Source organism: Amblyraja radiata, chromosome 16 (assembly GCF_010909765.2).
Source record: "Amblyraja radiata isolate CabotCenter1 chromosome 16, sAmbRad1.1.pri, whole genome shotgun sequence".
Classification (NCBI taxonomy): Eukaryota; Metazoa; Chordata; class Chondrichthyes; order Rajiformes; family Rajidae; genus Amblyraja; species Amblyraja radiata.
This window is the reverse complement of record NC_045971.1, coordinates 49,963,722-50,035,810: the sequence shown is the minus strand read 5'-3', so window position 1 is coordinate 50,035,810 and position 72,089 is coordinate 49,963,722. Positions and strand designations below refer to the sequence as shown.

The window sequence follows — 72,089 nt, the reverse complement described above, 5'->3', positions numbered from 1 at the left end:
TGCGACGCGGAATTTGGGGACTAAATACAACCGGTTCAGCGCCAACCTGTTTACCGCACGGTTTCTGCCCCACAGCCAAAGACAGCCCCTCAGCCCCGCTCATGACGCCGGTCCCGGGGCCCGACCCTTTTACTGATTCGAGCAGGGAATGAAGCATATCTTCAGCCATTGATTTTCATCCCAAGCACCAAAGAAGGGATACATTTTCCCCACGAATTTATTCCCGGTGAAGGTGTGGAGGTGGGACTTGGTGTCCGCATCATAAAATGAGACTGACCCCGATTCGTAACTGAGGTAAACTCCCACCCTCCCGGGAACGGGACCGGCTGAGAGGGGTCTGGGAAGAATTGCTTGCGGAAATCTCCTCGTGATATCTCTCGATGGTCCAGAATCCTTCCTCTGGTTTCAGGTCGACCCATTTCTTCCTCTCCACAGACTCTGCGGCGACTCCCAGACTCCAGCGGCGACTCCCCGCCACCTCCACCTCCCACTAATGTCTCCCCGATGTGAATCCCTCCGATCCCGGCGCTCAGAGACATTCCATAAACCTCTTCCTGTTGTTGCCGAGGCTTCTCCTGACCCCGGTCAATCTCACATTCATCAGGCTCCCGGACACCTCGAGCTCCGGATCCGCGCTATCCTCATCCAGGGTCACAGAGTCTGGGGGCAGATGCAGATAATTAGAGGGTCTGTGGTATGTGAGGATTTGTGGGTTAATATGATCACTCTAATAGAGAGATCCAGGTGGGTCGTTACGGTGAGGGATTGGAGCTGGAATTCTTGAACATTGGTCCCAGGGACCTCCTTCTGCTGTTAACGAGGAGATCTGCAAATGATAATAGACAATAGGTGCAGGAGTAGGCCATTCGGCCCCTCGAGCCAGCACCGCCATTCAACATGATCATGGCTGATCATCCACATTCAGTACCCTGGTCCTACCTTCTCACCATATTCCCTGACACCGCTACCTTTAAGATCTCTATCTAACTCTCTCTTGAAAGCATCCAGAGAATTCCACAAGAATGGCTGGTGATCCTTCTTAAAGATCTCCCCAATGTGCTCCATAACAATTCATACAAGTTCTAGGAGCAGAAATAAGCCGTTCTGCCCATCAAGTCTACTCCGCCATTCGCTCATGGGTGATCTATCTTTCCCTTTCAACCCCATTCTCCTCAGATTGTGGATGATCAGCCACGATCATATTGAATGGCTGTGCTGGTTTGAAAGACTGAATGGCCTATGCCTGCACCTATCGTCTAATGTCTATTGTCTAAGTCTTCTATGTGCCCTTTCCAGCTTGACAACAGTTTTCCTCTAACACGGTGCCCAGAACTGAACACACAGGTATCACACCAGACGAGGATAGGATCGAACCCCGAGTCTCTGGCTCCTTGAGGCAGTAAATCTATCCGGTACACCGCTGTGTCGCTCGAAGTTAGTAAAATACCACCTTGACCTTTACAAATCAAATTGTGACGAAATGCTAACTAGATTTAACAGTAGCAATATATTCTCTCCACACTGCAAACGGTAAAGTGCAGTTGAAATGTCCCATCGAGAGGCTGCCTCCAGTCACCGACATTTTCTGACCTATTTCGTTAAGGCTGCAAAAATGTAAACAGTCCGTTATAAATTGATCATTGTAAACACTTGTCCAAGTGGTATAAAGATTCAGAGAAGAAATTGTCTACCTGCTCTTCCGAGAGATTTCCTCCTGAAATGAATAAAACATAAAGATGAATTATGTAGGAAGGAACTGAAGAAGCTGGTTTGAACAGAAGATAGACTCAAAAAAGCTGGAGTAACTCACTGGGACAGGCAGCATCCCTGGAGAGAAGGGATGGGTGACGTTTCGAGTCTGAAGGAGGGTCTCGATCCGAAACGTCACCTACTCGTTCTCCCCGGAGATGCTGCTTGTCCCGCTGAGTTACTCCAGCTTTGTGTGTCTATCTTGTGTCCTGTTCTATATTCTATGTTTAGGAGGCTGGGCCTATGCTTGGTGACGTAAAAGGGGACATCCTATTCACAGCAAGTGTTACTCAAGATAAACAGAAAATGCTGGTGTCATTCAGCGGGACAGGCAGCATCCCTGGAGAGAAGCGATGGGTGAAGTTTCCGATGCCCTTCTTCCGACTGGGCATCAGGGGTGAGGGAAATACAGAGCTTCGGCTTGGAAGGGTTCAGAGAAGATTTACGAGGATGTTGCCAGGACTAGAGGGTGTGAGCTATGGGGACAGGTTGAGTAGGCTGGGTCTCTATTCCATGGAGCGTAGGAGAATGAGGGGAGATCATATAGACGTGTACAAAATCATGAGAGGAATAGATCGGGAAGATGCACAGAGTCTTTAACCCAGAGTTCGGGGAACGAGGACCAGAGGACACAGGTTCAAGGTGAAGGGGAAAAGATTTAATAGGAATCCGAGAGGTAACTTTTTCACACAGGGTGTGGTGGGTGTACGGAACACGCTGCCAGATGAGGGAGTTGAAGCTGGGACTATCCTATCGTTTAAGAAACAGTTGGACAGGTACATGGATAGGACAGGTTTGGAGGGTTTTGTACCAAGCGCAGGCAAGTGGGACGAGGATAGCTGGGACATTGTTGGCCGGTGTGGGCGAGGTGGGCCGAAGCCCCAGTTTCCACACTATCACTCTATGGCTCTATCAAGGATCATGTTGCATAGACCATTGTTAGTTGGGAGAAGGTGAGAACAAAGCAAACATGAATAGAATGTAATCAGAAGGACAGTCAATAGACAATAGGTGCAGGAGTAGGCCATTCGGCCCTTTCAACGCACCGCCATTCAATGTGATCATGGCTGATCATCCCCAATCAGAGCCCAGTTCTTGCCTTCCCCCCACATCCCCTGACTCCGCTATCTTTAAGAGCCCTATCTAGCTCTCTCTTGAAAGCATCCAGAGAACTGGCAGATAATTCAACAGACTCACAACTCTCTGTGTAAAAAGGTGTTTCCTTATCTCCGTTCTAAATGGGTTACCCCTTATTCTTAAACAGTGGCCCCTGGTTCTGGACTCCCCCAACATCGGGAACATGTTTCCTGCCTCTAGCGTGTCCAAACCCTTGATAATCATGGTTTCCTCTCATCCTAAATTCCAGAGTGTACAAGCTCAGCCGCTCCATTCTCTCAGCATATGACAGTCCCGCCATCCCGAGAATTAACCTTGTAAACCTACGGTGCACTCCCTCAATAGCAAGAATGTCCTTCCTCCAATTAGGGACCAAAACTGCACACAATACTCCAGGTGTGGTCGCACTAGGGCCCTGTACAACTGCAGAAGGACCTCTTTGCTCCTATACTCAAACCGGTTGGAGAACTGGGAAGGGTGGGGAAAGCATGGGCTACCAACAGGAAGCGGAACTGTAACCTAAATTACAACAAAAACAAATCAGAGCTGCTTGAATTTGAACAATAAACGTTAATTTTGTAACGGGCCTAGTAATACAGTGATGCATCGTGGAAACTGGCCTCCGGCCCAACTTTCCCACACCAGCCATCATGTCCCATGCTTTGCTAGTCCCACCTGCCTGCGTAGGGTCCATATCCCTCCAAACCTGAACTATCCATTTAGTAGTCTAACTGTATCTTAAATGTTGTGGTAGTCCCAGCCTCAACCACACCCTCTAGCAGTTTGTTCCATAAACCCTCCACCCTCTGTGTGAAAAAGTTACCCCTCAGATTCCTATTAATTTTTTTCCCCATTTACATTTAAATGTATGTCCTCTGGTCCTTGATTCCCCTACTCTGGGCAAGACACTCTGTGCATCCACCCAATCTATTCCACTCACGAGTCTGTACACCTCTATAAGATCTCCCCTCATCCTGCTGCTCTCCAATAAAGAGAGGTCCAGCCTTCTCAACCTCTCCCGATATCTCACACCCTCTAGTCCCAGCAACATCCTCGTAAATCTTCAGGAAGATGTTAAAAGTGGCCCAATGTCAAGAAGATAGGTTCAAAATCTAAATAAACTCTTCATCAGGACAGAATTAAAACATAGTTGGAGTTCAGAAAGGAACTCAGATAGTAAAGATTTAATAGGAACCTAAGGGGCAACCTTTTCTTAGAAAGGATGGTGGGTCAACGGAACAATAGACAATAGGTGAGTGGTAGCGGTGTGGAATGAGCTTCCAGTGGAAGTGGTGGAGTCAGGTTCGTTGGTATAATTTAAAAATAAATTGGATAGGCACATGGATGAGAAGGGAATGGAGGGTTATGGTATGAGTGCAGGCAGGTGGGACTAAGGGAAAAACGTTGTTCGGCGCGGACTTGTAGGGCCGAGATGGCCTGTTTCCGTGCTGTAATTGTTATATGGTTATATGGTTATATGGTTATATAGGTGCAGGAGTAGGCCATTCGGCCCTTCTAGTCAGCACAGCCATTCAATGTGATCATAGCTAATCATCCACAATCAGTACTCCCTTCCTGCCTTCTCCCCATATCCCCTGACTCCGCTATCTTTGAGCCCTATCTAACTCTCTCGTGAAAGTATCCAGAGAACCGGCCTCCATCTCTGTCTGAGGCAGAGAATTCCACCGACCCATAACTCTCTGTGCGACAATGTGTTTCCTCATCTCCGTTCTAAACGGCTTAACCATTAATCTTAAACTGTGGCCCCTGGTTCTGGACTCCCAGGAACATGTTTCCTGCCTCTAGCGTGTCCAAACCCTTAATAATCTTAGGTACACAAAAATGCTGGAGAAACTCAGCGGGTGCAGCAGCATCTATGGAGCGAAGGAAATATGTGACGTTTCGGGCCGAAACCCTTCTTATATGTTTCCATAAGATCTCCTTTCGTTCTTCTAAACTCCTGTGTATACAAGCCCAGCCAGCATCAGAGAGTATGAATGGGTTACGTTTCGGGTCGAGATCCCCCATTCCTTCTCTCCAGAGATGCTGCCTGGCCCGGTGTGTTACTCCAGCATTTTGTGTCTATCTTCGGTTTAAACCAGCATCTGCAGTTCCTTCTTGCACCGCGATCATCCATACACTAGTTCTATACAAAGCCCCGGACTTTAAACTTTCCCACGCTGGGTGTGGAACTCCCGACCCGACTGAGGATCACAGGTACGGTACCTGGAGACCCCGGGATGTCCCCCAGAGCCGACGGGCTGGATCTTCCAGGAACAACGGAGCTGGAGCTGCAGCTGCCGACTTTGAGGGAATCCCCTGTTCGTTACGGAGCTGGAGCTGCCGACTTTGAGGGAATCCCCGTTCCAGCGCAGGTCCGCAGAAACAGCAGGTACAGCAAGTACAGTACCTGGAAACAAAGGGGAAGCCTCCATTGTGTCAGGAAACGTGGCCGACGGGCAGGACTTCAGGTCAGAATGAAGCGCAGGGGACTTCGGCCCCCTCTCCCTACTATCCTACTGGCCAACCTACAGTCCCTTGAAAACAAAGTGGAGGACTTAAGGGCAAGGCTGCTTTAACAAAGGGAGCTGAGGGAATGCTCTGTGTTCTGTTTCACAGAGACATGGCTCACCCCCAGCTCCCCAGACTCAGCGGTCCACCCTGAAGGGTTCTCCATCCACCGTATGGACCGTACACTGGCATCTGGGAAAGGGAGAGGAGGGGGTGTCTGCCTCATGGTCAACTCTGCGTGGTGTTCAGACGTGGCAGTTCTGTCCAACTCCTGCTCTCCACACCTCGAACATCTGGCGGTGAAGTGCCGTCCCTTCTACCTCCCAAGAGAATTCACCTCCGTTATCCTGACTGCGGTCTACATCCCACCCCAGGCAGACGTCCGTCTGGCACTGGAGGAGCTGCACGCCGTGGTCAACAAACACCAGACGTCTTACCTCGAGGCATTTACCACCATTGCTGGGGACTTCAATGAGGCAAACCTAAAGAAAGCACTCCCCAACTTCCACCAACATGTCTCCTGCTGCACCAGAGGACCTAACACCCTCGACCACTGCTACACCACCATCAAGAATGCCCATCGTTCTATCCCTCGCCCTCACTTCGGTAAATCCGACCATACCCCGGTGCTGCTTCTTCCTACCTACAGGCAGCAATTTAAGAGCGCACCCCCTGAAGTGAGGACAGTACAGAGCTACACACGAGGGACATTATAGAGGGAAAATAACCTACAAACCTCTACGACTTTAGAATGTAGGCGGAAACCTAAGCTCCCGGAGAAAACCCACGCGGCCACATTGAGAATGTATCAACTCCGTACAGACAGCAGCCGCAGTCAGCATCGCACCCGCCTGTCTGGCGCTGTGAGGCGGGAACTCTACCGCTACGCCGCCGTGCCACCTAATTGGAATAGCACTTTTTAGGAAGGAACTGCAGATGCTGTTTAAACCGAAGATAGACACAAAATGCTGGAGTAACTCAGAGGGACAGGCAGCATTTCTGGAGAGTGGGAATGGGTGACATTTCGGGTCGAGGTCTCTGAAGAAGGGTCTCGACCCGAAACATCATCCATTCCCTCTCACCGGAGATGCTGCCTGTCCCGCTGAGATACTCCAGCATTTTGTGTCTACCTTTGGACTAGAACTTTGTTTTTCTTGACTCATTAGGGCCTCCGCCATTCCAACTGAGGCATGTGATGAAATTCCGTTCATTGTGGTGCTGGTTCCCATCACCAGAGTGATGTCGAGCTGTCTGAAGAATTGTGCAGTTTCACGGCGCAGGGTCGCGACCTGCTGCTGGAAACCGGTACCGTATTAATAACCTTATTAATTAATTATTAAAGGTACACAAAAAAGCTGGAGAAACTCAGCGGGTGCAGCAGCATCGATGGAGTGAAGGAAATAGGCAACGTTTCGGGCCGAACCCCTACTTCAGACAGTTTCGGGCCGAAACGTTGCCTATTTCCTTCGCTCCATAGATGCTGCTGCAGCCGCTGAGTTTCTTCAGCTTTTTTGTGTACCTTCGATTTTCCAGCATCTGCAGTTCCTTCTTAAACAATTAATTATTAAATATCCCTAATCTATTTAAGATGAATAGTTAATGGAACCCAGATCACTGGAGCGGGTAAACTGCTTCTGTAATTCCTTAATCTGTTTAAATTAATTCCTTATTAAGGATTTTCCTCATTAAGGAATTAATTTAAATAGATGCGCATTACCGGTGTGATGGGTTTGGGTGTCGGGGCAGGACCAGTATTTATTACGCACCCCTCATTGGCCTCTGAATGGTTTTCTCGGCCATTTCAAAGGACATTTGAACTTCAGCCATGTGGAACTGTATCTTAAACAACAATTTAGGAGCGTTATGGTCATCGATCCTCAAACTAGTTTTTTAAAAAGAATTTGAGATGATTAACTGTATTTAGTGCAGTTTAGTTTAGAGATACAGCGCGGAAACAGGCCCTTCAGCCCACCGGGTCCGCGCCGACCAGCGATCCCCGCACACTAACACTATCTTACACACACTAGGGACAATTTACATTTATACCAAAGCCAAGTAACCTACAAACTTGCGGTCTTTGGAGTGTGGCAGGAAACCGAAGATCTGGGAGAAACTCCACGCGGTCACGGGGAGAACGTACAAACTCCGTACAGACAGCACCCGGCTCTCTAGCGCTATAAGCGCCGTAAGGCAGCAATTATACCGCTGTTCTTTTTAAAAGCTGCAACTACCACCATTTATTAACTATTAATAAAGACATTTGCATGATAGAAGGATTTAATTTCAATCATTCATTTAAGGTGCAGTGGAGACACTTGAATTTGCGTCTCTGGATGTGACTCTGGATTCCTCGTTCAGTAACGTAATCTCTGCCTCGCCACCGCACCTGATGTTGCCACAGATAGCCCCTGACCCGCTACGTTCGTCCAGCAGTTTGCATCTGCAGTCCCGTGTGTCTCAACTCGCAGCCGGCTCTCATTGAATACCAATTCTGCCCACCGCCGCCCTAATTTCCCTGTTCCTTATCCTCTCACTCTGACCCTGCACCTACTCTCACATTCCCCCCTCCCCTCCTCATCACCCGCACCTATTTCGGAGCACCCGGAATGTCGATGGTGATAGAGTCACTGGATGTGAAAGTGGATATGAAGAACTTGGCAACGATGCAGAGGAGGTTTACCAGAATTATGATTTCATTGAGAGAATGGAGAGGTCAGACCGACTATGGGAAGTTTTCTCCGGATCGCCGGAGGTTGAGGGGAGACTTGATGGAAGTCTATCGAATTATGAGAGGGGTGGGCAGGTTACACAATCAGAACCTTTTACCGAGAGGGGAATATTTAATAGTAGAGAGCACAGCTATAGGATGAGAGGGGCAACGTTTAAAGGCGATGTGCGAGGCAGGTTTTCTACCCCAATGATGGTGAGTTTCTGGAACGCGTTGCCAGGGATGGTGGTGGAGGCTGATACGAGACAGGCGGTGAAGAGATTTTTGGACAGGCACGTGTATGCAGGTAATTGAAGGATATAGATTATGTTCAAGCAGGTAAGAGCTGGTCTTGGCATCATATTCGGCACAGACACTGTGGGCCGAAGGGCTGCTCCTATGCGGACTGTTCTTTGTTCCATACGGATTGTGTCGTCGTATTGTGGATATTCCGGGATATAACCTGATACTCGAAGAAACCTCCACATCAGCGGTGTAGAATGTATCCTGACTGTTCGCATCATGTACGGCATTTCCAACGCACACGAGTTGCACTACCGCCTGCACTGCCATGGGTGTGTTTATTTTTAATTGTGTTTTGCATTAATGCCTTGTCTTTGGAGCAGTTTTTAGTTTTGTTTTACTAACTTGCAGAATGTATGTGTAATGTGGTTGTAATTTGCGGTTAATTAATATTTTGTGTAGCACTGAGTATTTGTGCGTGTGATGCAGCTGAAACGGTGATGAGTTGTTCATCGCAGCTGTTCATCGCAGTACTTGTACAGATGACAATAAATCCGACTCGACTTCACTCTAAGTTTACATTTAACCATCGTTTTACACCCCAGTTCGTTTCCTTTTAGACCATGACATTTTCTATCCTGCTCTAAACTGTCCCATAACATTCCCTGCGTTTACATTTATATACCGGTCTGTTTAACATCTCACTAACCCCTCCATGGGTATTTGAGGTCAGGACACGATCACCTAGAACACGTTCACCCTGAAAACCTGCAGCCAATGTGCTGGAGCCGGCAGCGTACGCGGTGGACACTCGCGGTACAGAGGGATCACAAGGGATCAGCAGCTCCCAATCAGTGAAAGCAGTTTCAAACCAGGAAGTGGCAGGAGTTAAAATGGCTTCTAAACAGCAGGTCGAGAGTTGGACGGAGGAGACACTTTGTCCCATCTGCCTGGATTTCTTCACCGATCCGGTGTCATTGGAGTGTGGGCACAACTTCTGCCGCTCCTGTATCACACAGAGTTGGGACAGGGAGGAGAGAAACTCCTGCCCGGAATGTAGAGACGAGTTTACAGACCGCACCCTCAAAGTTAATCGGGCCTTGGCGAGACTGTCTGAGAAAGCTCGAACACTGAGCCTGAATACGGAAGAGAAGGAAAGTAAACATTCACTGCGAGGAACATCAGGAAGAACTGAAGCTGTTTTGTGAAACGGACAAGAAACTGATCTGTGTGATTTGTGTAACTGCGCGGGAACACAAGTCTCACAGCTTCATCCCGATTAAAGAAGCTGTTGAAATCTACAAGGTAAAAGCAAACCGACTTCACTTGTTTGAATGTTTTGTTGGATGTTTATAGTCTAACCCCCTTTCTCTCTGATTGCCAGGAGCAGGTTAAATCATCCATACAATCTCTGACAACAAATAAATCAGCCATCCAGGAAATGGAAGAGCAACAGAAGCAGAAGATTTCCCAAGTCCGGGTGAGAACTTGCTGTGTGGCATTTCTGATCGTGTGTAGTTTTGTATTTTGGTTAATGCACTACAGCGTAGCGTGGCAGCAGTTAGTTCCCCTGTTTCGCTGCTCCGGTGAATTCGGTTCCACCCTGACTTCTGGTATTGTCGATGTGACGCTTCTCTACCTCTTCCCTAGTACAACACTCCCCCCCCCCAACACACACACACACTCCCTCCCCTGGTACAACTCTGACCACTTCTCACCATCAAACCTTTCATCTCCCCCATCCCCCCCCCCCCCCCGCCCCCTCCCCTGGAACAAGTCTGTCCTCCCACCTCCACCACTCCCTCCCCAGGCATAACCCTGCCCTCCCTCTCTCACACAACTCTGCCCCCCCCCCTCATCCCTCTTACAGTATAATTTAAGGGTAAACAAGCAAGGAAATTGTGTCATTTCAATTGAAATGGGGAGCTGATCGCCTCGACGCGGAGGCTCAAACACCGCCGGCTACAGCAGTCAAGATCGTTCCGTCAACGGGGGCTCGAGGCCCACGATCGAGGAAGAATTAAGGGAGGGGACGTGAACTTTATTTCGCCTTCCATCACAGTGAGGAATGTGTAGGAGTCACTGTGGTGGATGTTCATGTTAAAATGTGTTTTTGAGTGACCTGTTGCTTTTAATTGTATGACTGACCTGGCCAATGAAATTCTTCACATGTTGCAAAACATACTTGGAGGATAAAGTGTGATTAAGATTCTGATAATTATTTAAAATTCTCTGCATGGGGGGAGGGGAGGCGCTGCCTTGTTTTACCGCCACCAGGAGCGCTGCCCCCTGGACCCCCATCTCTCTTCCTCTTTTTTCAGTTTCTTCCTGTCTCATGCCTGATCACAGGATATGGGGAGAAAGCAGGAACGGGATACTGATTCTGGATGATCAGTCATTATCATATTGAATGACGGTGCTGGCTCGAAGGGCTGAATGGCATACTCCTGCACCTGTTGTCTATGTTTCTATGTTCTCACCGTGACCAGGACGGTTTCCGCCCACATCTCCCAGACATGTTGGTTTAATTGGTTGCTGTAATGAAGCTGCTGAAGGCGGGTGATCTGTGAGTCGGTGGGAGTTAATGTGGACGTGAGGGCCATTGTGTTTCAGGGAAATGCGAGGAAATGAGATTAATGGGATTATTCTAAGGAACAGCATAGATATCAACGTGCCAAATGATCACCTTCTACTTAACAACGAAATAGAATACAGAAATATATTCGATCAATCTTCACCTTTCATTTGACAGGAGCAGTCACAAAGCCTCAAGTCTCACGTCACATCTCAGTTTGTTGAACTGCACCAGATTCTCGTGAAGAAAGAGCAGCGCATTCTCGGAGAGATCAAGGAGGATGAGGAGAAGATTCTAAGTCAAATGGAGAAAAATCTTCAAGACATTCAAGAGAATTTAAACTTTATTGAGGAGGAACTCTCAAATCTGCAGGGGCGAATGGAACAAACAGACATCGTGTTATTTCTGAAGGTCAGGGGTTATGTTTCAATCTTGTTCAATGAAACTGCAGTCACAACATTGGCAGCGATATATTTGCGAAAATGCCACTTTTATCAATTCCTATATTTTTCCAACATCCCTCATACAAACACGCTCTGCTATCTCATAATTCATACTAGATGAATTAGAACATTTGGCCCATTAAGTCTACTCTGCCATTCAATCATGGCTAATCTTGCTCACATTTTCAACTCCATTCTCCTGCCATCTCCCCAGTGCCTGAGGGTCTGCATCCCAGGGTACATAAGGAAGTAGCTCTAGAAATTGTGGTTGTGTTGGTGATAATTTTCCAATGTTCTGTAGTTTCAGGATCAGTTGCTGTGGATAGGAGGGGAACTCATGTTATCCCACTTTTGAAGAAAGGAGAGAGAGAGAAAACAGGGAATTATAGACCAGTTAGCCTGACATCAGTTGTGGGAAAGATGCTGGAGTCAATAATAAAAGATGAAATAGAGGCACATTTGGATAGCAGTAACAGGATCGGTCCGAGTCCGCACGGATTTACGAAGGGGAAATCATGCTTGACTAATCTTCTGGAATTATGGTGTATCTGCACTTTCAGAAAGCCTTTAATGTCCCACATGGGAGATTAGTGGGCAAAATGAGAGCACATGATATTGGGAGTAGTTGTACTGACATGGAGGGTGAATGAGTGGGAATTAACGGGCACGTGAAATGGAATATGGAACAAGGAATTGGATTGTGGGAATAGAAAGGAGGGTAATGCAGATTACTTTCACAACATTCCAGTAGCTTTCAGTCAGCCCTTGAATTGCCAGGATAATGAAAGCTACGGATTAAATGCAAGCAAATGGGAGCGGTGTAGGTAGGCACAGTGGCAAGCATGGGCATTGTGGGCCGAAGGGCCTTTGTCTACACTCCATGTCTCGAGATTGGGTTGCCTATGCGACCTTCCGTTTCATGAAGATATGCAGGAGAATGACATAATATATTGATCTTCACATTTCATCTGACAGGATCAGTCACACAACAACTTTCAGTCACAGATCACAACCCAGTTTGCTGAACTGTACCAGATTCTCACTAAGAAACAGCAGCACTTACTCCTTCCTTCTCTCCAAAGATGCTGCCTAACCCGCTGAGTTACTCCAGCATTTTGTGTCTACCTTAGATTTAAACCAGCATCTGCAGTTCTTTTCTCCACACTTATTCTCTCTCTAGTTGTCCCTTTGACCCCAGAGGGAATCATTCTCTCCCGAGTTATTCTTTAGCTATTAATATACTTGTTGTATCTCTGGGGATTCTCTTGTTTGTCGTGACTCTTGACTCTGTTTTGTTCTGCTGATTTTCCTTTTAAATTAGTCCTGTAAGTTTTTATACTGCAAAACAAATTGCTTGCTGACAACAACCTGTACCCAACCAGTGCCTCACACCCTTTGTGGTTCCCTCATCCGCATACGTGATCCTACGTTATATTACCATCTGCATCGACCAGACCTGTGACCGCAAATTCCACATTCTGATCACTGAAGTTCTGACAGGATTTGCTCCAGGCCACTTTGCATTTTACATTTGTGTTTTGGTATCTTCAGAACTGGTGATACATTCTCCATCCACACCCAATCTAATCCATCATTAATCTTAAATTCCTCCAACCAATCATGACTAACAGTTTATTGTTGGTTAACATATGATAAGTGTTTTTCGACTGGGCCTGTACTCGCTGGAGTTTAGAAAAATGAGCGGGGGCGTCATTGAAACTGGCCAAAGACTGAAAGGCTTGGATAGAGTGGATGTGGAGAGGATGTTTCCACTAGTGGGAGAGTCTAGGACTAGAGGTCATAGCCTCAGAATTAAAGGATATTACTTTAGGAAGGAAATAAGGAGGAATTTTAGTCAGAGGGTGGTGACTCTGGAATTATTTGCCAAAGATGGCTCTGGAGGTCGTCAGTGGATATTTTTAAGGCAGATATATATAGATTCTTGATTAGTACGGGTGTCAGAGGTTATGTGGAGAAGGCAGGAGAATGGGGTTAGGAGGGAGAGATACGTCAGCCATGATGGAATAGTGGAGTAGTCTTGATGGGCTGAATGGTCTAATTCGGCTCCTATCACTTATGACCATATGACATTATTCAACAGAAAATTCACAACACGTCCCGACCTTCCTTTTTAAAAAATTTCAAAATAGACTTTAATCAGGTAATAAATGTATACAATACATGAATCGTGGAAAGAAAATTCATCCGACATTTTCGGAGGCTATACCAATTATTTAATACAGTCTACATACATTGCTTAAATCTCACTAATTTATCCCCCACCCTTGCCACTCATGTGGACCACTGGTGTGGGATCCCTTCCCTTATTTTGATGGGCGTCTCAATTTCTGCTTTCTTTATTTCAGGAGGAAGCTGGTCGCAAGAGCAGGTAGGACATGCTCTTCAGTTAAACTCTGCACGGATCTGTAAAGTCACATAAACATGTCGATGCGCAGGTTATAACCGGTTATTTAATATTTGCAGAATTAGTGATGAGTCCCGGACATTGTCACTGAGAGATGGCGCCATATTGGATGAAAGATTCGATCACCCCTTCTGGTTGAACGCAGTGATGAGAGATATCTTTGTTGCCAATCACCAAGGTAAAACATATGGATTCCTCACTTCTTGTGTGGGTGACATATTTAAGTTGTAAATAGATGCAAACATTGACCGTAATGATGAACTGAAGGGGAACTAAAGTTTTATACCAGCACCAATCTCACCTGTTGGGAAGCTTCACAGTCAAGTGGTCAGCTGGAGATGTTAGAACCCTGAACACATCCAACACAGGAGCACAATACAACCAAGACACAGACTGCTAGATGATAGAATGTATCTTAATCCCATCCACACCGCAGAAACACGCCATGATACGAGTTTGAATTCTACCAGGTAGCCAGCAAAGTAAACTTGACTAAATTAAATCAGAGGTATTGAAAACTGGTAGGTATTAGATGACCAGGATTGTCATAAAACACACAGGGTTCCATCAGAGAAGGAAATATGTCACTGATCCTGCTTGTCCTGTCAGTGACGACTGACTTTAGTTAACTCAGGTCTGCCCCCTGCTGGAGTTACGAACTTCATTGTTATTAACTCTCCACCACATTGAAGCATTGTATGAATGAGTCGCGTCAGACAAACTAGCATTGACCTCAGCCAGGGATTTCATCTTGGACGAAAACACCCAGTTACTTGTACAGATGATTTAAAATGGATTTAACAAAATCCAGTTAAATTTAGTCCCAAAAGTTAATCTGCAAGTGGTTAAAAAGAAAGCAAACTCAAGAGGGCTTGTATACAAAATCAGAGATGTAATGCTGAGGCTATATCGGGTGCTGGGTAAGGCCGCATTTGGAATATTGTGAGTAATTGTGGACACCATATCTGAGGAAGAATGTGCTGGCTCTGGAGAAGGGCCTGAGGAGGATAACAAGAATGATCCCAGGAATGAGTAGGCTAACCTACGATGAGCACTGGGCCTTCACTTACTGGAGTTGAGGGGGGGCCTCATTGAAATACAGAGTAGTGAATGGCCTGTATAATGTGGGGCTAGAGAGGATGTTTCCACCTGTGGGAGAGTCTAGGACCAGAAGTCATAGCCTCAGAATTAAACGACGTTCTTTGAGGAAGGAGATGAGGAGACATGTATTTATTCAGAAGGTGGAGAATCTGTGGAATTCTTTGCCACATAAAGCTGTGGAACTCAAGTCAGTGGATATTTTTAAGGCAGAGATGGATAGATTCTTGATTAGCACAGGAGTCAGAGGTTATGGGGAGACGGCAAGAAAATATGGTTAGGAGTGAGAGATAGATCAGCCATGCTTGAATGGAGGAGTAGACTAAATGGGCTGAATGACCTAATTCTACAATTATGACCTTATGACCTAATAAGGATTGAAATCCATTATCAATGAGCAGACCAGGATTGTTATAAAAAATTATGGGTGATTTTTAGAGAAGGAAATCTGTCCCTGAACTTGGTCTGACCTGTCAGTGACTGAAGTTTCTGGTGACTCAGGGTTGCCTCTTGTTGGAATCGCAAGGTTCACTGTTATTAACTGCCTATAATATTGAGGCATTTCTTGAATTAGATTCGTCAGGGAAACTAGCATTGAACTCAGTCTAGGCTTTTGTCTCAGTGGAAAACACCCAGGTATTTGTCCAGGCAAAGATCCTCTTACGCACATACACCTGAAACATTGAGATTTTGTGACAAATTTCTCCCATGTAACGAAAGTCCACCAACACAAGCAACATCCCGATGAATCTTTGTAGGAAGTGGGGATGCTGGTTTAAATCGAAGGTAGACACAAAATGTTGGAGTAACTCAGCGGGACAGGCAGCATCTCTGGAGAGAAGTAATGGGTGACGTTTCGGGTCGAGACCCTAATTCAGATTCAATGAATCATTGAATCACTCAGAACCGATGAATCTCCTCTGTTCCCTCTCCAGCACAAACACATCCTTCCTTGAGCATGTCGACCTGCACACAATACACCAAGTGAGGCTGACCAGCCTTGATAGCCTTCCACGTGACCCAGAGCACCAACAATTTCCATGTCAGTACAAATGTACTTCGCATGCCGACGGCACAGGAAGTGGTGGTTAATATATATCATAACCACCAACAATCCCAGGACAGATCCCTGCTGAAGACCACTGTGTACAGATAGCCACTACCATTCCATACCTTTCATTCACAAAACTATCCTGATGCCAATATCCTCTGCCTCCTTAAACCAAGTCAATCTTGGATCCAATTATCCAGGTCATATCGGATATCATATGCCTTCTCTTTCACCACTCGCCCCCCATGAGGGAACATGTCCAATGCCCCACGAAAGCCCATAGATTGGTTTAGCCTGAGTTGAATGAGTTCTTGTTTACACGTCCAGGATCATTTCCACCCATGAATCTCCTCTCCTTCACCGAACAGCGAGATCTCACAAAACCCTGCCCAACCGCTCCAAATGCCCACCCACAATCTCTCCATCCTCCCTCTCTCTCTCTCTCTCCCTCTCCCTCCCCCTCTCCCTCCCCCTCCCCCTCTCCCTCTCCCCCCCCTCTCTTTATCTCTCTCTCTCTCTCCCCCCACTCCCCCCCCTCTCTCTGCCCCCCCTCTCTCTCTCTCTCTCCCCCTCTCTCTCTCCCTCCCCCTCTCTCTCTCTCTCTCTCTCACATCCTCTCTCTCTCCCCCCCTCCCTCTCTCTCTCCCTCTCCCTCTCCTCTCCCTCTCCCTCTCCTCTCCTTCTCCCTCTCCCTCTCCCTCTCCCTCCCGCCTACCCCTCCCCTCCCACCCCCTCTCTCCCCTATCTCCCCTCTCTCCTCTCTCCTCTCCTCTCTCCCTCCTCTCTCCCCCCCCTCTCCTCTCGCCCCCCTCTCTCCTCCTCTCTCCTCCCTCTCTCTCTCTCTCCCTCCCCTCTCTCTCTCCCCTCCCTCTCATCCTCTCTCTCGCTCCCCCTCTCTCTCCCTCCCTAACTCTCTCTCTTCTCTCTCTCTCTCCCCTCTCTCTCTCCCTCCCTCTCTCTCTCTCTCTCCTCTCCCCTCCCCTCTCTCCCTCCTCTCTCGTCTCTCTCTCTCTCTCCTCTCTCATCATCCCCTCTCTCCCCTCTCTCTCTCCAACCTCTCTTTCCCCTCTCCCCTCTCTCTCTCTCTCTCTCTCCTCTCTCTCATAGCAAGATCTCGACTCTCTTCTCCTCTCTCCTCTCTCTCTCTCTCTCTCTCTCATCTCTCTCTCTCTCTCTCCCTCTCTCTCCCTCTCTCTCTCACTCTCCCCCCCTCCCTCTCTCCCCCTCCCTCTCTCCCCCTCCCTCTCTCCCCCTCCCTCCCTCCTTCCCCCCCCCCCCCCAGGGCAATGTTCCAGTTGGCCGCTCGCCTGTGCCCGAGTCACCCCCCGACCCCCGACGACTCTGATTCTCTGCTTCTCCCCCCAGTCTCCGTCACCCTGGATGTGGAAACAGCGCATGCGCAACTCGAGGTGTCTGAGGATCGGAAGCGGGTGAAACTGACCGGGACCAGGAGGCGTCTCCCTGACACTGGGAAGAGATTTACAGACATGGCGTGTGTGCTGGGATCGGAGGGATTCACATCGGGGAGACATTACTGGGAGGTGGAGGTGGCGGGGACTCGGCGCTGGGGTATGGGAGTCACCGCAGAGTCTGTGGAGAGGAAGGGAGAGATCACACTGTCCCCGGAGACTGGAGTCTGGAGCATCTGGCGGTGGGATGACGAGTTTTTTACTCTCACCTCCCCTCAATCCCCTCTCCCCGCCCGTCCCATCCCCGGGAGGGTGGGAGTTTATCTCAGTTACGAGTCCGGGACAGTTTCATTTTACGACGCGGACACCAAGTCCCATCTCCACACCTTCACTTGGAATAAATTCACGGAGAAACTTTATCCTTTCTTCGGGCCTTGGGATGAAAACCAGTGGCTGAGAATCAGCTCCGGTTCCGCTCCGGGTGTGTAAAAGGGTCGGGTCCCGGGACCGGCGTCAGGATCGGGGCTCAGGGGCTGTGGGGCAACAGGTCGGCGCTGAACGAACGGCTCCCATTTAATCCCCAAATTCCGCGTCGTGAAACAAACCCCAGTGAGTGAGCGCGGAAATAATACCAGGGGGATGTAAATGTGGGAAGAGTGAAATAAACAGCAACTGAAATCAGAGCTGTCTGTCTGTCTGTCGATCCGTTCATTTTAACGCGTTAACCGCGTCCGGCAACGGAACAGAAATTACATGTGTGAAAATATAAAGATTGAAACAATCTCCCTTCCCGCGGGTTCAGCAGCTGCCGCGGGCGGCGGGTCCTGAGCTCCGGGCTCCCCCGGGTTCTAAAGTCCGTCAACTTAGTGTCTACATTATGTTTGAGGCTTTTCCACTTTCAACACCAGATACATTTTCCTTGGAACGGATGTTTCAGAGAATGGGTGCGTTAGAAATTCCAGATTCCAGGTGAAAGCCCGCAGGGATCAGGCTCCGCCTTCCTGTCTGTAGGATAAGTGTAGCATTGCTAATTCCACTCGCAGCCAGACCGCTCCATCGCCTCTCTCTCTCTCTCTCTCTCTCGGCTACATCATGTGTCTGTGATGCTGCCTGCTCTCGTTCACCACTTTAATGTCTCATCTTCCTCACTGCAAGTTTCCAACCGGCTCCCACTTTCACCACTTGAGCTCCGACTCTTCCCTTCCCTTCCTCCGCTTCTCTGAATCCATGTCAGGGAAAAGGCGAGTGTCCAGAGTCCATTCCCAGCCAGCGGACTCCACCGGCGGTGTTGACTGCGCTTCCTCCCAACCTGCTTCCCGTCAAATTCCCTTTCCATTCTCCTTGTGTGTCTGTGACCTTTGTATCTTTCCTCAGCGCCCACAGATATTGCGTGACCCATTCATTTGTTTTAAAGATACAGCGTGGAACCCGGCCCTTCGGCCCACCTAGTCCATGCCGAACAGCGACCATCCATACATAGACACAAGAAGCTGCAGTGACTCAGCGGGACAGCCAGCATCAAAGAAGGGTCTCGACCAGAAACGTCACCCATTCCTTCTCTCCAGACACAGCAGCCGCAGTCAGCATCGCACCCGCCTGTCTGGCGCTGTGAGGCGGGAACTCTACCGCTCAGCCGCCGTGTCACCTAATTGGAATAGTACTGTTTAGGAAGGAACTGCAGATGCTGTTTAAACCGAAGATAGACACAAAATGCTGGAGTAACTCAGAGGGACAGTCAGCAATTCTGGAAAGTGGGAATGGGTGACATTTCGGGCCGAGGTATCTGAAGAAGGGTCTCGACGAGAAACTTCATCCATTCCCTCTCTCCGGAGTTGCTGCCTGTCCCGCTGAGTTACTCCAGCATTTTGTGTCTACCTTTGGACTAGAACTTTGTTTTTCTTGACGCATTAGGTCCTCCGCCATTCCAACTGAGGCATGTGATGAAATTCCGTTCATTGTGGTGCTGGTTCCCATCACCAGAGTGATGTCGAGCTGTCTGAAGAATTGTGCAGTTTCACGGCGCAGGGTCGCCACCTGCTGCTGGAAACCGGCACCGTATTAATAACCTTATTAATTAATTATTAAATATCCTTCATCTATTAAAGATGAATAGTTAATGGAACCCAGATCACTGGAGCGGGTAAACTGCTTCTGTAATTCCTTAATCTGTTTAAATTAATTCCTTATTGAGGAATTGTCCTCATTAAGGGATTAATTTCAATAGACGCGCATTACCGGTGTGACATACGCTAATCTGGAGTGACCCCATACAAGGATAAGTGTGCCAACTCCAGCCGTCGGGCAGTCTATTCAGATACTGCAGAGCATCAATTGATTTTAACATGCAACGGCTGATTTCCAGAGCCATAGCCTCTTATAACATTGTCTTATTATTTTCTACAAATCGGGAATTTAAGCTGCATAGGCCAATCTGACAGTAGGAAACCGAAAGCGGGATATTGATTACTTTATTTGAAGACCCGACTGAGGAGGCAAAATGGAGGAAGATATAAATGACCATTCCTCCTCCTTGTAGCGAGAATATGTCTTTCGCCACTGTTATGCCACATATTTTTGCAACCTGTGAATAAGCATGACAGCAACATATCGATATACGGTGTTCGATTGAACCCACATTCATAAATACTGTGTTGTCCAACACCCATTCTGTGTTGCCATGATCTGTACTTGATGATACACCTGTGGCAAATGAGATTTGGTAAAACCATTACAGGATACTTTACTTTTACTTAATTGCACCCAATGTGACCCACATATGCCACCATCATAGTGTATCAACCTCAAATTCAGCATGCAGAACATGCATCTTCACTCAGTCACTCTTTAACCCATAGAATGCATGTAGGGTCTATAAATAGTTGATACCAATAACTGCAGAATTGGGAAATTATGCAAATCTCCTCCACATCCAAACTGGAGATGACCTTCGCAATATCCCAAGTTAGGCCATTAGCATTATTTTTGAAATATAACTGTAATATTTACTGACCAACTGCTGGAACAATGCTGCATGCTGTTTGTACATCATAGTGACTTTGGTAGCTTCAGCTAGTACAATACAATACAATACAATATAACACAGTTTTATGCCGTAATGCCTGATCCCAGCAACTTCAACACCCGCTGTCATTTCATTTCTTGTGCGCGTACTGCAATGCCCAAATAGCCCCATATTACATTATTCACTGCTGGGACTGCTGGCAGTGCGCAATTCTGCGGGGGGGGGGGGGGGGGGGGGGGGTTGACAGTCTTGTCCATAGTCAGTTCCTGGCGCTGATGGGAGAGCAAGTAATTTATTGTCATTGCCAATTCATCTCCCAATGGTTCCCCTGTGAGTCTGGGAACGTCAAACTTTTGGGCCAGGCCTGGTATTTTAGGCTCTTTTATTGGGCTCTGGACCGCATATGATTTGTCATCCGAATCTTGCTGCCCCATAAAATAATCCTCCTCATGGTGGGGGCGATCTGGTATCCCTGCTTCATGTGCTTCCAGCGCGGGCTCTCCCATAGGCCCACGCATAGAAAACCCTTTTACAGGCGCTGCTGGGGCTGGCTCTCCCATAGGCCCACCACAGTAAACCCATTTACAGGCGCTCCCCACACGGGCTCTCCTGTAGGCCCACGCATAGGCAGCCCTCTTTCAGGCGCTGCTTGTGCTGGCTCTCCTGTAGGCCCACGCATAAATCGCCCTTGTTCAGGCATTGCTGACGCTGGCTCTCCCGTAGGCCCACGCATAAATTGCCCTTGTTCAGGCGCTGCTGGCGCTGGCTCTCCTGTAGGCCAATGCCTAGCCGGACCTTTTCCAGGCGCTTCCTGCGCTGGATCTCCCGTAGGCCAACACGGGCTGTAATCCTCCTGGAGTGGGTCCTGATAAATCATTTTCCCCATGAGGAATTCTAAATTTGCGACCCGAGCAGACATAATCTGTGTGAGGCGGGGAAACCTCCGGGTCTGACACCACAGAGTCCAATGGCCGAACAGACGTTTTGCTGGCCTTGCGCCCCAACGGCGCTGCGACGGTACTTTCAATGACCGCGTCTGTAGTCGATGGCTTCGCTTCCAGCGACTCGTCAAGCGGGCGCCCGCTACTCGCAGACCCGTGGTCCTCTGGAGTTTTACCTGCGGTACGCCTCCCCTTTCCTTTACGCAGTTTCTCCATTATAAACTTGTATTGTACAACTACAAGTCGATACTCCCGAAGAAAGCGTCCTGAAAGTGAAAGTGAAAGCATTTACCTTCAGGCTTTTAAAAAATTACCGCTGGAGGAGCTCTGCCCCTCCACAACCGCTCTGCGTCTGACGATATGATGCGTGTGCGGCTGGACGGGGTCTCCTTCACGTAGTCACTCACGTGACTCCAAAGTAAAATTACATTTGGCAGAGGTAACCAACTTCAGACAAAAAATCTTAAATCATTATAGCAAGTGTAAAATAAAAAGTATCCAACATGTGCACCAATCATTCACTTCCACCAACAGTTTGATAAGTGCTCCCTGAACCACTCGACTTAATTGAATATTTACCTTGGATTATTCTTGAAGTTGAATCGCAAGATCAAGTGTTGTCAGAAATCTGAGGCTTACAGAGTGCATGTCACCACTAAAAAGGAAAGCATTCTTTTCGATGAAAGTTGCTCCCAATGGGAACTAATGATAGAGTTAAAGGGATACACAATAAGGAAGTAGGGCACTGGGGAATAGTACCACTGATCACCAGCCAATCATTTACACGCAACCCCCATCTTTTATTCTCCCCACATTCCTATTAACCCCCCAGTTCATCTATCAACCAACTAACCTAAGATACACACAAAAAAACTGGAGCAACTCAGTGGGTCAGACAGTGTCTCTGGAGAAAAGGAATTGATAACTTTTCAGGTGGAGACCCTTCTCCAGACCCAAAGCATCACTATTCCTTCTCTCCAGAGATGCTGTCTGACCCACTGAGTTACTCCAGCTTTTTGTGTTTATCTTTGGCATAAACTAGCACCTACAGTTCCTTCTACACAACCAACTAACCTATCAAGCTCCACATCTCTACGAGATGGGGGTAAGCTGGAGCACTGGGAGGAAACCCATGAAGCCACAGAGAGAATATACAAACTCCACAGAGACTGTATCAGAGGTCAGGACTGAAGCCACTTTGCTGGATCAGTGAGGCAGCAGCTCTCTACCAGCTGCACTACAGTGCTGTTCATGATTTTACAATATTATAATGTTTATGTTTCTAAAATAAAAATAATATTTAGTTTGTAGTGTGACTTTTTCACACAAAGGGTGGTGGGTGAATGGAACGAGTGGCCGGAGGAGGTAGTTGAGTCAGGTGCTATTACAACAAATAAGAAACATTTAGACAGGTTCATGTATATGACAAGTTTAGAGTGCAGATGGGACCAGTGCAGATGCGGCATGTTGGCCGGTGTGGGCAGGTTGGGCCGAAGAGGCCGTTTCTCCGCTGTAAGACTCGATGACTCCAGTTATAAGGCACCTTCCCTTTCACAGAAATAGTTACGGCTAATGAAATACTTCTGAAATATTAACTTTTTGTGTAGGAATGTCCAAAAATGGCAATGAGAAAAAATAAACAGGTAATGTCTACCAGAATTAGGCAAGACATCGGTTAGAATGTCCCAAATCATACTCATTTTTATATTCCAACAAAAATCCTACATAAAGTAGACTTCTCATTAGCTATTGAAAGTTGAACCTTCTCGCAAAATGTAACAATGAATTTACAGCCAACATCTCTGCTGGCAGCTGCTCATGAAACTAATTAACCTTTGATTAAACCCTTGAAACCTGATTCCAATTAAACAATTATTCAAATTTTCCAATAAAAGTTGAAATGGCCACACCCATCTGATGTAACTTTTTACTTTAATAGTGAAGCTTTTATTTCCTAATCAAATGAATATTGCCATGTTTAAGTGTTACCTCGTTCTTTCAATAGTCCAGGTGAACCTTTCTGTGTTTTCAGTACAAACATACTGAAAGACAAGTGACCTTTATTAAGTGTCCACCCGATTCAGTTGCAGTATTCTTGCCTTTGATTAGGAAGAGTTGGTTGCTGCTCCCTGTATTGTCGTGCAGTACTGAGAGTGCTGCATTATGGCCATCACAATGATATCCCGATTGCCTGTTCAGGGAGATGTGAAAGATTTTGTTTTGCCCCCTTATCAAACAAAGCAGTAATTCTACTCAGTAACTAGGGTAATATTCACTGAATCAACCACTGAAGCAGTTTAGCTGCCCAATGTTCAGTGGGTGATGGGTTCATAGAACGAGCTGCCAGAGGAGGTATTTGAGGCAGGTACAATAACAACATTTAAAAGGCACTTGGACAGGTACATGGATAGGAAAGGGTTGGATGGCTCTGGACTAAATAGGACAAGTTTAGATGGGAATCTTGGTCAGAGTTGGGCCAAGGAGCATGTTCATTGATAACTGAGCTTTACAGTTAGACCTTGGAAAATGTTAGATCACTTCTTGTAACTCGGGAGCGATCTCTCCGAAAATCAGACATCTCTGATGAAATTTACCATTGTCATCAATGTATTAGCACAGCCTTTGGTCAATTGTGAAGGTTCTTTGTGATCGAGCCCTTAGACCTGGAAAAAGCTGCCACACCGCAGTGATCCCTTGCATATTTTGCAAACTGGGATATAGATCATCAGATGTTTAAGATGTATCAGGTTGCAGACTCATTAACCTATACAATACCTTTTATTATTAACATCCTCCTCTTACTTCCTCATCTTCACTGGCCTCTTGGTTCTTCAGCATGCCAAGGATGTTGGTGCCTTCTGTGAATATAGCTTGCTACACAAGCAAGAAACATTCACAAGGATTGGTACACCAATAATGGGATTTCAAACTGAAACGTCACATGTGCATGTTCTACGATGATGCTGCCTGACTTGCTGAGTTACTCCAGCACTTTGTCCTTTTGTGTATTAACCAGCAGCTGCAGTTCTTTGTTTCTACAATCAATGGCATGACTGCCTTAACAGCATTGATGTACAGAGTGAATTTGTGGTCGAAGTCTACAACTAGCAAGTGGCATTACAATGGGTTTGTGTAGTCCAAATTACAGGTGGAGTTCCCCAGGGCTCCATTCTGGGGCCTCTTCTGTTTAACATCTACATGCTTCCACTGGCTCAGATCATGAAAAACATCAAAATATGTTACCATAGTTACGCAGGCGACACACAAATCTACATAACAATATCACCAGGAGACTATAGTCCAATACAAGCACTGAGTAGATGCATTGAGCAAATCAACGATTGGATGAACCAGAATTTTCTCCAATTAAACAAAGAAAAAACTGAAATAATTGTTTTTGGAGCCAAGGAAGAACAATTAATAGTTAGCACCCAGCTTCAAATGGTAATGCTAAAAACAACAAACCAAGCCAGAAACTTAGTAGTCATGGACTCAGGCCTGAACTTCAACAGCCACATAAATACACAAAGTCAGCCTACTATCACCTAAAGAATATATCAAGGATTAAAGGACTTATGTCTCAGCAGGATTTGGAAAAACTTTTCCATGCATTTATCTTCAGCAGGCTCGACTACTGTAACAGTGTCTTTACAGGTCTCCCTAAAAAGTCGATCAGACAGCAGCAGTTAATTCAGAACGCTGCTGCTCGAGTCCTCACTAAGACCAAAAAAGTAGATCACATTACTCCAGTTCTGAGGTCTTTACACTGGCTTCCTGTCTGTCAAAGAATTGATTTCAAAATACTACTGTTGGTTTACAAAGCACTGAATGGTTTAGGGCCAAAATACATTTCTGATCTTCTGCTTAGCTACGAACCACCCATACCTCTCAGATCGTCTGGGACAGGTCTGCTCTGTGCCCCCAGAGTCAGAACTAAACATGGAGAGGCAGCATTTAGTTTTTATGCACCACATATCTGGAACAAACTCCCAGAAAACTGCAGGTCTGCTGCAACTCTCAGCTCTTTTAAATCTAGACTGAAGACTTTTCTGTTTGCCGCTGCCTTTCAGTAAACAATACAATTTATTAATTACCTATATTGCACTGTAACTTCTATTCCTGGTTTTATTCTATTTTAAATATTTTATTTGAATTCTTTTAATTTTGTAATTATTTTATCTGAATAATCGTTTTACATCTAAATGTCATTTTATATGTGTTTCTTTCCAATGCTTTTAATGTTTTATGTAAAGCACTTTGAATTACCTTGTTGTTTAAAGGTGCTATACAAATAAACTTGCCTAGCCTTGTAGCAAATGAAGGCATTTGGTATGATTGTTTTCATAGATCAGGGCATTGAGTATCTTCTTCTTGCATAGGGCATGCACAGCCCAAAGCTGTTAAACAACTTGTTATGTTTGATATTCTGTTTGTGCACGCCAGGTTGATTGCATTCGTCGAAACGGTGGATCTCGTGAAGATTGCAATCTCCTACCCTAGGCATTGGGTATAAGAGTCCGGAAGTCATGATGCAGCTTTATAGGACTTTGGTTTTGCTGAATTTGGAGTCAATCTCAAAAAGCTGCAGTAACTCAGCGGGTCAGGCAGCATCTCTAGGGGGGGGGGGGGGGGAAGCAATATACAACATTTTGGGTTGAGACCATTCTTCAGACTCATTTCTCATTTACAGTGTTGCCTGCAGTGCTGGTTGTCCCATTCCAAGAAGGATTTGGAGGCTTTGGAAAGGGTGCAGAGGTAGTTTACCAGAATAATGCCTGGATTAGAGGGTATTAGCTACAGGGAAAGGTTGGACACTTAGATTGTTTTCTCTGGAAAGTCAGAGGATGCGGGGTGACTGGTTAGAAGTAAATAAAATTATGTGAGGGACATAGATGAGGTAGACAGTCCAAACCTACTTCCTGGGTGAAAATATTAAATAAGAGAATTCTTTGCTTTCAGGTCATAAATGATTGTAGTAGAATTAGGCCATTCAGCCCATCAAGTCTATTCCGCCATTCAATCATGGCTGATCTATCTCTCCCATCTTTAAGGTGATAGGGGTAAAGTTTAAAGGAGATGTGTGGGAGCCCCTGGAGCTTGCTAGGGGTGCAGGCCGGTACAATTGTGCCATTTAAGAGACTTGTAGATGAGCATTTTGTTCTACAGTGATTGGAGGGATATGAATTAGGTGCAGGTAGATAAGGGTATGTCTTGTCATCATGTTCGGCACAGACGATGGGCTGAAGAGCCAGGTCCTGTGCTGTAGTGTTCTTTGTTCTATGTAATCAATGCCTTGCCAGCAAAACCATATATTTAATAACTTAGTGGGACAATAATTAAAAGACTGAAATAATGTGCAACGCCCACAACTTGCTTGAAACTTATCTGCATCAAGATTACATCCATTGTGGAGAGTCAAGTTCCAACTGAATACCAGTTAGTTAGTTTAGTTTATTGTCATGTGTAAAGCTTTTGTTGCGTGCAAACTCATCAGCGGAAAGACATTACATGATTACAATCGAGCCATCAACAGTGTACAGATGCATGTTAAAGGGAATAATGTGAATTATCTTTAGTGCAAGATATAGTCCGATTAAAGATAGTGCAAGAGTCTCCAATGTGGTAGATAGTACATCAGGACTGCTCTCTAATTGTTGGTAGGATGGTTCAGTTGCCTGATAGCAGCTGGAAAGAAACTGACAAATCTTATAGAATTTTTCGAGGATGCAATTAGTAGAGTGGATAAGGGAGAACCAGTGAATGTGTTATATTTGGACTTTCAGAAGGCTTTCGACAAGGTCCCACATAAGAGATTAGTACACAAACTTAACGCACACGGTATTGGAGGTTCAGTATTGATGTGGATAGAGAACTGGCTGGCAGACAGGAAGCAAAGAGTAGGAGTAAACGGGTCCTTTTCACAATGGCAGGCAGTGACTAGTGGGGTACCGCAAGGCTCAGTGCTGGGACACAGCTATTTATGATATATATTAATGATTTGGATGAGGGAATTGAATGCAACATCTCCAAGTGTGCAGATGACACGAAGCTGGGGGGCAGTGTTAGTTGTGTGGAGGATGCTAGGAGGCTGCAAGGTGACTTGGATAGGCTGGGTGAGTGGGCAAATGCATGGCAGATGCAGTATAATGTGGATAAATGTGAGGTTATCCACGTTGGTGGTAAAAACAGGAAAGTAGACTATTGCCTGAATGGTGGCCGATTAGGAAAGGGGGAGATGCAACGAGACCTGGGTGTCATGGTACACCAGTCATTAAAAGTAGGCATGCAGGTGCAGCAGGCAGTGAAGAAGGCGAATGGTATGTTAGCATTCATAGCAAAAGGATTAGAGTATAGGAGCAAGGAGGTTCTACTGCAGTTGTACAGGGTCTTGGTGAGACCACACCTGGAGTATTGCGTACAGTTTTTGTCTCCTAATCTGAGGAAGGACATTCTTGCCATAGAGGGAGTACAGAGAAGGTTCACCAGACTGGTTCCTGGGATGTCAGGACTTTCATATGACGAAAGACTGGATAGACTCGGTTTGTACTTGCTAGAATTTAGAAGATTGAGGGGGGATCTTATAGAAACTTACAAAATTCTTAAGGGGTTGGACAGGCTAGATGCAGGAAGATTATTCCCGATGTTGGGGAAGTCCAGAACAAGAGGTCACAGTTTAAGGATCTCCATCTTTTAGGACCGAGATGAGGAAAACATTTTTCACACAGAGAGTGGTGAATCTCTGGAATTCTCTGCCACAGAAGGTAGTTGAGGCCAGTTCAGTGGCTATATTTAAGAGGGAGTTGGATGTGGCCCTTGTGGCTAAAGGGATCAGGGGGTATGGAGAGAAGGCAGGTACAGGATACTGAGTTGGATGATCAGCCATGGTGGTGCAGACTCGAAGGGCCGAATGGCCTACTCCTGCACCTATTTTCTATGTTTCTATGTTTCTATGTCTCTCAAACTGGAGGTGTGTGTTTACAAACTTCTATACCTTTTGCCTGATGGGAGAGGGGCGGAGTGGCTGGGTTGTGACATCCTTAATGCTAGTGGCCAGCATACTTGTGCTACCATAGAAGTGCAGTGGGTCAAGGTACAGCTAAATACCATTGGTAGCCACTATGCTAGAGACATTATGGCAGTGACATAATGGCAGTAAACATGTAACTTAATTTCAGGCCATCTTTGGGTCGCGATTTTTACTCAAATATAAATACAGGTGATTAAACAGTCAAAACGAATGTGATCCATTTTTACTTTTAATAAAAACTTTGTCAAACAAAATAATTTCCAAAAGTGCAGTTCTAAATTGTACCCTAATGGCAACATAACTAAGATGAAAGTGATAGATACATTATATTCTAATTACTCAGTGTTTCCTTAAATAATCAGCACCACTTTAAATGTACAAATGCATTTCCAAGCAGAAATATAATCTCTCAATATAATCTCTCTCTGACATCCTAAATCCCAAGGAGCAGAGTTAAATAATATTGGTTAACACCACAAAAATATACCTAATTTAGCATTTAGAGCTTTAATATAACTGTTTTATATAACACATGGGGCTCATGTTGTCGACCTCCACATGGTGAGCCCTGTCATCTGAGCTCAGTCGCCGCAGCTCGGCGCCAACCAGGAGCATGTGCCCTTTTTAGGGCGGGGCATCTACAGATGTCGAACCGGATGGCATCACCCTGCTGCAGCTGAATGCGGAAAACCTCACCGAGGCCAAGACCACCATCATTGAACATCTGCTACAGACCCACAAAGTCATTGCAATTCTGCTTCAAGAGACTCACAAAAGTGATCGCTCCCATCTGAAAATCATTGGTTATACCCTGGCCGCCTGCACCAAGAGCGACACCCACGGGATTGCCATTTTTGTAAGGAACACGGCAAAATGGAAAGCAATTGCAGTTTCCCCTTCTGACTCCAACATGGAATGGGCAGCAACGCAAGTCGAAGGTGTCACGGTCATCAATGTGTACAAGCCACCTTCTACCAAGCTCCACAAAGACTCCATCCCCACCTTTGGTTCGTCCTGCATCTACACCGGAGACTTTACCTGCCACAGCACCACCTGGGGCTATCGTTCAACTAACTCAGATGCCGCTGCACTAGAAGACTGGGCCTTACCTACTGCCGTTCAACTCCTGTACGACCCAAAACAACCGGACAGCTTCCACTCTGGCAGGTGGAACACCACTACCAACATTGACTTGGCTTTTGCAAACCTGAATGGACCATCCTCACACCTTATCATCCTGGATCACTTCCCGAAATCACATCGCCCATCTCTGATTATCCCGGACAACCCCATCGAGCCCATCCCAACTAAACCTGCGAAGAGGTGGAATTTCCGCAAGGCCAGGTGGGACCAGTTCACAAATCTGGTGGACTTCTGGATCGACAGACTTCCCACCCCCACCTCCAACAATCCGGACAAAGCCTACTCAGCCTTCTGCAAATTCCTCATCTGCGCAGCGAAGAGTTCCATTCCACGCGGCTATCATTGCCGGTACATCCCCACATGGGACGAAGAGTGTGACGCATGCTACGACGCATTCCTGGACGCTGAACCTGGCGAAGAGGCTGTCTCCAAGGCTATGGACCTGACAATCCGCCTCGACAAGAAGCGCAGAGAGCGGTGGGAAGAGACAGTCCAAGGAATCGACTTCACACACCCCAGTAAGGTGGTTTGGAATACCTTCAATGGCCTCACCGGTCGAAGTACCCGCCCAAAGCATTGCCCTGTCACGGCCAACTCCATCGCCCACCAGCTCCTGGCCAACGGCCAATTCAAAGACGTGGACAAGATTCATACTCGTTCTGTCAAACAGGAAACCACAAATCAATTGAAATGCGGAAAAGTCCAGGGTCCTGATAGCATCCCCCAGAATTCCTGAAACACTGCGGTCCTAAATGCCAGGTCTGGCTCCGTGAGTTCTACTCCTCTTGCCTCATTGGTCAGTCCATTCCGAAGATCTGGTGGGAAGCCACCGTCATTGCGCTACTAAAACCAAAGCGTGTGTACGACCCAAGGAACCATCGGCCCATCTCACTCCTCTGTGTCCCGTACAAGCTCCTGGAACGGCTTCTCCTGGCCCGGCTCGATCCAATCGTCAACCCCCAACTACCCGCTGAACAAGCCGGATTTTGTCCTGAATAAACGTATATAACCGTTTTATATAACACATAGGGCTCATGTTGTCGACCTCCCCGTGGTGAACCCTGTCAACTGACCTCACAGGCAAACAACAACAAACAGAGACAGCAGCAGAAATAACAATGAACAGCTTGCAGCCCTAATGCAACCTCAGTCCCCGCAGCTCGGCGCCAACCAGGAGCATGCGCCCTTTTTAGGGCGGGGCATCTACAGATGTCGAACCGGATGGCATCACCCTGCTGCAGCTGAATGCGGAAAACCTCACTGTAGATGGTTTATGCATGCAACCAATCATATAGCTACCTCAGCACTACTAACCCCGCCTTAGGTATCATTTATAATAATGCCTGCTTCTCCTTCTGTGCAGTACAGTAGCAGACAGGAGTCAGTGACTACTCATGTATCGTTTAACTCTGTATCCTTATTAAAGACTATTAGAAAGTTACACGTGTGTAATGTCTGATTTACATGGTGTCAGCTAGAGACAACTCGCCTCTCCTGTCTACCGCTTTTTATTTCTTTTGCTAAGTTTTTATTTTCATTTTGACGATGGCTTCCTCTTGCCGAAAGCCTGCTCAGCTCATCTTCGATTCGGACATCGCGGAGCGATGGGCTACTTTCGACCTGGACTACCGCCACTACATGAATATCGCACATCGGAACGAGCCCGATAAAGTCAAAGCTTCTCTTCTTCTCAACCTTGCCGGCCCCAACGCCATAAGAGCGAGAACTTTCAGTTACGCCCCAGCGGTCCTGGGTGCCGACGATCAGGTACTGATCCCCATAGAAACAGCCGACGACCCGCATGTCCTGATACGCAAATTCAGGGAGATTTGTGACCTGCCCTCTAATCGTATTTTAGGAAGGGCGCGATTTTTTACTCGCAAGCAGTTGCCTGATGAGCCTGTTGAGTGCTTCATCGCTGATTTACGTTACCTAGCTCAGAGGTGCCGGTTCGAAGCGATGACAGACCAGCTATCTAGAGACATTTTGGTGACAGGGATGCTCGATCAGAAACTGAGATCAGAGCTCCTCCGCAAACCCGATCTGACCTTAAATGAAGCCATGCATGCCTGCAGAATGGCTGAGGTCATCGACCTGCCAGACAGTCAGCGTGATTCGGGCACTAAATCTATCAATCTGACTGGGTTCTATAGACCGCGACCTCGAATGGATAATACGAAATTTGTGCAACGGGCCAGCCCCGCATCTGGCGGTGAGCCCCCCAAATGACGCATTATTGGGGAACTGCAACTATATGCACCACAGGCAGTCGCCATGCCCTGCCTACTGTAAAGCCTGCAACTATTGCAAGCAGTTAAACCATTTCTCTGCTGCCTGTCGTTCTCGTGGGAAAGTTCCACAAGCTTCCAGACCTAACCTAAACATGCTGATGCAAGTTGATAACAAATATGATTCTCCGTCCCTGCTCGACGCTGCCCACGTTGCCGATCCAATTAATTCGCAAGGGGAGGCAAGTGTGTACTCACTCCTCCATGCACCTGGCCGGCTACCCGATCCAACTGTTCTGATAACTGTCAACAATTCCGATTTTCACGCTAAGCTCGACACGGGGGCAAAGGTGAATGTAATGTCAATAAGCCTTTTCAAGAAGATAAGGAATAATGAGCTCCTGATTGCAGACCGCTCCACTCTGCACGCTTACGGGGGTGAGGTGCTGAGACCGCTGGGTAAAGCTACTTTCACTTGTGTGCTGGAAAAAAACAATGCGTGCCTTGACCTTTTATGTTTTGAACTCTGACTGTGTGACTCTGTTGGGCAACCAGGCATGCCAAGATCTGGGACTGGTGTCGTTCGACAGAACAGTCCACAAGGTGATGATATCGGTGGACCCGATAAAGAAATACCCCGACCTGTTTAATGACGAACTGGGCAAGCTGCCTAATTACCTACAAAATTGCTACTGATCCAAAGGTGGCACCTGTAAGTCGAATCCATGTTAAACGACATGGTCACCATGGGGGTGCTAGTAGCAGTCAGGGAGCCCACCGAGTGGGCGTCCACCATGGTTGCCACGTTGAAAAAGGACAAGAATTAAATCCGTGTGTGCATCAACCCTAAAGACTTGAACCTTGCCATCATGCGCCTCCACTACCTCATGAGGACAGTTGAGGATGTTGCAACTCAGGTCGGACAGGCCACCGTCTTCTCTGTCCTCGACGCTAAGAGCTCGTTTTGGCAGATACCGCTGGACAAGGGGTCATCAAATCTGACCACGTTTTCGACACCGTTCTGCAGATTCAAGTTCTTGCGAATGCCATTCGGCATCAACTCCGCCAGCGAGGTGTTCCAGAAGACCATGGAACAGATGTTCGCTGGCCTACCGTGCGCTATCATTGTTGATGACATCCTGGTCTACGGAAAAAACGTGGTGGAGCACGACCAGAACCTACGCTGTGTCCTGGAGCGGGCACGACAGATCAACCTCAAACTTAACCCCAAGAAGTGCAGGTTCCGGATCTCCGAGGTCACCTACGTTGGCCATGTATTCACTCTTGCCGGACTCAAGCCTGATCCTTTGAAAGCTGCCGCCATCACTGAGATGCCGGTCCCCACCGACGTGCTCAGCCTGCAGCGCTTCCTGGGTATGGCGAACTATCTTGGGAAATTTATACCCAACCTCAGCGAACTGAGCTCGTCCCTGCGACAACTGACTACAAAAGACACCGCCTGGTCCTGGTTCCCGCAGCACCAGCAGGCTTTCGATACTTTAAAGTCTAAGCTGATCAGCACTCCTACTCTGACGTTTTTCGACCTGAAGCGCCCCATCACTGTCACCTGCGACGCCTCACGATTCGAGCTCGGTGCAACCTGCCTACAGTCTTCCGCCGATGGCTCCCTGCTCCCTGTCTCCTATGTCTCCCGTACTATGACCGACACCGAACAACGCTACGCACAGATCGAACAGGAGCTGCTTGCCGTAGTTTTCGCCTGCTCTAAGTTCAAAGACTTTCTTTTCGGGAACTCTTTCACGGTTGAGACTGACCACCAGCCATTGGTGACTATCCTGAACAAGCCAATCCATGCCGCACCTGCCAGGCTGCAGCTCATGATGATGCAGCTCCAGCGTTTCGACTTCACCATTGTTTATAAACAGGGTAATGAAATGCACGTTGCTGACACTCTCTCTCGTGCTTCTCACGCTTCCTGTCATTGCCACCCCTACGAACGGGAGGACCTTCTGGTGCTCGGCGTTGACTTTGTCCCCATAAGCAGCTTCAGTGCCTAGCCGAGCATACTGCCGCCGACCCCACTCTGCAGCGGCTTTCTTCAGTTATAAAAGGGGATTGGCCGAGCAAGCACGCCAGCGCACCTGAAGATACACAGCATTTTTTCCTGGTTCGCGACGAACTGGTCATCCAAGACGGCGTTATTGTTAAGGGCCACAAGGTCGTGATCCCCTCCTCCCTGTATGACAAGTAGTACAGCGTGGCCCACAACGGGCACCCGGGTGTTGATGCCACGATCGCCCACGCACAGTGCCAGTTCTACTGGCCTGGAATGGCTAAGTACATTCGGGACCGTGTCTTGTCCTGCTCTACCTGCAACAGCCTTGCGCCCCACCAGCAAAGGCAGCCCCTTTTGCAACAACCCGCGCCAGCCCTGGCCTGGACCTAGGTGGCCGCTGACATTTTTGAGTGGCGCGGTAAACACTACCTTGTCCTGGCTGACTCGCACTCAAACTGGTTCGAGGTTGACCTTCTGACCTCCCTCACGTCCGAGATGGTCATCCGCAAGCTGAGGAAACACTTTTCCACTTTCGGCTCGCCTGTCCGTCTGCAGACCGACAACGGCAGGCAGTTTACCAACCAGGAGTTCAAGCTCTTTGCCAACAAATGGAACTTCCTCCACTTCACGAGCAGCCCCGAGTACCCGCAGAGTAATGGGCTTGCTGAGCGGGCTGTCCGGAGTGCCAAACTGCTAATGGAGCAAGCGCGCCTGGCGAATTCCGACTTTTACCTCGACCTCCTGAACCAGCGGCTGATGTCCAGAACGACGAGACCACCGATTCCGATTGCTCAACACAAGCTGCTACCTCGAGTGCTGGAGCCTGCATCCGTCCAGACGCGCATTCAGGAAAAGCACGACATCTAACGACGGTCACATGATAGATCGTGCAAACCACTCAAGCCTCTGCTGCCTGGACAGGCCGTTCGTCTACAGACTGCTAGCGGATATTCCCGTCTGGCCACTGTGGTTGGCGTTGCCGACGCGCCTCTTCGTACCTTGTGGACTTTGAAGGGACTGTTTACCGCAGGGGTCGCCAGCACCTGCTTGCAGTACAGGAGCCGCTCCCGCCGGCAGTGGGACCCTACGCTCCACCGCTGCGGTTCCAGCCGTCCGCTGCTGTTCCCGTAACCGGCCCCTGCATGCCCCAGACCCCTCGCGTGTTTTGTTCACCTCCGCGTGGGACGCCCATTGCCAACCATTTTTCCACCCCTCCTGTACGTTTGTCCCCCCTGCCGTTCTCTGTTTCCCCTGCGGCTTCGTCACCTCCGGGTTTGCCGACGTCCTCTAGTCTTTCTTGTGAGAGGGGGGGGGGGGGGGGGGGGGGGGGGGGAAGGGTTGGTCCATACACGCTCGGGCCGTGTCAGCAAGCCGCCTGTTCGGTACGGTGATTTTGTTTAATTTTGTTGCCATGGTTATCCTCCATGTTTAATCTTCTAAGGGGAAGGATGTAGATGGTTTATGCATGCAACCAATCATATAGCTACCTCAGCACTACTAAACCCGCCTTAGGTATCATTTATAATAACGCCTGCTTCTCCTTCTGCGCAGTACAGTAGCAGACTGGTGTCAGTGACTACTCATGTATCGTTTAACTCTGTATCCTTATTAAAGACTATTAGAAAGTTACACGTGTGTAATGTCTCATTTACACTCACCAAGGCCAAGACCCCCATAATTGAACATCTGCTACAGACCCACAAAGTCATTGCAATCCTGCTCCAAGAGACTCACAAAAGTGATCGCTCCCATCTGAAGATCCCTGGTTATACCCTGGCCGCCTGCACCAAGAGCGACACCCACGGGATTGCCACTTTTGTAAGGAACACAACAAAATGGAAAGCGGTTGCAGTGTCCCCTCCTGACTGCGACGTGGAATGGGCAGCAACGCAAATCGAAGGTGTCACGGTCATCAATGTATACAAGCCACCTTCTACCAAGCTCCAGAAAGACTCCATCCCCGCCTTTGGTTCGTCCTGCATCTACACCGGACACTTTAACTGCCACAGCACCACCTGGGGCTACCGTTCAACTAACTCAGATGGCGCTGCACTAGAAGACTGGGTCTCAGCTCCTGCCGTTCAACTCCTGTATGACCCAAAACAACCAGACAGCTTCCACTCTGGCAGGTGGAACACCACTACCAACCATGACTTGGCTTTTGCAAACCTGAATGGATCATCCTCACACCGTATCATCCTGGATCACTTCCCGAAATCACAACATCGCCCATCTCTGATTATCCCGGACAACCCCATCGAGCCGGTCCCAACCAAACCTGCGAAGAGGTGGAATTTCCGTAAAGCCAGTGGGACCAGTTCACAAGTCTGGTGGACTTCTGGATCGACAGCCTTCCCACCCCCACCTCCACCAATCTGGACAAAGCCTACACAGCCTTCTGCAAACTCCTCATCAGGGCAGCGAAGAGTTCCATTCCTCGCGGCTATCATTGCCGGTACATCCCCACATGGGACGAAGAGTGTGACACATGCTACGACGCAATCCTGGACGCTGAACCTGGACGCTGCCTCCAAGGCTACGGACCTGACAATCCACCTTGTCAAGAAGCGCAGAGAGTGGTGGGAAAAAACAGTCCAAGGAATCGACTTCACACACTCCAGTAGGGTGGCATGGAAGTCCTTCAATCGCCTCACTGGTCGAAGTACCCGGCCAAAGCATTGCCCTGTCACGGCCAACTCCATCGCCCACCAGCTCCTGGACAACGGCCAATTCAAAGAGACAGACAAGAATCATACTCGTTCTGTCAAACAGGAAACCACTAATCTTTGGAAAGCTCCAGGCGTTGATGGGCTCCTGTCAGCAGCCTTTTCCTCTGCAGAACTCTCTCCTGTCATCACTCAATTGAAATGCGGAAAAGCCCAGGGTCCTGATAACATCCCCCAGAATTCCTGAAACACTGCGGTCCTAAATGCCAGGTCTGGCTCCGTGAGTTCTACTCCTCTTGCCTCATTGGTCAGTCCATTTTGTAGATCTGGTGGAAAGCCACCGTCATTGCGCTACCAAAACCAAACAAGCGTGTGGACGACACAAGGACCCATCGGCCCATCTCACTCCTCTGTGTCCTGTACAAGCTTCTGTACGGGACGCTGCACTACACGTCAAGCTGACCAATGACATTGAAGACAGTTTTGAAAAGGTTCGCGAGTCGGGCGTCACACTGGTGGACCTCACCGCCGCCTACAATACAGTGTAGCACCAGGTCCTGATCTTGAAGCTCCTCCACACCATTCCTGACCGCCATTTAGTGCGGTTCCTTGCGAACATCCTGGCCAACTGAAATTTTGTACTCAAGACCAGCGACGGACAATCTAGCCGACTGCAACGGCTAAGAAACGGAGTCCCCCAAGGCTTGGTACTGGCTCCCATGCACTTCAATCTCTTCATCAGCGATATGCCACGCACAAACTCGTGCCAGTATGTATACGGAGATGACCTGGCCCTACTGCATTCGGACAGGAGTTGGTCAAACATGGAGGATGTGCTTTCAGTGGATATGGAACTTTTCGCGGGCTGCCTTAAGGCCTGGTGACTAAAACTGAGTGTGGCAAAAACCACCACAACGGCCTTTCACCTGAACAAGAAAGCACAACGCCAGCTAACCGTCACCCTCAATGTGTCACCACTACCCTATAACCCATTTCCTACATACCTTGGTGTGAAACTAGATCGGCAGCTGACCTACAAGCAACTCCTTGAAGCTCTCTGTGCTACAGTCTCGGTGCGGAACAACCTCCTGCATTGCTTGGCTGGATCTTCATGGGGCGACAGGACATCTACTCTCTGAACCAGTGCTCTTGCACTCGTGTACAGCGCCGCTGAGTACACCGCCCCAGCATGATGCAGCAGCGCTCATACTAGCAAGTTAGACGCCATCCTCAACGACACCGTGCGGATCATCACCGGCTGCCTACGTCCTACTCCGGATCTTCTGCCGGTGCTCGCAGGTATCACACCCGCCAAGCTTCACAGAGAGTACTTCACCCACAGGCTGGTGTGCAAGGCCCCATCGGATGCTAAACATCCTTTGCACCACCTCGACCAGGACTCGCAGCAACTGGGACCTCAACGCCTGTCATCTCGTCGCCCCTTCTCCCGTCACAAGCCACCCTCTGTGGCTCCAGTTTCAACACACTAGGAGCTTGGAGAACCAGCTGGGAACAGACTTCCCGACCTCCTCAATTCACTGTTGCATCGAACACCACAGCCCCACCTGGCTCGGACCTGCCCCGCAAAGAGTGGGTCGCCCTGAACCGGCCCCGTACAGGGGTCGGCCGGTTCAACACCAACATGCATCGCTGGGATCTGCGTTCATACATTTCATATATTAACAATACAGAATTCATTTATACACCGGTGGTAAGTGTTCAACTCAATAACAACTTTGATAAATACATTGGTGTCATTCCCATCTGTAGTGCGTCTACAAAAGCCTCGCCAGGCACATGTAAACAAACAAATGTAGTGTCACAAAGTACGCCAAGACAAGTAGCGTGACCTGCTCCGGGAAGTCTTCATTTTCGGGCAGTAAAGAAGCGCTTGAAGAAATTCACTCGACTCTTCGCCTGCAAAACAGAAACAGAGGTCAATAGCTAACTAACATCAACCTAATACAGGTGTCAGAGTTTATGGGGAAATGGCAGGAGAATGGGGTTACAAAGGAGAGATAGATCAGCCATGATTCAATCAAGGAGTTGACTTGATGGGCCAAACGACCTAATTCTTATCCTATCACTTATGAACCTTAACTAATTAGTTCTTTCAGAATTAAACTAATTAGTAAAATACCAAGGTACAGATGTGAAGATTTGTATTTACTTATCATGTTATAAAGATCCGCATTATAATGTACGAATGGGTGGCAGCGGCTTCAATACAATGGTCCAAATGAATGCACGATTCTATGAGCAAACAAGCAATGTAGATTCCTTGGTGAACTATTGGACAGGAGGACTCAGAACTGCTGTAGGTTTGGGAGCAACAACAGCAGCAGGAGTTTAGCAAGAGATACGACTGATTGGCTCTAGCCCAAGTGGGAGGAGAGAAGTGAGTCAGTGCAGGGAAAACAGTTGGAAACTGAGGAATTTGGTTTGTAAATTGGTAAATCAGGCAATTTATCAGTCAATTTAAGCAAGACTGCTCTTAGCGAGCGGCAGTGAGTGAGCGGCCTTGTGAGGGAAGTGCCCTGTGAGAAAAGTGTGAGTCTTTGGCTCGAGAGTCTTCGGAGACGAAAGAAGGAGATGTCAGGTAAGCTGATTCAGTGCGATGCTTGCAGTATGTGGGAGGTCAAGGACATCGCTAGTGCCTCTGGCTGCAACAAATGCGAGAAGTGCATCCAGGTAGAGCTCCTGAAGGGCCGTGTTGGGGAACTGGAGAAGCAAGTGGATGACCTCCGGTTCGTCCGAGAAACTGAGTCGTTCCTCGACAAGTCCTACAGTACGATTGTTACACCTAAGGTACTGGAAGAGAGAAGGTGGGAGACAGTGAGAACGGGAGGGAAGCATGGAATGCCAACGTCCCCGGGTGTTGTACCTCTTGTGAACAGGTTCACCCACTTAGAAGCTGTCGGGACAGAAGAGGTGTTTACACTGGGCAGCGGACTGGCTTGTGATGCGAATAGGGCTGTTGAGCCAAAACCAAAAAGGCCTAAGGCAGGCAACGACATTGTAGTGGGAGACTCCATTGTGAGAGGTACGGACAGGGGTTTCTGCGGCAACAGACGGGATGCGAGGATGGTGTGCTGCCTTCCTGGTGCCAGGATCCAGGATGTCACGGACAGAGTGCAGAAAATCCTCAAGGGCGAAGGTGAACATCCGGAAGTGGTAGTGCATGTCGGCACAAACGATGTCGGAAAGAAGGGGATGAATATTCTGCAGCGTGACTTTAGAGAGCTCGGAAAAATGCTGAAAAGCAGGACCTCCAGGGTTGTTATCTCCGGTTTGCTTCCAGTTCCTCGTGCTGGCGAGAGCAGGTACAGGGAGATACGGGACCTGAACGTGTGGCTGAAGAACTGGTGCACGGGGCAGGGATTTAGATTCTTAGATCACTGGGATCTGTTTTGGGGTAAGGGGGAACTGTACAAAAGGGACGGATTGCATCTTAACAGGTGTGGGACCAGCATTCTGGCAGGCAGGTTTGCCACTGCTACACGGGTGGTTTTAAACTGAATAAGGGGGGTGGGGTGTCGAATGGGCTAGTGGAGGATGGAGTTAAAGGGAAAGGGTTTCTTAAATGTGTGAGCGTAGAGACAGAGGGGTGTAAAATGAGGGTAGAAGCAATAGGTAGCAAGGTGAAAAGTAAAAGTGGCAGGCCGGAAAATCCAGGGCAAAAATCAAAAAGGGCCACTTTTCAACAAAATTGTATAAGGGGTAAGAGTGTTGTAAAAACAAGCCTGAAGGCTTTGTGTCTCAATGCAAGGAGCATTCGTAATAAGGTGGATGAGTTGAATGTGCAGATAGCTATTAATGACTATGATATAGTTGGGATCACGGAGACATGGCTCCAGGGTGACCAAGGCTGGGAGCTGAACATCCAGGGATATTCAATATTCAGGAGGGATAGAGAGAAAGGAAAAGGAGGTGGGGTAGCGTTGCTGATTAGAGAGGAGATTAACGCAATGGAAAGGCAGGACATTAGTTTGCAGGATGTGGAATCGGTATGGGTAGAGCTGCGAAACACTAAGGGGCAGAAATCGCTGGTGGGTGTTGTGTACAGGCCACCTAACAGTAGTAGTGAAGTTGGAGATGGTATCAAACAGGAAATTAGAAATGCGTGCGACAAAGGCAAAACCGTGATAATGGGTGACTTCAATCTACATATAGATTGGGTGAATCAAATTTGCAGGGGTGCTGAGGAAGAGGATTTTTTGTAATGTATGCGGGATAGTTATCTAAATCAACATGTAGAGGAACCAACGAGAGAGCAGGCTATTTTAGACTGGGTATTGAGTAATGAGGAAGGGTTAGTTAGCAGTCTTGTTGTACGTGCCCCCTTGGGCAAGAGTGACCATAATATGGTTGAGTTCTTCATTAGGATGGAGAGTGACATTGTTAATTCAGAAACAATGGTTCTGAACTTAAACAAAGGTAATTTTGAGGGTATGAGACGTGAATTGGCCAGGATTGACTGGCAATTAATTCTAAAAGGGTTGACGGTGGATATGCAATGGAAGACATTTAAAGACTGCATGGATGAACTACAAAAATTGTTCATCCCAGTTTGGCAAAAGAATAAATCAGGGAAGGTAGTGCATCCGTGGATAACAAGGGAAATCAGGGATAGTATCAAAGCGAAGGATGATGCGTACAAATTAGCCAGAAAAAGCAGCATACCGGAGGACTGGGAGAAATTCAGAGACCAGCAGAGGAGGACAAAGGGCTTAATTAGGAAAGGAAAAATAGATTATGAAAGAAAACTGGCAGGGAACATAAAAACTGACTGCAAAAGTTTTTATAGATATGTGAAAAGAAAGAGATTAGTTAAAACAAATGTAGGTCCCTTGCAGTCAGAAACAGGTGAGTTGATCATGGGGAACAAGGATATGGCGGACCAATTGAATAACTACTTTGGTTCCGTCTTCACTAAGGAAGACATAAATAATCTGCCGGAAATAGCAGGGGACCGCGGGTCAAAGGAGTTGGAGGAATTGAGTGAAATCCAGGTTAGCCGGGAAGTGGTGTTGGGTAAATTGAATGGATTAAAGGCCGATAAATCCCCAGGGCCAGCTAGGCTGCATCCCAGAGTACTTAAGGAAGTAGCTCCAGAAATAGTGGATGCATTAGTAATAATCTTTCAAAACTCTTTAGATTCTGGAGTAGTTCCTGAGGATTGGCGGGTAGCAAACATAACCCCACTTTTTAAGAAGGGAGGGAGAGAAAACGGGGAATTACAGACCAGTTAGTCTAACATCGGTAGTGGGGAAACTGATAGAGTCAGTTATTAAAGATGGGATAGCAGCACATTTGGAAAGTGGTGAAATCATTGGACAAAGTCAGCATGGATTTACAAAAGGTAAATCATGTCTGACGAATCTTATAGAATTTTTCGAGGATGCAACTAGTAGCGTGGATAGGGGAGGACCAGTGGATGTGGTGTATCTGGACTTCCAGAAGGCTTTCGACAAGGTCCCACATAAGAGATTAGTTTACAAACTTAAAGCACACCACATTGGGGGTTCAGTATTGATGTGGATAGAGAACTGGCTGGCAAACAGGAAGCAAAGAGTAGGAGTAAACGGGTCCTTTTCACAATGGCAGGCAGTGACTAGTGGGGTACCGCAAGGCTCAGTGCTGGGACCCCAGCTATTTACAATATATATTAATGATCTGGATGAGGGAATTGAAGGCAATATCTCCAAGTTTGCGGATGACACTAAGCTGGGGGGCAGTGTTAGCTGTGAGGAGGATGCTAGGAGACTGCAAGGTGACTTGGATAGGCTGGGTGAGTGGGCAAATGTTTGGAAGATGCAGTATAATGTGGATAAATGTGAGGTTATCCATTTTGGTGGCAAAAACAGGAAAGCAGACTATTATCTAAATGGTGGCCGACTAGGAAAAGGGGAGATGCAGCGAGACCTGGGTGTCATGGTACACCAGTCATTGAAAGTGGGCATGCAGGTGCAGCAGGCAGTGAAGAAAGCGAATGGTATGTTAGCTTTCATAGCAAAAGGATTTGAGTATAGGAGCAGAGAGGTTCTACTGCAGTTGTACAGGGTCTTGGTGAGACCACACCTGGAGTATTGCGTACAGTTTTGGTCTCCAAATCTGAGGAAGGACATTATTGCCATAGAGGGAGTGCAGAGAAGGTTCACCAGACTGATTCCTGGGATGTCAGGACTGTCTTATGAAGAAAGACTGGATAGACTTGGTTTATACTCTCTAGAATTTAGGAGATTGAGAGGGGATCTTATAGAAACTTACAAAATTCTTACGGGGTTGGACAGGCTAGATGCAGGAAGATTGCTCCCGATGTTGGGGAAGTCCAGGACAAGGGGTCATAGCTTAAGGATAAGGGGGAAATCCTTTAAAACCGAGATGAGAAGAACTTTTTTCACACAGAGAGTGGTGAATCTCTGGAACTCCCTGCCACAGAGGGTAGTCGAGGCCAGTTCATTGGCTATATTTAAGAGGGAGTTAGATGTGGCCCTTGTGGCTAAGGGGATCAGAGGGTATGGAGAGAAGGCAGGTACGGGATACTGAGTTGGATGATCAACCATGATCATATTGAATGGCGGTGCAGGCTCGAAGGGCCGAATGGCCTACTCCTGCACCTAATTTCTATGTTTCTATGATTCTAAACAATCCTCTATCACAGTCAATCAGAAAATGACAGTGCTTCCATGGTTAGTCTTGGATTCCTTGGTGATGGGTGACGTATCCATTCTTACACTATACAGCATGATGAAGGTGGGGAAAGATGAAACTTCATCAGCTGTTTTTCCTGCTCTCTCTGTTCCTGGAAAGGTGTCTCTACATTTCAGATCTTCTCTTGGTTAAGATGAGATAACCAAATTTATTACATTTATTTTGAGATTTGGCTTACACCTTGGCCTGTATTCACTGCGCTCTTTCGTACTGAAACAGAGAGATTAGAGATATGCATTTGAAAACCGATTCGCGTGAGTGCGACATGAGAGTAACTCAAACACCTCATGTCTCCCAGGAGAGGAGGAGTTGCTGGGTGAGGGGAGGGGCATCACGTGCAGACCTCGAGGCTGGACAATGAAACCAGGCCAGGTTTTCTGTGTTGATGCCTGAATAACCCATTCCAAACCGATGTACTATGTATCCTATTTATTAGTTAGTAAGTACATGGAAGCAGGTTTTCCAGAGTTGCCCAGTTCACTGGGATGGGGGTGGGGGGCAAGATACAGTGTAAAATGTCAGGAAATTACATTAAAACTAGAAAACAAAGAATTGATTGGCAATACACACCTTCCGTGCCACCACCACCTGTTCACTGGGGTCTATCTCCAAAGCCTCTTCACATTCCTCGATTGATTCCACTTCAATGGTTTGCTCCCTGGGTGCAGGTCTGACAAGAAGAGGTCCATGCCTGGAAAGAAAACAGCAGCGTAAACGATAACACAGTAACCCCACCTTCTCAATGAAATGTCATCGATACCAAGGGCTGGGAAGAACACACGGCTTTCAAGGAATCTTCTCCAAGGAATTTGAAGCAGCTGCTTTCTGCAGTCAGTGGATTCCTCTACAAGCGGTTTGATGGAGCAGTACAGGAAAGACCATTTCTTGAATTGGAGGAAGCAAGGGTATAGAAACTAGCAAAAATGCCAAGGGAAGGGGAGGGGAAATTATGTTTTACATAGCAAATTATAACATAGATTATATTCCCTTAAAAAGTTGTAAAAATGACAATAATAATATATATATTTTTAAAAACAATTCAAAGACGCATGTCAAAGAGGAAAGGGGGAGCATTAAGTGGCTAAATCATTCAGTGCTACTACAAGCAGAATTCTCTAATTCCATCCACATTGTGTACACATGGTTCTTCAGATTCTATCAAGTAACAGTGGGGGCAGAGTTACTGCCTTACAGCGCCAGAGACCCAGGTTCAATCCTGACTGTAGGTGCTGTTTGTGTGCAGTTTGCTTCTTCTCCCTGTGGCTGCGTAGGTTTCCTCCAGGTATTCTGGTTTCCTCCCACATCCCAAAGACGTGAGGGTTTGTAGGCTATTTGGATTGGTTAAAATTGTAATTTGTCCCTAGTGTGTAGGATTGCGCTAGTGTACGGGATGGTTGCTGGTCGGCGCAGACTCAGTAGGACGAAGGGCCTGTTTCTGGGAGTGGGCGCGTTCTTGATCGCATCAACTTTACCCTTGATGGGGTGTAGACCATCCTTGTCTATCTTATGACACAAGTACTCTACCGAGTTGTGAAAGAACTCACACTTTTGTGCCTTCACTCCTACACTGTGTGTCTCAAGGCATTTGAGTACCACTTCCAACCTTTCATCATGTGCCTGCCTGCCAGGGGCTGAGATGAGGATGTCATCCAAGTAACACATCAAACCTTCAATTCCCTCTAGAATTTGTCATAAACCCTTGAAAAATCCCTGGGGCTGATGATATACAAAATGGAAGCCTATTGAACGGAAACAATCCCAAATGCGTGTTGATAGTCATCTTGGATTTAGATTCTCTCTAAACTGAACTAATCTAAAACAAACTAAAGGAAGCCGTCCAGCCATTCGCAACTGAATGTCCTCCTCCTTTAACCAGACGGATTCTCCTTCGTCAAGGAGTTGAATCATTTGTGGCTCTACGACACCACCCTATGAAAATTGACTGCCGTGTTTGCTACCATCATCGACACTTCAATCGTAGTTAACTGGCCAAAGCATCAAGGGATAATTCCATTTGATCGTATGGCACAATAGAAATGCAACTGATAGCCCAGTCCAAGTAGAACAAACCTTAGCTCAGCCAATTCATTCTTGCAGGAGGACGGATCTTGTTCTCTGCGCTCCTGCTGTGTTGTTTGCTGAAGGGTTTCCAGTTCTTCCTTTTCCTGCAAAATGAAAATAGTGGTCAATCTTTATACACACATGAATGTAAAACATGATTACACCATATCTTTGCTGTGTCCATCTTGGAATCTTTTAAATTAAAATATAAAAACACAAATATTTATTCATCATATGCATCCTGAGGAACAAGTCCCATCAATGAGCAATGTCATGGCTTCATCTTTAGTACCTTGAGATTTAGTATCCTGCTCAATTTATTCATTGATGCAAGGGCTTGTTTCCGTGCATGTCATTAGTAAATGAAAGTGCTCTTTTAAAAAGTCCCTTCTAAGATTTGTGCTTAAAGAACATTAATTTCTACCTTGAGATCATGTTTGCCTTATTTGAAGTTTCCGAATATCCTCCAGACATCTGTCTCTGTCCGTCTGTACTGCCAGCAACGTTTTCTCAAAAGATTCTGCCTGAGAAGCAACTTCCTTGTTCTCATTAATAACATCCAAAAGTCTTTGCTTCATCACTGACAATCCCACCAACTATTCTTCAGGTTTCTCCTGCGCTATTCCATCAGCACCTTCAGACATTTTCACTCCCGCCTTTACTTGAGCCAGATTTTCAAATTCAGTTCATAAATTTTCTATTCTTTTAAGTCAGCTCTTCTAATATTAGTTTCCTTTTTTGAGTTCTTCGCATTCCAGAGTTTTAGTTTTAAGTTGTTGGTGAAGCACTTGAATTAATTGCCTCTCATTTGTTTCATTTTTATCCTCTTCTTTTTGGAAACCAATAGCCTTGAGCTCTGTAAGCTGTTCCACAATTTGCAGATTTTCTTCTTGCAAGGACTTTGGGCTTTCATTACTTTGTTTAAGGGGTCCTTGTGCAACTTTCCATTGCTCTTTGAAGATGGATTTCTCATTCTCAAGATTCTTAATTTGCTGTTGTTGCTTTTGCTTCAACTGATTATCCTTCAAAGACAGGACCTGGTTTAGCTCCCCGCTGTACTGAACCAACTGTGCTTTTAACAGCGCATTGTCAGAATTAAGGTCATCCATCTGGTTGAGAACATTTCCGATCTCTTGCTTCAGTTCATTGTTTTCAGCTGCACTCTCCTGAATGATGCGATGTTTCTGGCAATGCATGTCGAGATGCCATTGTTCCAGCTCCGTGTATTCTGATAACATGCGGGCTCGGTCATCTTGCAAGGCCATCGATTTTGTGAAGGCACCCGTCTGGCTAACAGCTTTGTCTTTTTCTTTCCTAACCTTAACAAGTTGGATCTCCAGCTCTTTCATGGCTCTGGCTCCTTTCTGGTTATCTTGTTGGAGAATCCTCAAATTATTTTCATAGTCATCTATTTGCTTTCTATGTTGCTGCTGGATTTCCACTAGATAGTCAGAAATGTCACTGTCTTTTGATGACACAAGCTTTGAGAACTCTGCATCCTTACTGCTCAACATTAGCTTCGGCTGCTGGGAAATGCCTCTCAATTTCCAACGTTGCTGCATCCACTCTGTCTTTGTCCCGTTCCAGCAAATCCAGTTTATCCTGATATCTCAATATTTCTTTCAGATGAATTGTTTTCAGTTGATCTAAAATCTCAAGTAGTTCCTTCTGCTTCTTAGTAATTTGAGCTTATGTCTTCTCTTCGTTCTTCCGCAGATCTTCTGTGAACCCTAAGCACTGCATTCAAGCACCTTCAGTTTCAGTTCTGGTGTCTTGGAGCAAGACTTTATAAGATGCAAGTTCTTCTTGAACACGTCTGACTTGCCTTTCAGACTCGGAGGCTTTTGCAGTCATAGACTCTAGTCTCTTGCTCATTTCATCACAGGTAGATTCCGATGTTTTGACACATCACTCTAAATCCAAAATGAGCTCCTGGTACTTGATGCAGTCCTTCCGCAAAATAATTATTTCCTGCTGCTTCTCTTTTAACAGTTCTCGAAGCTCCTTGGTCTCACCTTTAGACGAGGTATTACCCCTCCGAGCAGACCGAAGCCTCACTTCAAATTCTTTCACCGGTTTTATTTCCTGTACCTCTTTTTCTTTCATCAGATGAAGTTTCTCTTCTCTGAAGCAGTCCAATTCATTGACAAGTGAATTATTTTGCATATGTTAACTGATCTATCTTGTCGACATTTTTAAGTCATTCTGCCTCCAAACACTCTCTCATTTTTTACCTTTTCTGACATTTCCTGGAAATTTTCAAGTTCTTCCTGGAGAAGAGATTTGTCATCCTCTAATTGTCTATGCTTCTGAGACAACAATGGTCCTACTTGCCCTGTCGTGTAAACCTTTCCTTCCTTCAGCACAGGCTGGTCCTCCAGGGATTGGGAATCTAATGACAGTGGTTCATTAAAATCAGCCTGATAAGAATCATCCTCACTCTGCAACTCCTCTATGATGGATATGGATGAATTAAATTCATTCAGCAGAAGCTCGCCCTCATTTTGGGTTTTGTCAAAACTGCGCTCAGCAGTCCACTTGCGCAAAGATGTGTGAAGTTCTTTATTCTCATTCTGAAGACTTTCTTTATCAATATTCAATGCATTTGTTTCTGCAACAACACAACTATCAGTTTTCTGGTCAAGTTGGCCCTGCAAGTCATGACTTTCAGCAGAAGTTTTCTATGTTTACACGTTAATATTAATTTTATTATTAACGTGTCAACATAGTATAACTTACAAGAAAACTCCACCACTGGGGTGAAACCGGGGGCTCCACAGTCGATCATTCATTTGTTTGTGCAGCTGCCCGCTGGTTCAGCCTTCTCCAAGATCTATTTAAGAAAGAACTGCAGATGCGGGAAAAATCAAAGGTAGACAAAAAATGCCGGAGAAACTCAGCGGGTGAGGCAGCATCTACGGAGGAAAGCATCTATAGGCGACGTTTCAGGTCAAGACCCTCATTCAGACTGATGTGAGGGGGGGGGGAGAGGGGGGTAAATAGAAAGGAAGAGGCGGAGACAGTAGGACTAGAAGGAGAGCTGAGAAGGGGGATGGGGAGGAGGGAGAAGACGAGGGCTATATAAAATTAGAGAATGTTGATACCGCTGGAGTGTAGACTACCCAAGTGACAACCAATGCTGTGGGGAGATATGTTGCCAATGTGGTCATTGATACACTGGAGGCAGATCAACCATTAAAGGAGTATGTGTTGACATCGGAAGTATTGGAGAAGTCAAACAGCTCAACTATTGCTCAGTTTACATCTTCACTTGCTGTACTTTGGACAGAAGGTATAAAACACGAGAATGTTCTTCTGTTTGTGACTTTAACGTTTAATTCCCTCATAAATAATAGTATCCTGAATAATAGAAAGGTTTACTTCCTTGCACATGAATTCACAATACATTTGTACCACGGAACAACAAAGTTGCTGTATTAACAACCCTTTAAATTTCCCAAATGTAGTTACTTGGTATCAAGCTAAAATGAATTCACCAACGCTCTACTCATTTGCTTTGATGTATATTAAATACTTCCCTTGAAAAATACAGATGGGTAAATGATCGTCAGTAACAGAGACAGAGATACTGTGCACACTGGATGGAACCCAATGACTATTAACACCAAACATGAAAAATGGGAGTTAAAATTGATCAGGTTGTCACAACCCCAGAAGCCGTCATTTTGCCCATTATGTCCAAAACTGATCTTTAATTTGAACTGTTCAAATGTTTATATATAAAGGGGTAAATTTGCTAAAATGACAAATATTGCTGTACTTTCCAGATTTGTCAGTGATTTCCAAAATCTGTCTCTATTGATGTAATTTTACTTTTAATATTAGAAATGGTACATGATTGAGCCTGATATAATGCTTTCTCCTTGAATGAGGCCATCCATCTCAGTCCAACTTATAATGGCACTGAAAATTGAGTTGAAGGCTTTTTCAGTTTAGCAAATCTCAGTATATATTTACCTTCTCAAAACTACTGAAGGCTTTAGACTTTCGAGATGCAGCAACTCTACCACTGTGCTACTATGCTGCACCCCTCCCCCCCTCCCTCCAAACAGAAAACTATTTTATTCAACCTTGGCAAAGCTTAAAATAAATAACAGCGTAAAATGTCGAGTGAACTCAAGCATTACATTACCACAGATATTTAAAAGTGTCAGACTGAGCGCATACCATACGCTTTTGGCCAGCTGTGGTCTGCTTTGTCCATCCTTGATCCTGTCCTCGTCTCTGAAGTTCCCCCAGTTCCTCCTCCAGCTCCTGCAGTTCTGAGATCAAATCTGGATCAGAGCAGCCGGGAAAGAACCAGTTATCCTCAATCAGTTTTGTGCCACAGGAAGACACGTCATTCAGAAAGACAGCATGATCACAGACACAATATGGACTGATTGGACTTTGGTGACCATCACTACCTTGTGGCTTCCCCAAGTTAAGGTGTTAGTTTCTGACTGGGCTAAAACACCTTGCAGCTGACTGGCTGGCTTTACATTTTAAAAGCTTGCAGTAACAAAGCTAAATTTACATCACTGGTATCCCAGAGACAACTAATACCAATACTGATTTATGTATTGACATTATTTCAGTATTTCTTCAGGAGAACCTGCAAAGCCATGAATAAACTGAGTGAAGCCTGTGTAGTGGCCATTTGGACAAAAAGGTAAGTGTGCTACCTTTGTAATTACCAATGTAAATAAAACTGGACAAAACTATTGTCAGCATGGATTTTGATGCTGAAAGTAAAAATGTTAGAATTCCAGCTTTAAAAAGTCGACAGTAGCCTTTGTCTTGACTGAAATATGGACAACAAACAGATCCCTAAATAGAGGTGCTCTCGACTTTCAAGTCATCAAGATCACTAATCAAGTCATTCACTTCTTAAATATTTTAAATTAAAACAAAGTAAACTGTATGATTTGTTCCAAGTGAGAACCAGAGAGCACCACAATTTACCTTCTCTTTCTTCCTCAAGTTGCCTCATCCTTAATTCCATGACATTCCTCTCATCGATGTCATGGCTCGGTGTTGACTGATAAACCGTTTCTCGCCACTTCATCAGGCGGCTGTGCAGTTCCTCTGCAGATTCAGATTTACTTGTCTACAGACACATTACACACAAAGCAACATCATCCACTCATCTAACTGGCCAATTAGATGCTTGATGCCATAAGAAACAGAAACGCTGAGACATGATACAAGAGTAATGATTCTCTATGTTTGCCTCCCGGACATATTTGATTCACAAAATAGCAAGCTGATTTGTAGTTGAGAGTTATTCAACAAGATAACCAGAGGTGTGATCAGCATTAAAAAGTGAACTTCATGGTGAAAACTATAGTTTGTAAAAGATAGTTTACCCTTTTTTATTCTCTGCTGGAAATGATTTGATGATTTCAGTGATTTTCAGATGTAAGTAAAATTATTTTAATTGTCTTTAAGATAAATGGACCTATGGGCAATGAAGCACTGACTTGTTCCATTTAATGTACATCTTCAAGACATATTGTTACATGTTATTAGAATTGCAAGTTGTAGAATTGGATAATTGGAAACTTTTATTACATAAAATCAGCCCTTGAGCCTTATTCATTCTATCACGTGATCATGGCTGATTAGATCTTTGATCTAAACATTTACCTAATCCCCATAACCCTCAATTTTCCTGCAGTGTAAAATTCTAGCTGGCTAACCCTTGAATATACTGAATGGTTCTCCACCCACAGCTCTGGAGGGTAAAGAATTCAAAAGATTCTCAACCCTCAGAGGGGAAATGTCAAGTACTTTGGATCCATCTTCACTGAGGAGGACACAAACAATCTTCCTGATGTACTAGTGGCCAGAGGATCTGTGGTGACGGAGGAACGGAAGAAAATTCACATTAGGCAGGAAATGGTGTTGGGTAGAACCCCAGGGCCTGATGGTCTGCAACCCAGGGTACATTAGAAAGTGGCTCTAGAAATCATGGACACATTGGTGTTAATTTTCCAATGTTCTATAGATTCAGGATCAGTTGCTGTGGATTAGAGCAGTGGTTCCCAACCTGTTTTAGCTCATAGCCCCCTTGGGATCTTTTAATTTTTCTGTGCCCCCCCCCCCCCTCCTGACATTATTAGCGGGAAAAAAAACTTGATTTTATAATACCTTCCATAAAAATATCAGTGTGTATTAATTACACATATATTCTCTTTTATTCTATTCCACAAACATCAAAAATATTTCAACTACATAGATTTAAATTTATTAGAAGTTAAATTTAGGAGGCAACAGGGTGGTAGCTCTGTGGCCCCCTTCATTGAACCTGTGGCCCCCTAAATCCCAAAATCTTTCTGTGGCCCCCTAAATCCCAAAATCTTTCTGTGGCCCCCCCCTGAAATTTGCCATATGGCCCCAGGTTGGGAATCACTGGATTAGAGGGTAGTTAATGATATCCCATTTTATAAGAAAGGCGGGAGAGAGAAAACAGGGAATTATAGACGTTAACCTGACATTGATGGTGGGGAAGTTGCTGGAGTCAAAGATGAAATAGCGGCATATTTGGATAGCAGTAACAGGATCGGTCCAAGTTAGCATGGATTTACGAAAGGGAAATCATGCTTGACTAATCTTCAGGAATTTTTTGAGGATGTAACTAGGAAAATGGACAAGTTAGAGCCAGTGGATGTAGTGTACCTGGACTTTCAGAAACCATTAGATAGGGTCAAATTTGATAGGAGATTAGTGGGCAAAATTAGGGCCCATGGTATTGGGGCTAGAGTGTTGAAATGGATAGAAAATTGGTTGGCAGACAGGTAACAAAGAGTAGGGATTAACGTTACCCTTTCAGAATGGCAGGCAGTGACTAATGGAGTATTGCAAAGCTCTGTGCAGCTATTTACAATATACATAAATGATTTAGATGAAGGGATTCAAAGTAACATTAGCAAATTTGCAGATGACACAAAGCTGGGTGGCAGTGTGAGTTGTAAGGAGGATGCTATGAGAATGCAGGGTGACTTGGACAATTTGGGTGAGCGGGCAGATGCATGGCATATGCAGTTTAATGTGGATAAATGTGAGATTATCCACTCTGGTAGCAAAAACAGGAAGACAGATTATTATCTAAATGGTGCCAAGTTGTGAAAAGGGAAAGTACAACGGGATCCGGGGGTCCTTGCTCATCAGCCAATGAAAGTAAGCATGCAAGTACAGCAGGCAGTGAAGAAAGCAAATGTCATGTTTGCCTTCACAACAAGAGTAGTTGAGTATAGGAGCAAAGAGGTCTTTCTGCAATTGTTAAGGGCCCTAGTGAGACCACACCTGGAGAACTGTGTCCAGTTTTGGTCCCCTAATTTGAGGAAGTCCATTCTTGCTATTGAGGGAGTGCAGCGTAGGTTTACAAGGTTAATTCCCGGGATGGCGGGACTGTCAAATGCTGAGAGAATGGAGCGGCTACGTTGTATACTCTGGAGTTTAGAAGGATGAGAGCAGATCTTATTGAAACATATAAGATTATTAATGGTTTGGACACACTAGAGGGAGGAAACATGTTCCCAATGTTGGGGGAGTCCAGAACCAGGGGCCACAGTTTAAGAATAAGGGGTAAGCCATTTAGAACGGAGACAAGGAAACACTTTTTCACACAGAGAGTTGTGAGTCTGTGGAATTCACTGCCTCAGAGGGAGGTGGTGGCCGGTTCCCTGGATACTATCAGGAGCGAGCTAGAAAGAGGGGATATAGGGAGAAGGCAGGAACGGGGTACTGATTGAGGATGATCAAACATGGTCACATTGAATGGCGGTGCTGGATGGAAGGGCCGAATTGCCAACTCCTGCACCTATTGTCTATTGCAGCTCCTTATCCTGATGCTATGCCCTTTAGGTCTTGACTCTCCAATTAGTAAAAATATCCTATCAGCCTATCAGTCAAACGCACCTTTCTCCACACCCACTCCTTCCTTTCACTTTACACTCTTCTAAAATCTGGAGAATATCGGCTCAAGCATAGGACACGCTCTAACCACAGAAATCAGTCTTGCCAATAAATGTTTAGAGTTCTGGATAATCAGAATTAAAGGATGTTCTTTTAGGAAGGAGATGAGGTGACATTTCTTTAGCCAGAAGGTGGTGAATCTGTGGAATTCTTTGCCACAGATGGCTGTAGAGGCCAAGTCAGTGGATATTTTTCAGGCATAAATAGATTCTTGATTAGTACAGGTGTCAGAGGTTAGAGGAGAAGGCAGGAGAATGGGGTTAGGAGGGAGTAATTGATCAGCCATGATTGAATGGTGGGGTAGGCTTGATGGGCCGAATGACCTAATATTATTCCTTATGACCGTATAATATTACTAGGTAAAATTATCCAAACTAGATAAAAAAGTTTGGAAATACCCTGTTGCTTCCCCAACCACACGAGCTAATTCAGTAGACTTTCTCCATGTCCAAGGTGTATGGTAATGCATACAGAAACCATCTGGTGTGGAAGTAAATAGCACCCCTCAGATGCAAGAATCAAGCCAAAAAGTAAGGATGAGAATAGAAAAGAGCAAAAATAAAAACTTACTTAAATGATCCATTCTAAAATTAATCTGAATAAGCAACAATGTAATATTAATTAGCAGGATACATGAGACTGTTGAATCTGTGCAGAATGCACACACTTGGAATTAAGATTGTACATGGAGGAATTAAATGCAGCACAAATTCTCCCAACCTGGGAAGTTTGTCCCTTGGTAGCTTGTTCTAAATCTGCTTGCATGTTCTGGTGTTGCTCTTCATATTCTTCCAATTTAGCTTGAAGATCCTCTGTAAGAAAACACATATCACCATTTAAATAATGAGAAAGAAGAAAGGTCATGACCCGAAACGTCACCTATTCTTTCTCTCCAGAGATGCTGCCTGTCCCACTGAGTTATTCCAGCCTTATCGGAAAGAAGGGGATGAATATTCTGCAGCGTGACTTTAGAGAGCTCGGAAAAATGCTGAAAAGCAGGACCTCCAGGGTTGTTATCTCCGGTTTGCTTCCAGTTCCTCGTGCTGGCGAGAGCAGGAACAGGGAGATACGGGACCTGAACGTGTGGCTGAGGAACTGGTGCACGGGGCAGGGATTTAGATTCTTAGATCACTGGGATCTGTTTTGGGGTAAGGGGGAAATGTACAAAAGGGACGGATTGCATCTTAACAGGTGTGGGACCAGCATTCTGGCAGGCAGGTTTGCCACTGCTACACGGGTGGTTTTAAACTGAATAAGGGGGGTGGGGTGTCGAATGGGATAGTGGAGGATGGAGTTAAAGGGAAAGGGTTTCTTAAATGTGTGAGCGTAGAGACAGAGGGGTGTAAAATGAGGGTAGAAGCAATAGGTAGCAAGGTGAAAAGTAAAAGTGGCAGGCAGACAAAACCAGGGCAAAAATCAAAAAGGGCACTTTTCAACATAATTGTATAAGGGGTAAGAGTGTTGTAAAAACAAGTCTGAAGGCTTTGTGTCTCAATGCAAGGAGCATTCGTAATAAGGTGGATGAGTTGAATGTGCAGATAGCTATTAATGACTATGATATAGTTGGGATCACGGAGACATGGCTCCAGGGTGACCAAGGCTGGGAGCTGAACATCCAGGGATATTCAATATTCAGGAGGGATAGAGAGAAAGGAAAAGGATGTGGGGTAGCGTTGCTGATTAGAGAGGAGATTAACGCAATGGAAAGGAAGGACATTACTTTGAAGGATGTGGAATCGGTATGGGTAGAGCTGCGAAACACTAAGGGGCAGAAAACGCTGGTGGGTGTTGTGTACAGGCCACCTAACAGTAGTAGTGAAGTTGGAGATGGTATCAAACAGGAAATTAGAAATGCGTGCGACAAAGGCAAAATCGTTATAATGGGTGACTTCAATCTACATATAGATTGGGTGAATCAAATTGGCAGGGGTGCTGAGGAAGAGGATTTCTTGGAATGTATGCGGGATAGTTATCTAAATCAACATGTAGAGGAACCAACGAGAGAGCAGGCTATTTTAGACTGGGTATTGAGTAACGAGGAAGGGTTAGTTAGCAGTCTTGTTGTACGTGCCCCCTTGGGCAAGAGTGACCATAATATGGTTGAGTTCTTTATTAGGATGGAGAGTGACATTGTTAATTCAGAAACAATGGTTCTGAACTTAAAGAAAGGTAACTGAGACGTGAATTGGCCAAGATTGACTGGCAATTAATTCTAAAAGGGTTGACGGTGGATATGCAATGGAAGACATTTAAAGACTGCATGGATGAACTACAAAAATTGTTCATCCCAGTTTGGCAAAAGAATAAATCAGGGAAGGTAGTGCATCCGTGGATAACAAGGGAAATCAGGGATAGTATCAAAGCGAAGGATGATGCGTACAAATTAGCCAGAAAAAGCAGCATACTGGGAGAAATTCAGAGACCAGCAGAGGAGGACAAAGGGCTTAATTAGGAAAGGAAAAATAGATTATGAAAGAAAACTGGCAGGGAACATAAAAACTGACTGCAAAAGTTTTTATAGATATGTGAAAAGAAAGAGATTAGTTAAAACAAATGTAGGTCCCTTGCAGTCAGAAACAGGTGAGTTGATCATGGGGAACAAGGATATGGCGGACCAATTGAATAACTACTTTGGTTCCGTCGTCACTAAGGAAGACATAAATAATCTGCCGGAAATAGCAGGGGACCGCGGATCAAAGGAGTTGGAGGAATTGAGTGAAATCCAGGTTAGCCGGGAAGTGGTGTTGGGTAAATTAAATGGATTAAAGGCCGATAAATCCCCAGGGCCAGATAGGCTGCATCCCAGAGTACTTAAGGAAGTAGCTCCAGAAATAGTGGATGCATTAGTAATAATCTTTCAAAACTCTTTAGATTCTGGAGTAGTTCCTGAGGATTGGCGGGTAGCAAACGTAACCCCACTTTTTAAGAAGGGAGGGAGAGAGAAAACGGGGAATTACAGACCAGTTAGTCTAACATCGATAGTGGGGAAACTGCTAGAGTCAGTTATTAAAGATGGGATAGCAGCACATTTGGAAAGTGGTGAAATCATTGGACAAAGTCAGCATGGATTTACAAAAGGTAAATCATGTCTGACGAATCTTATAGAATTTTTCGAGGATGTAACTAGTAGCATGGATAGGGGAGAACCAGTGGATGTGGTGTATCTGGACTTCCAGAAGGCTTTCGACAAGGTCCCACATAAGAGATTAGTTTACAAACTTAAAGCACACGGCATTGAGGGTTCAGTATTGATGTGGATAGAGAACTGGCTGGCAAACAGGAAGCAAAGAGTAGGAGTAAACGGGTCCTTTTCACAATGGCAGGCAGTGACTAGTGGGGTACCGCAAGGCTCAGTGCTGGGACCCCAGCTATTTACAATATATATTAATGATCTGGATGAGGGAATTGAAGGCAATATCTCCAAGTTTGCGGATGACACTAAGCTGGGGGGCAGTGTTAGCTGTGAGGAGGATGCTAGGAGACTGCAAGGTGACTTGGATAGGCTGGGTGAGTGGGCAAATGTTTGGCAGATGCAGTATAATGTGGATAAAGGTGAGGTTATCCATTTTGGTGGCAAAAACAGGAAAGCAGACTATTATCTAAATGGTGGCCGACTAGGAAAAGGGGAGATGCAGCGAGAACTGGGTGTCATGATACACCAGTCATTGAAAGTAGGCATGCAGGTGCAGCAGGCAGTGAAGAAAGCAAATGGTATGTTAGCTTTCATAGCAAAAGGATTTGAGTATAGGAGCAGGGGTGTTCTACTGCAGTTGTACAGGGTCTTGGTGAGACCACACGTGGAGTATTGCGTACAGTTTTGGTCTCCAAATCTGAGGAAGGACATTATTGCCATAGAGGGAGTGCAGAGAAGGTTCACCAGACTGATTCCTGGGATGTCAGGACTGTCTTATGAAGAAAGACTGGATAGACTTGGTTTATACTCTCTAGAATTTAGGAGATTGAGAGGGGATCTTATAGAAACTTATAAAATTCTTAAGGGGTTGGACAGGCTAGATGCAGGAAGATTGCTCCCGATGTTGGGGAAGTCCAGGACAAGGGGTCACAGCTTAAGGATGAGGGGGAAATCCTTTAAAACCGAGATGAGAAGAACTTTTTTCACACAGAGAGTGGTGAATCTCTGGAACTCTCCGCCACAGAGGGTAGTCGAGGCCAGTTCATTGGCTATATTTAAGAGGGAGTTAGATGTGGCCCTTGTGGCTAAGGGGATCAGAGGGTTTGGAGAGAAGGCAGGTACGGGATACTGAGTTGGATGATCAGCCGTGATCATATTGAATGGCGGTGCAGGCTCGAAGGGCCGAATGGCCTACTCCTGCACCTAATTTCTATGTTTCTATGTTTATGTGTCTATCTTCGGTTTAAACCAGCAACTGCAGTTCCTTCTTACACAAGAGATGAAGGATCTCTAACCAAATAACCCTTCCATTTTTCTCTCTCTCTCTCTGTCTGTCTCTCCCCCACTCTAGTCCTCTTGCTAATTTCACCATTTGTATTCCTTCATTATCACCTCATTCCCAGCCAACAATGGACCATTGTCAGCTCCACCCTCCCCGAGTCATCGATGCAGGCTCTACTTTGTTCTGTACCTCCCCATACCTCCAATCCCCCCCCCCCCTGACTCCCTGACGGTCTTGATCCGAAACATCACCTAGTCTTTTCTCCAGAGATGCTGCCTGACCTGCATTTTGTGTCTATATTCGGTGTAAACCAGTATCCCCAGTTCCTTCTTACCCAATTAAAGACATACTATACACACACCATTTTGTGCCTCGACATGTTGTAGCCAGTTCACTTTCAGGTGTAACTGTTCATTCTCCTCTTCCAAGTCAACGGCTATATCTTTGAGCTCCAGCAGCTCCTGCCGAGAAGGTACAATCTGGGTAGAAATAACTTTAGTGTCAATTATAGCCAAGGGATTTCTATTGGTCAGTAAAATAGTCACCATTCAAATTCTAGATTAAATATTTTGCTTTATGGCTCTAGACAGGTAAGACTAGTGTAGATGGGGCTCGTTGGTCAGTGTGGGCAAGTTGGGCTGAAGGGCCTGTTTATGAACAGTATGATTCTCTAAATAACTTTAGCATGCATTATACTTTTAATGTGCCATTGCCGACAGCTCCGTTCTACCACAACTATTTTATGGTTGAATTTTCCTGCAGGTTCACATCTATCCCATGTCACTTACTCTGCAGAAAGGTGTTCTACACGGAATGGAGTGAGCAGTGAAATGTAGGGAAGCACTCCTTCATACAGTTGAGCCCAGATTAAAAATATACAATGTACATAACTGTGTAAAAAAAAATGTGGTTCCCACAATGCTTCAACAACACACGGAATAACATACCATCAATTTTCCTTTTTTTATAAGATAAAGTAATTTAATTCTAGGTAAATGGTAAACAGATTAATATTCAGTTAATCGTCACCAGGTACAAGGGGTTTTTATTTGGGGTACCTGTACATTGTCCAGCTCCTCTTCAATCTTCTTGATTTTCAATTTGGACTGAGCTTCCATTGTAATGAACCTGGCCTCTGATTTTTCAGCCTCTTGCGTCATAAGCCTCACTTGTTCTTTAATAAAGAGAAAGGAAAAAACACCCGTAATTATCTGATATTTGTTGCTGGTGTTGCTGAAAATAAAGCAACACCTCGACAATTTGCAATTGTTTCCACAGCAGTTAATGGCAATCAGTGAAAATCATCTGTTCAACTAATTACCAACATTTGAAATCATAAAATATCCTTGAAATGCTACCATTCATTAAACTTGAAGATTGCTCAGGCAAAATGGTAATTCCATATACATATTTATCCAATGATAAATTCCTTAACTATCACTAGTGAGAAAAGATTAGAAGCTTGAATAAAGCTCCACAGAAAATGTGTCTCCTCAACAACATTTTGGAAATTAAGGTATAAAGTTACTTAATCCCAAACAAACAAAATGATCATTCTCCACTGGATCCATTAAAACCCTTATTTTATTTTAAATTACTCCAATTAAATTTCCTCTTCTGCTGCTGAATAGTCTGTCTCCACCATCATTGTATCTTGTCCCTGGTTTCACCCTCTCTTCCGTAAACTGTCATGCAAACACAGCTCAAGTCTCACAGAGATAAGACATTCATGGAGTTAATGAAATGTCCTGGTTGCTCTATGGTCTTCTCATTAAAAGCTATTTGAAATTAAAATACTTTGATGTACCATTTCCTGCAAGGGCATTGTGAATGGTAAAATGTCTTCAAATGATTTTATTTAGAGATACAGCGTGGAAACAGGCCCTTCGACCACGTATTTGTGCCGACCAATGATCCTCGCACACTAACACTATCCTACACACACTAGGGATAATTTACCATGAACCCAAGTCAATTAACCTACAAACCTGTACGTCTTTGGAGTGTGAGGATACCGAAGCACCTGGATGAAAACCCACAGGGAGAACATACAAACTCCGTACAGACAAACACCACAGTCAGGATCAAACCCAGGTCTCTGGCGCTGAAAGGCAGCAACTCCACCGCTGCGCCACCAGGCCACCCTTCACGATGTCATGTTTTAACTATCAGCACCGTCTCAAAATTAAAATTCAGTGACAGCGGTTTAAAGGATTCAAGAAGAGAAAGTTTTGAAAAGCATCTGTACGAATCTGTCCAAATGACTACTGTGTGTTCCTGTCAGCCATTTGGCAGACTCTCACAAATGCTTCACAAAGAATTCTTTTCTTGAATCTTTAAACATCACTATCTTCTGATCAAGGAATCTGACCAGAATACCCGAGTGAAAAAAACTTAGATTACACACTACTTTTCCTGATCACTGAACGTACCAACCCATTTACCAACCGATGAAGTATATTTTTAAGTGTGATCAGTGATAAAAAATGAGAATTACAACAACCAATTTGCATACACAAAATCTCATAAGGTTACAGGGACGAGATAATTGCACAGCAGGTGAGGACAGATGTACAAATCTGCGGTAGGAACATTTATGGCCGACCAAAAATATTAACAGGTCATCTTTGAGTAATTACCTTCCAGTTCCCCAATCTTCTGTTTGGTGTAATCATTTAAAGAACAAGTTGCCTGTTCTGCAAGAGGTGCACAGGCATGAGATTGTAAAAGTTGCAGATCTTTGTTAAGTTGTACACAGCACTGATCTTTCAGTGATGTTTCTTCAGCATGTTTCTCACTGGCTTTACGGAGCTGAGTCCTGTGTTTTCTGTTCAGTTTTTTAAAATCTGCCTCATGCTTTTCCGTCATATTTCGGACCTTGGTTCTCATTCCGTGTTTTTCAGCCAGAAGCTTGTCCTTGAGTTCTTCATTTTCTATCTCAATGACGCTCAAATCTTCAACTAACTCCTAAAAAATTAAAAATAGCCAAATTAAAGTAAAGATACTTTCGTGAGCCTTTGTGTGGGGGAGGGTGGATGTGGGGGAGGGGGTTGCTGAGGGTGGGTGTGGGGGAGGGGTTGTGGGGGAGGGCAGGGTGTGGGGGAGGGGGTGTGGGGGAGGGGGTGTGGGGGAGGGGGTGTGGGGGAGGGGGTGTGGGGGAGGGGGTGTGGGGGAGGGGGTGTGGGGGAGGGGGTTGCAGAGGAGAGGGGGTGGGGGAGAGGTGTTGGGGGGGGGGGCAAATGGGGTCTGTGGGGTGTGGGGAGGGTGAACCTTCAAAACCTTTATAACTTTTGTACTATTTCATCGATCGGATCAAAACTTTTATGATTTCAGCAGAGAGGAATGGTGGCGAAAAATGATAGCGATAAGCAGGATGGTTTTTGCTCAAATTTAATTCCAACGCAGACACAAAGTGGTCAAGATGAGAATTTTAGTAATATATATGGAATAGAAATGATGGAAGATAGATATAATCAGTAGTGACATTGTTGCATTATAATCAAGAGTTCATGTGTTGTTGACATCTAAATAGGAGATAAATAGCAGATCTCTTCTGATCTTGGTCACGGCTGAAAACAATTGGTGGCACAGATCAGCAATGCCAACAACCTGTCATAACCAGAATGACAATGTTGCAAGGCTCCACATAAACTGTGACTCTGCACTATAACACTTCATAAAAGGGTTGATTTACAAAAAAAGAATGGGAAGATTTATACAAAAGAAAATCTTCACATTTTTTCATATTTACAGATTTATTCCAAGAGGCTCCCTGCTATTTTTATTTCACTGCCAGTTACAACAGAATCCCTTAGCTGGTTGCAGAGATCTTTCCCTGTAATAGAGATTCACACAGCAGCAAACAATGATGTCCTTACCGCTAGCTCCCGATTCTTCCCATCAAGCTTTTTCTCCAACACATCCACATGTTGTGTCCTTTCCAATAATGCCTCTTCGCTTTCACGGAGTTTTACCTTGAGGTCTTCCAGCAACTGAGGAAGTTAACAAGTGATTAATACCTCCTACAGATAAATCTGGGCAACATAGAATGGAAATCATACACACGCTACATTTGTAATTCAACTGCACCAATAGTTAGGTCTTCAATTCCACCTTGGTATTAAGATATTAAAATTATCATTAATGAAATCAGAGGATGAAATCATTAATTCACATTCAATGGTTTAATGGTCCTTTATTGTCACGTGTACTGAGGTACAGTGAAATATGATTTACCACACACATACCAAAAAAGCAACAAGACACAAAACTACATAAAGATTAAACATAAACAGCCACCACAGCGGCGTGTGAGAATCCCTAGGGCACACAGGATAAGCGGAGACCCACAGCCATCAGTTCAATGTCCGGGCCACACACACGCTCCTTCACCGACCGCTGTACTCTCTCTGCAGTCCCTGTCCGCCCAAAGTCAGAAAGCCGTCCACACTCGCACCAGACTCCAGGATCACTGCACTAACCAGAATGACAATGTTGCAAGGCTCTACATAAAATGAGATTCTGCACCATAACAGATCATAAAAGGGTTGATGGGCTGATTTAGAAAAAAAGAATGGGAAGATTTATACAAAAGAAAAGCTTCACACTTTTTCATGTTGATAAATGTGAGGTTATCCACTTTGGTGGCAAAAACAGGAAAGTAGACTATTACCTGAATGGTGGCCGATTAGGAAAAGGGGAGATGCAACGAGACCTGGGTGTCATGGTACACCAGCCATTGAAAGTAGGCATGCAGGTGCAGCAGGCAGTGAAGAAAGCAAATGGTATGTAAACATTCATAGCAAAAGGATTTGAGAAAAGGAGCAGGGAGGTTCTACTGCAGTTGTACAGGGTCTTGGTGAGACCACACCTGGAGTATTGCACACAGTTTTGGTCTATTAATCTGAGGAAGGACATTCTTGCCATAGAGGGAGTACAGAGAAAGTTCAGCAGACTGATTCCTGGGATGTCAGGACTTTCATATGAACAAAGACTGGATAGACTCGGCTTGTACTCGCTAGAATTTAGAAGATTGAGGGGGGAATCTTATAGAAACTTACAAAATTCTTAAGGGGTTGGACAGGCTAGATGCAGGAAGATTGTTCCCGATGTTGGGGAAGTCCAGAACAAGGGGTCACAGTTTAAGGATAAAGGGGAAATCCTTTAGGACTGAGATGAGAAAAACATTTTTTACACAGAGAGTGGTGAATCTGTGGAATTCTCTGCCACAAAATGTAGTTGAGGCCAGTTCATTGGCTATATTTAAGAAGGAGTTAGATGTGGCACTTGTGGCTAAAGGGATCAGGGGGTATGGAGAGAAAGCAGGTACAGAATACTGAGTTGGATGACCAGCCATGATCATATTGAATGGCGGTGCAGGCTCAAAGGGCCGAATGGCCTCCTCCTGCACCTATTTTCTATGTTTCTATTTACAGATTTATTCCAAGAGGCTCCCTGCTATTTTGATTTCACTGCCAGTTACAACAGAATCCCTTAACTGGTTGCAGAGATCTTTCCCTGTAATAGACATTCACACAGCTGCAAACAATGATGTCCTTACCGCTAGCTCCCGATAATTTCCATCAAGCTTTTTCTCCAACACATCCACAAGTTCCGTCTTTTCCAATAATGCCTCTTCATTTTCACGGAGTTTTACCTTGAGGTCTTCCAGCAACTGAGGAAGTTAACGTGATTAATACCTCGTAACAGTGATTAAAACTGGGCAACATAGAATGGAAATCACACACACGCAACATTTGTAATTTAAATGCACCAATTCTTCAATTCCACCTTGGTATTAAGACGTTAAAATTAAAATTATCATTAATGAAATCAGGGGATTAAATCATTAATTCACATTCAATGGTTTAATGGTCCTTTATTGTCACGTGTACTGAGGTACAGTGAAATATGATTTACCACACACATCCAAAAATGCAACAAGACACAAAACTACATAAAGATTAAACATAAACAGCCACCACAGCGGCGTGTGAGAATCCCTAGGGCACCCAGCATAAGCAGAGACCCACAGCCATCAGTTCAATGTCCGGGCCACACACACGCTCCTTCACCGACCGCTGTACTCTCTCTGCAGTCCCTGTCCGCCCAAAGTCAGAAAGCCGTCCACACTCGAACCAGACTCCAGGATCACTGCACTCACGGAAACCCCTCCGAGTCCCCACCAGGGTAGGCAGCTCCTCCATCGTGGTTTTTGCGACCACATATTCCCCTCTGTGATGGAAGGTGAATAACTTTTACCATCTTCCTCCTTTTCTCCCACGGTCGGGGCAATCGAAACTCCCGCAGTCGGGGCGATCGAAACTCCCGCAGTCGCCGATCAAAGGTCCTGCAGTTGGAGCTCCCGACGTTGATCCCTAACAAAGCTACCTCCAGCTCCACGATGTTTGGCCACAATGCCGGCGGAGATGCAATACGGAAAAAGTCGCACCTCCGTCGAGGGAAGAGTTAATAAAAGTTTCTCCTTTCCCCAATCCCCCACTTCCCCCCACATAATACAAAACTAAAGATACGCTAACACACACACAAATAAAACAGACTAAAAACAAACAAAAGCAAAACTCACACAGTCAAGGGGAGAATGTACAGACAGCACCCGTAATTGGGATGGAACCCGGGTCTCTGGCGCTACAAGTGCTGCAAGGCAGCAACTCTACCGCTGTGCCAGCGTGCCACCCAACACTGTGCCTCCTCACCCAACCGCTCAACATTTGTCAGAAACTTGTATTCTTTAATAGTTTACTCGATACATGTGACAATTAACTACACTAAATCCCATCTGCATCTTCTCCTGTACAATTTCATCTTTACTATTATATAATAACAGGAAGCACTCCTCGACAATTTCAACAATTTTCTGGAACCATTCCTTTGGCAAGGGAAGACTGAAAACATTTAGTCAGAACCTCAGCTGTTTCCACCCTTGCTTCTTTTAACTGGCTGGGAAACATTTCTGCCGGACCTGATGATCTGTCCACCTTCATAGATGTGCGAAGACATGCTTTCAATTTCCTTGAAAAGTTCTGACACACGACGTGAAACGGTTTAACAATAGTCTTTGCTTTAGAAAACAAGAGGCATTGTTAATTGTTATTGTTAAAAAGAAAACTTGCAATATTTTGGACTGAATTTTCAGGCTTTAAAGTGAAATCCAACTGCAGAAATGCAAACACAAAGTACACAGATCACTGTAATAGCTCACTCAGTGAGGGTAACAAATATTCAACTGGAATTGATGTTACCTTAAGCTGTTCATCTCTCACGTGAAGCTGGGTTTCTTTGTCCAGAATTTGGTCTTTGAGCTGCACTATTTGCTGTTCATACTGAGCCAGCTGCTCAGTTAAATCAGCCGCCGAATACTTACCTTTAGTCTTCTGGCAGCTCAGTGCCTGCAGAATAATTGGTCACCATTAATAACTGCATCATAGTGAATCAGACTTCAGAGAAAACAGTATTGAAATATTCAGTGTGAGAGGACACCTGAGATCCCGGAGAGAATCCACGCAGGTCACGGGGAGAAGGTACAAACTCTGTACAGACAAGCACCTGTAGTCAGGATCGAACCCAGTTCCCTGACACTGTAAGGCAGCAACTCTACTGTTGCACCACCATTACTCCAGCAGTGTGCCCATTGTGGATATAAACCAGCATCTGCATTTCTTTGTATCTGTGATGCAAGTCTGATTTGCTAGTAATACTGGGAAAAGGGGAAGTGTCCTGGAGAGCTGCACATGTGAGGTGGGAGTGACCCTAGGAGCCGTGTGGGCCCAATCCACCCACCGAACAACCGCGCCGCTGACCGGAACGTGCACCGGTTGGCTAGACTCGCCCCACAGGCCTCCCAGGGGACCGAGGTGAAGCCGGATGGCGAGGTCTGCCTGGGCTGAGGGAGCCTCAGCAGCGGCGGTGATGGGAGCCTCAGCAGCAACGGGAGCCTCAGGGGCAACGGGAGCCTCAGCAGCAACGGGAGCCTCAGCGGCAACGGGAGCCTCAGCGGCAACGGGAGCCTCAGCAGCGGCGGTGATGGAAGCCTCAGCAGCAACGGGAGTCTCAGCGGCAACGGGAGCCTCAGTGGCAGTGGGGCCTCACGATCAGCCCGCAATCAGCATGAATGGGGGGGGGGGGGGGGAGGGGAAGACAATGGGGACCAGGCGTCCCCCCACTGCCGTGAAGAACAATGGGGATCCGGCGATGGGGGACTGCCATGTGGGACGGTGGTAGAACAATGTGGGACCCGATGCGGGGGAAATACTCTACATTTATAATTCTCTACCCAGGGGATAAGCCTGCGTTTGTTTGTTTGTTCGTTCCGTTTAAGGCGTTGTGCACACGGCAGCCAGCCAACAGTCGCATGTCTTTTTCTTTTTCTTTTCACTTTTAATTTCAAGTTTTCGTGCACCTTGTGTGTTGTGACTGTTGGCGACCAATTTCCCTCCGGGGATGAAGAAAGTTTTATTGTATCGTATCGTAAGTGAAAACCAAGGATCAATTCAGGCCTCAGTGAGGGCCAATAGCTCTCTGATGACTGTGGGTGAGTAGTGATACGTTGGAACAGAGGAGTTTAGAATTGGTGGTCAATGCTGCCCACAAGGTAAGGTGTTATGATGAGCAGCTGACTCCTAGTACCAAGAGCTTGGGTCGTGCTCAGACCAATCCTATTTCTCTTTGAACAAACAGGATGCCCATCTTTTCCAGGGTTGCTTTTACATTAGTGGCCCACCATTGCTCATCACTGCACAGGACAGGAAGAAAATCATGAATGTCATAAACGTCCCAGGTTTACTTAGAGGAGAATGTATTTTTTCAAGCAGTGAACCAGTCACATTACACAAATCAACATTTCTCGGCCTCAATATGCACAACCCATCTAATAAAAATTAGTCATGCCAATAACAAATAATAAAACATGAGAAATTCAATTTGAAACGGCTAACATTTACCAGAGGCAAAATATAACAGACAAATTAAGTTAAGCAAAGGAAAAGCATTTTCATGAACTATTTTTGCAATTGAAATCATAAGCAAGTGATTGTAGTCCACACATTATTTTATACAAGGAAAAACTAAATTCCAAAATATATCATGAATACAAATACAAATTTTGTAAATGCAAATGCAACAACAGGAAATTACAAAAATACTTACCCCCGCCGATGCAAGAGGCTTTTCATTTGCACAAATGCACCTCCACATGCTCTTATTTTAATGTGGCTGTAAAATAACCAAAATAATAATTAAATAGAATTGGTACAGAGCAGAGATTGGTTTAACCGGGCATCATCCGTGGCACGGACATTGTGGGCCAAAGGGCCTGTTCCTGTGCTGTACTGTTCTATGGTCTATGCTCTTGAGTTTATGTTTAGTTTGTTGTCACGTGTACCGAGGTACAGTGTAAAGCTTTTGTTGCGTGCTGACCAGTCAGCAGAAGGACAATACACGTTTGCAATCGACCCAATTACAGCGCAAGGTAACCCCAGCAAAGTCTGATCAAGGATAGTCCAAGGGTCATCAAAGAGGTAGATAATAGTTCAGTACTAATGATGCGAATGATGAGATTAGCAAATGGCAGAGGGGTCCAATTGAAGAAAGTGACACCCAATGCAAAGCGGATCAGTGGCAGATAATAAAGAGACATTAATGTGAATGGAGAGGAGGAATTTCTTTAATCAGAGGGTGGTGAATCTGTCTAATTCATTGCCACTGAAGGATGTGGAGGCCAAGTCAATGGATATTTTATGGCGGAGATTGATAGAGTTTTGATTAGTGCGGGTGTCAGAGGTTATGGGGGAAAAGGCAACAAGTATGAAGGCAGCTGGGCTCTAAAATTCAGGTAGTTTCAATGTGTGAAATAATTTTACATCGAAATTCCTTACAACCAATAAGCAGAGCAGGATTAAGGGCTCAAAGATGCCTCAATAATGCTCAATAATGAGGAGTTGCAATAATGGACAATGCAATGCAATACACAAAATATTTCTATGAGAGTGGATACGTGGAACTTGGGACCTCAATTCTTTTGGAAGCAGGGTTAAATTTCAGTTAACTTTTGATCATTGAACATGTACATGGTTTCACTTTGATGAACGTAGCTTTCAATGAACACATAATATCAACGCATAGTTTTAGGGTAATATTTCTCTACCCAATGGAAAGCCAGCCTATTACAAAACAAAATGGTTAAAATAGGAAATATCCTGAGCACGCTAGATGCAACAATGGAAATAAAACTGAGGCAACTGAAAGGTGTAACATGTATGGATCACAAGACAAAGGAGCTGCCATTTAAAACAGAGGTGTGCAAGAATTTCCTCTCTCAGTGAATGATGAATCTCTGGATTTTTATATCCTGGATGATGTCGAGGTTAGATCACATGAGGTATTCAAACGCAAGGTAGATCAATCAAATCATGTTATCAATTAGGTCCACTTAATATAAATAATGTTCACAAAATCCACATTACATCCAATTCACAGGAATAAAATAACCATTACAGCAGAACTACCTGTATCAAATCATACACAAACGTCCCAAATTACCTTAATTTCACAGATTTCATCATGTCACAAAATGGTGCAAAAACAGCAAATTAAAAGTTAAGACACAGATTAAAGTTGCATCTCAATGTAATTAGTTTAACATCATATTCCATAACTGTGCCACAGTTGATCAGCTTATTTACGACGACTGTCGCTAAAACTGGCCCTACTTGTGAAGAAAGTTTGCCATCCTGCACTGCACAAAAGTAGAACATAGCTTGATATCCAATTGCAAACTTGAGCCTTACAGCATCTCCTATCAGCTGTTATTTAAATCTACAAGTATGGCCAAAGTTCTATATAGATTTCCTTTGCCGATATTGGACTTATCTGTATTTCATCCCATTTCTATTTCCATGTGCAAGGACACAAACAAATTGCTTTTTCCATGAGCACTTTCCATTTTTCATAATTCCAATAATTTTGAATTATTGTCACTGCTAGGATACAGGAAAACAAACCAGCTGATTTGGACTAGGCAAAGTTCCCCCAATAACCAGATCAAATATTCTGGTGAAGTTGGTTCCTGTTTAAGTATTAGGCATCAAAAATCCCTGGTATTCATCAAATAGTATCACTGAACGTAAGACGACAGATTAGGCCTCTAGTTCATCCAGAATTGGCACCTCGAACAGTGTAGCACTTCCTTATCACTGGATTGGCAATTCTCGCAGGATATGTGTCTATAAACTGACTCAAAAGCAAATCCTGCTCTATTCTCAAAGTAACTAAAACTCAAAACAAAGAAAACAATGGAATTTTCACTCATGCAATGAGCAGCACAATGGCGCAGCCAGTAGAGCTACTACCTCACAGCACCAGAGACCTTGGTTCCATACGGATATTGGGTTCTGTGGAGTTTGAGTGACTGTGTGGGTTTCCTCCGGGTGATCCAGTTTCCTCCCACATCCCAAACACATGCAGTTTTTTAGGTTTCTGTAAATGGCCTCCATAAAATTGCCACTAATGTGTAGGGAGTGTTTGAAAAAGGGGAATAACATAGTGTAGCGACACCTCAGATTCAGATTCAGATTCAGATTCAATTTTAATTGTCATTGTCAGTGTACAGTACAGAGACAACGAAATGCATTTAGCATCTCCCTGGAAGAGCGACATAGCAAATGATTTAAATAAATAATAATAAGTGATAATAAGTGTCCGGGGGGTGGGGGGGGGTGATTGGCAGTCACCGAGGTACGTTGTTGAGTAGAGTGACAGCCGCCGGGAAGAAGCTGTTCCTGGACCTGCTGGTTCGGCAACGGAGAGACCTGTAGCGCCTCCCGGATGGTAGGAGGGTAAACAGTCCATGGTTGGGGTGAGAGCAGTCCTTGGCGATGCTGAGCGCCCTCCGCAGATAACGCTTGCTTTGGACAGACTCAATGGAGGGGAGCGAGGAACCGGTGATGCGTTGGGCAATTTTCACCACCCTCTGCAATGCCTTCCGGTCGGAGACAGAGCAGTTGCCATACCATACTGTGATGCAGTTGGTAAGGATGCTCTCGATGGTGCAGCGGTAGAAGTTCACCAGGATCTGAGGAGACAGATGGACCTTCTTCAGTCTCCTCAGGAAGAAGAGACGCTGGTGAGCCTTCTTGATCAGAGTTGAGGTATTGTGGGTCCAAGAGAGGTCATCGGAGATGTTGACTCCCAGGAACCTGAAGCTAGAAACACGTTCCACCTCCGTCCCGTTAATGTGGATGGGGGTGTGCGTGCCGCCCCTGGACTTCCTGAAGTCTACAATGAGCTCCTTGGTCTTCTTGGAGTTAAGGGCCAGGTTGTTGTCAGCGCACCATGCTGCTAAGTGCTGGACCTCCTCCCTGTAGGCCGACTCATCGTTGTTGCTGATGAGGCCAATCACCATTGTATCATCTGCATACTTGATGATGGTGTTAGTACCATGTACAGGTGTGCAGTCATAGGTGAAGAGGGAGTAGAGGAGGGGGCTCAGCACCTGGTGGTAGCTCTGGGTAATCGAACCCTCGTGATTGACTGGAGGGAGGAGTCACTGAGCGCGGATGTTCTAATGGCTTTTTTTTTTGCTTATGTAAATTATCAGCACTATACAAGGTAAGTGGAAAAGAAAATTACAATACCTGTATCAATCCAAATGTCACAATATATATTAAAAATATTTGATGATGTTTCCCCAAGCGGACAATTTCCAGATTGAATTTAGCCTCCTGATGACAAAGAAGGCTATTGTCTACTGCGAGGGGAATTGATTACAAAGGCTCGCAGTTTCTGCGGATAGTCGCAACACTTCCCCGTGAAAGATCTTTTACAGGAAAGGTCTCAGAATATAAAGATGTAAAGAATACCAAGTTGTTCAGGTTAAGTCTGCTCAACTAATAGCTGAAATGGGATAAGCCGTGCTCTCTTCTCACTGTTACCATCGACAGTAGCCACAGAAGTGTAAACGTCCCACACTCCCAGTTCGAAAAAAGCTACTGTCCCATCAGGTTGTTGAACTGACCTAATGCTACCACAGCAACGGAACATTACAGACCATCTCTTGGCAACAATGCATTGTTTAATTTTCTGAATTCCATTTTATAGACAATAGACAATGTCATATGACAATTACCTGAATGGTGCAGGAGCAGGTCATTTGGCCCTTTGAGCCTGCACCACCATTCACTGTGATCATGGTTGATCATCCACAATCAGTATCCCCTTCCTGCCTTCTCCCCATAGGATAGAATATAGATTATTGGAGGTGTTTCAGTTTGTTCCTGCATCCAAATAATTTATCATATCAAATTCCTTTAGTCCAGTGGAAGTAGATCACCAAACTTCAGTGATGTCCTGCTTCTATCGCCATAATCTCCAAGCACTATGTCATTAATCCTAACATTGATTTCTTTCAATTCCTACCTTCCACACATATAACCATATAACCATATAACAATTACAGCACGGAAACAGGCCATCTCGGCCCTACAAGTCCGTGCCTGTTACATATGCTACATATTCATTGTAGCAGTCCCAACCTCCTGCACTACTTTGTATCAGGCACACTCACCACACACACACACACTGTGATTAGGTATGTAAGCACTTTCAGTATCACTACGCCACACAGACAAGGGAGCTGAATAAAGGAGTAAATTAAGGCAACTGAAACAACCTGAATTGTGTCGTTATTATCAGGATATCAAACCCGAAGACACAACATGGTGGCAGCGGTGACTTTCGAGTAAAAAACCGCGCTATTGTGAATCGCTATTGTGAATTAGGAACAGCGGCTGCAGAGAAATTGATTTTTTTTGTGCACCCGCCTAACAACACAAGATGGCGGCCTCCACTGCAGCAATGAGCCTCCACCCTACGATGAACTGGGACGCCGATGATGTGGTGGAGGCGTTCAAGAAATTCAAACAAAAGAGCCAGCTGGCATTCAAAAGCTTCCTGAAAGGAACTGCAGATGAAGAGAAGGTCAGTTATATTTTACTATGGCTCGGGGAGAAGGGTCTAGACATTTTTAACAGTTGGAGCTTAACAGAGCCCGACTGCAATAATCCGGGAATAGTCCTTGAAAGGTTTGCGAACCATATGGAGCCCAAATCAAACCACAGAATCCATCGGTATGAGTTCCAAGGGCTAAGACAAGACCCACAAGAAACAACCGACACTTTCCTGTCGAGACTAAGGAACGTGGCCAAGAAATGCAGATTTGGTGATGAAGATGACAGAATTGTCGACCAGCTAATATGGGGGTGCGCCCACCAAGAGGTCCAAAAGTCCCTAATAGGGAAAGACACCCTCAACCTAAAAGACGCCGTAGATGCTGCCAGAGCTTTCGAAGCCACAAGGAAACAAATGTCCTCCCTCTGCCTTCAAGTTGGCTCATCTCAGAGCAGCACCAGAGTGAATATAGACGCTCTCTCAAAACGTGACCCTGGCTCCACCTTAAAGGCTCCAAAGCAGACATTTTCTAGGCATGCAAACAAACAAGCAAGCCAAAGAAGCTGCTGGAACTGCGGTACAGAGC

At 45.6% G+C, this 72,089-nt stretch overlaps 2 protein-coding genes and 1 long non-coding RNA gene across 3 annotated transcripts; 1 reads left to right on the top strand and 2 right to left on the bottom strand.

The window, feature by feature from the left end:
- Positions 1-9,520: 9,520 nt before the first annotated feature.
- LOC116982214 (zinc-binding protein A33-like) lies at positions 9,521-17,818 on the top strand. The gene is made up of 6 exons (XM_033035511.1): positions 9,521-9,631; positions 9,711-9,806; positions 11,079-11,312; positions 13,711-13,733; positions 13,829-13,947; positions 17,284-17,818. Exons 2-6 carry the CDS (start codon positions 9,768-9,770, stop codon positions 17,814-17,816), a joined length of 948 nt encoding a protein of 315 aa, XP_032891402.1. The 5' UTR covers positions 9,521-9,631; positions 9,711-9,767; the 3' UTR covers positions 17,817-17,818.
- A 20,419-nt stretch (positions 17,819-38,237) lies between these two features.
- On the bottom strand, positions 38,238-60,333 carry LOC116982307 (putative mediator of RNA polymerase II transcription subunit 26). Its single transcript, XM_033035574.1, has 9 exons — positions 60,181-60,333; positions 58,600-58,715; positions 57,903-58,020; positions 53,847-53,938; positions 50,112-50,256; positions 49,335-49,441; positions 45,156-45,250; positions 43,656-43,776; positions 38,238-38,288 (listed from the first exon to the last, which is right to left on the bottom strand). The coding sequence occupies exons 2-9, from the start codon at positions 58,699-58,701 to the stop codon at positions 38,238-38,240; spliced, it is 831 nt and encodes a 276-aa protein (XP_032891465.1). The 5' UTR covers positions 58,702-58,715; positions 60,181-60,333.
- Positions 60,334-63,180: 2,847 nt separating this feature from the next.
- On the bottom strand, positions 63,181-66,773 carry LOC116982222. Its single transcript, XR_004414403.1, has 3 exons — positions 66,707-66,773; positions 64,804-64,950; positions 63,181-63,215 (listed from the first exon to the last, which is right to left on the bottom strand). It is a non-coding gene; the product is annotated as an uncharacterized LOC116982222 (long non-coding RNA).
- Positions 66,774-72,089: the final 5,316 nt, after the last annotated feature.

Excerpts from the sequence above, each read along its gene's own strand:
- LOC116982214 (XM_033035511.1), top strand. The coding sequence starts at position 9,768 with ATGGAAGAGCAACAGAAGCAGAAGATTTCCCAAGTCCGG. Across the intron at positions 11,313-13,710 it reads ACATCGTGTTATTTCTGAAG|GAGGAAGCTGGTCGCAAGAG; the intron begins GTCAGGGGTTAT and ends TCTTTATTTCAG. Across the intron at positions 13,734-13,828 it reads GAAGCTGGTCGCAAGAGCAG|AATTAGTGATGAGTCCCGGA; the intron begins GTAGGACATGCT and ends TAATATTTGCAG.
- LOC116982307 (XM_033035574.1), bottom strand. The coding sequence starts at position 58,701 with ATGACGCAAGAGGCTGAAAAATCAGAGGCCAGGTTCATTACAATGGAA. Across the intron at positions 43,777-45,155 it reads AATGAATTGGCTGAGCTAAG|GCATGGACCTCTTCTTGTCA; the intron begins GTTTGTTCTACT and ends TTTTCTTTCCAG. Across the intron at positions 38,289-43,655 it reads AGGTGGTGGTGGCACGGAAG|GCGAAGAGTCGAGTGAATTT; the intron begins GTGTGTATTGCC and ends TCTGTTTTGCAG.